The sequence below is a fragment of the Oncorhynchus nerka genome, linkage group LG27 (genome assembly GCF_034236695.1).
Source record: "Oncorhynchus nerka isolate Pitt River linkage group LG27, Oner_Uvic_2.0, whole genome shotgun sequence".
NCBI lineage: Eukaryota > Metazoa > Chordata > Actinopteri > Salmoniformes > Salmonidae > Oncorhynchus > Oncorhynchus nerka.
Window position 1 is genome coordinate 24,392,457 of NC_088422.1, and position 54,574 is coordinate 24,447,030.

Below are 54,574 nucleotides of genomic sequence, written 5' to 3' on the forward strand. Positions count from 1 at the left end.
CCTACTGTTCTATTATAGTAATGGCAATGGAGGCAATGTTATGCGCTGTTATGAGACCACAAATAAAGTTTTTTCTTTGGCACATTTTTCAGATGTGGTATATTTTCATAACTCTGACTACAAAACTCTAAACTGAAAACAAATGTATTGCCCCCTATCTTATGTTCAGAATCTTTGATTGTGCAAAAAAAACATGAATTCATTCACCATTTTATCCAATAGCAAAAAAACACAACATACACATTTCAAAACTGTTCTTTTTGAAGTGCTGAAAAGAAAGAATAGTACATGGTAATATCATTTTCCATACAGTATTTGACTATTTATTTGATATAATTTCTATCCAATGGCAAATTGTGAGCATGTTGAGAAATACTGTTTGACAGTCTAACAGTTTCATAATCCTTATATAGTACACAATTAGGACAAATCATCAGAAATAGGAGTATTGTAAAGCAGTTGGCTACTGTTAAATCGTAGCACGGTAAAGTATGCCAAATCACCCTTTTTTTAATTGACTTGTCAACTGATAAGGTATCTCCTGTCTTTCTGCTTGAAATTGATCTGCGTACAGTGTATCAATGGAATTCAGATGAGTGGAATATATTGTTATATACAACCCATGTATTTCAGCAGTGCATTGTACACTACACTATAATTACAAATAGTAGCACAAGCACAAAGACTATTTCCACTTTGTCCACACTGGCTGACGGAGAATGATGATGGAGTATTTACAGACACATCCATATATGATTTGTTTTTACCTTCCAACATAAATTGATGTCAAATTCATACATTTATGAGATACAAATTTAGAAATGTACAGTGTTCAGTAGTTTTAGAACTATATATGTTAACAAGGCACTACATCATTTTGGTTCAGTAGTTATCAGTTTTGAGCAATTTAATTAAATGATAGTTAATTGTGTTGTTAACACATTACAAGAATATCATATCAAAAGTAAAGTGAATATTGCATTTTGAAAAGCAGATACTTAGATTGAATATGTATTCAAATTGAATGAGTGATTTGGTGCAGTGAACAAGTGGGAATCAGTTGGTTGTACTCAGTCAATTGAAATGTGTTTAGTTTTGAAACATGAGCCATGCTTAGAGTTGTGAAAATGTACCACATACTTGTGAAAATTGCACAAGTGATTGAAAAAACTCCAATATGGTTCCATGCTGCAGATAAAAAGGCAATAAAAAGGAATTAAATTACAACGTGCAATATATGTACACATTCTTTTTTGAGAGCATACATTTCAAAACAGGCACGTTCTGTATTTTCTGTCATTTAATTCATTAGACATAAATTGTGAAAAAAAATTGAACACAATAATCACAGTAGTCAGTTTTTCCATTGCTTTGTAGTTTACACCTGGCCAGGAACCACAAACTGTACAATACTTGTGTAAAATGTGCTACATGTGTCACATTAATCCGTGTTGGTATAACCTAGGGAGTACTTGATAATATAGATTGTGACATACAGTATACAGCAGACTGTATACTTACAGTGTGAGTGTAGATGTATGTAGATTTAGATTTAGAATTAGTTTGGATGATATTAGTCTTAATGACAGGGCTTGGCGTCTATGACAGGCTCACAGCGGTCCACCACGGCCCGGATCTCTCCGATCTGAACCGCATTGTACACCCCAGAGATAGAGGTCCACAGGGCCTCTCCGTTGCCATATGTACGGCTCAGCCTGGCTGTGAAGGGAATGTCTGCGGTGAACTTGCGGCCTTCCATGTACACGTTACAGGAGTGGTTGGGTGTTATGTTGAGCTCCACAGACACAGAGTGGCTGTGGGCTTCCACCATAGTGGTGCCCCTGTTGAACTGTAGGGTCTTCTCCGCACTGAACTCTACCCTTCCGGAGCCAGTCAGGGGGTATCTTGGCTGTGATGCCGGTGGTGATGCCCAGAATGGTGGTTCGTCCGATGTTCCAGGTGCTCTTCACCTCCGACGTTTTGGAGATGGTCACCGTCTTCACCACCATCTGGCACTCGTTGTTGGTGATAACGGAAATGCGCATGGTCTCGGGGGGGGGTAGTGGAATATTTCCACCTCATCGATGCTGTACTTTGACGTAGGAGATGTGCTGGCTGTAGGCGTCCCTGTTGATGGTCAGGACCTGGTAGCTCTTGTACCAGCACTCATCACCCTCCCAGGGCAGGAAGAAGGCCTTGAACTGAGGGACCACCTCCCCAAGCCATACTTGTTCTTCTCCATGTAGATGCCCACTCCGGGGCACGTTCTGACTGAGTCTGTGGGCACCGAGCCAGGTGAGTCCTCTTTTCACTCCACATATTCAAAGTGGTCCTTGTTGGTCAGGATCTGGAACGTAGTACTCTCTGTCACCGTAGGGGTATTGGCAGTAAGGCCCCTTGTGTAGAAGCCGACTTCGCAGTTATATTTGCAGATGTAGTCTGTGCGTTCAGTGTAGCTGTTGTAGATGCCCACAGCTACAGTGAGGAGAGAACCATTCCAGCTCAGCCACTGCAAGTTGAGCTATATAAAAAAATATTTTACATTTATTTAACTAGGCAAGTCAGTTAAGAACAAATTCTTATTTTCAATGACAGCCTAGGAACAGTGGGTCAACGGCCTTGTTTAGGGGCAGAACAACTGACTTTGACCTTGTCAGCTCGGGATTTCGATCTAGCAACCTTTCAGTTCCTGGTCCAACACTCTAACCACTAGGCTACCTGCCACCCCCTGACATTGTCCCTGAACATGAATGGAGCAGGCTTCTGTTCGTCCTCAAACTTAGGAGGGGTCAGTGGGGCCTGGACTGGACCTATAGTGTTCAGTTGGGGGGAACCTACCTTCCAGTACTGGGTTCAAGAGGGACACTAGAAGACAGAATAAAACAGTGTCACAATATGCACCTACTTTTGTTGTGTTGATGACCTTTTGAATGTTTTCTGTTTTCCTTTCTAAGAGGTCAAAAGCAGGGATTGACTGAATAAAAGGAGTATATCAAATTAGAGAAGTATACAAATGTAGTTTAATTTACCCTTCCGTCTCAGGGAGCTCTTCCTCACTACAGTATGTCCCGGAGGCTGCATGGAGGGGGGTCTGCAGCCTGGGCACAGGACTGTCCCAGGTGCAGCAGTGAGACGACCACCAAGACCGGCAGCTTCATCTGAGAAAGACCAGGGAAAGGAGGAATATTAGGAAACATTCAAGGACTATAGTTATAACTATAATGTTACACAAATTTACATTAACTCAACATGACATTGCTGTCAAACTCCCATTCCTTATTGTTTCTGCCAGTTTTCATGTAGGCTCCATTGAACAGCAACACACTGTATAATTTCAAATAGTGAAATAGTGCCCTAAATGCACACACCCTCACAGTGTCCCCCCAGGGAGCAGTGAACCTGTTGGTTCTCCAGGCTTATATAGCTCCTGTATGACACTCATAAATTACAACACTCACTCTAACTCTCTCAGGGCTGTCATGGACTGGCATGGTAGAAGAACGAGGAGGAATGTGGAGGTGTCACTTTCTATTATTTTCATTTGTATTATTGTTTCATTATTATAATCATCTGAAATGTAAGCCAGTCTTTCTCTCTCTCTTTGATGCGTTCTTTCTCTCTCTCTCTCTCTCTCGCTGTCTCTCTCGCTGTCTCTCTCTCTGTCTCTCTCTCTCTCTCTCTCTCTCTCTCTCTCTGTCTCTCGCTGTCTCTCTCTCTGTCTCTCTCTCTCTCTCTCTCTCTCTCTCTCTCTCTCTCTCTCTCTCTCTCTCTCTCGCTGTCTCTCTCCCTCTGTCTCTCTCTCTGTCTCTCTCTCTCTCTCTCTCTCTCTCTCTCTCTCTCTCGCTGTCTCTCTCCCTCTGTCTCTGTCTCTCTCTCTCTCTCGTCCTTGACAGTCAACATCCCACTATGACAATCTACACGATGACAAAATAATCCACATTGGACATAGTTCAGGAGCTTCTTGTTGTTGTGCACTTTTCTTGTTGTTGTGCATCCCATCATCTTACCAGTAGGGAAGAACAGATATATTGAAGATAAGATGAGGATTATTAACCTGATTAAGCTAACAGAGATAAAAAAGGTTCTAGAACTGCGCAGACTGTCCTGAAATATCAGACAGCCTTATCTCAGTGACCTCCAGTCCTGTGAAATGATACACAGACACAGCACAAACATGGCCTTTCCATCATTTGATTAGGAAGCACTATTTAGTTGTGAGCGTAATAGCATGATTTATTTCAATAAATCCCAGAAGAGCAGTTCATGTGTAATTGATATAAATGTGTCGACAAGTGCGGTGATAATGAATGATCAAAGACATATTCTATCAATGTAAAGACCTTTACACTGTCTGTCCTATTTTATTATCTGCAGAGGAACATTGAGTCTTTTCAATCTACCATGATAATGGAATTGATAATAGCTATCTGTTCAAGGACTTATAGAGATGGCCTTGACCCTTGTGATCATCAGTTAGGTTTACCAATCAGAGCAATTCCACGTTTTTGGCCTTCATCCGTACAGGGTCAACAATATTATCTCTGTGTTTCTGCGAGGTAATAGTTATTGTGATAATGGCGATAGTCTCTAAAATAATCGATAACGGAGGACTCTAAAGGATATTACCACTGGGTTCTTTGTCTTTGCTTACCAAGAACAACCTAACTTGCATCACAATACCAAAGCCATTCTTATGCAATGTGATTTTGTTCTTAGATATTGTACGTGATTCCTGGTAGATCCTGTCCAGTGATATAAAAGCTCATATTGACTGCTGTAATGGGGTAGAAAGGTATCCTCTCAAGCATTACTTACACAACCACTGCAAGAGCACCAAAACTACATAGTCAAATTATTTTTATCGTCATCATCGGCGATCACTCGAGTCGAGTATGACTGTCCTCAATGAGGTCTTCTATTTGTGGGTCTTCAGGTGGCTGTAGAGGCCGATCCGGCAGCCACATATGTTGGTGCAGTGTGGGTCGGGGTGAGTGGTGGTTGGGCCTTTTTGGTGTTGTCTCTCCTTGCGTAGCTGCCCCTTGTCCTTTGTGGCACGGTGGAAATCTGTTTTGTGTTGACCAGCTCCCTCTTGAATGTTTTTTCTCTAGTTGTATCTGTTTAGTGCAGTGTCCTTCACTTTACTTTTTGAATCACTAAACAATAAGCACTGTACACCAAAAGTAATGGGGCGGAAGCAGCAGCAGAGGACTCTTATATAGTAAGAGTACTAGACCAATGGGCATGGTGCCACTCACTGTAGCACTGGCTACTTTATTGGGGGCAATTATCCTGCAGGGAGGTTTAAAACGTAGCAAGGGGCTGCAGATCAAGCCACTGGAGGAGGAACCTGTCAAGGTAACACAGCTTCTTTACATCAACCTATGTGTATAAAATATTATATTACTGTTAGCTCTGTGCTGAATACTAATATCAGGATTTACTGTATTGTGCATCTGGAACATAAAACAATCAGAGGCAGAGAGAGGAGAGGCAGTTTTGTTGTGATTCTCTTTAGTAAATAATAGGCAAGACCTACAAATGAGCATCTTAATGTATTCAGTCCATCAGCAATATACTGAAGTATATTCAATGAAGTGTTTGAAATACTGTAGATGGGGGAACGCATGGATATTTATATGGAAATGCCAGCTACGAGGAACACTGAGCATTTTCCAGATTGAAGGTGGTGAATGTTAAAAATGCACAGGGTAGCACTCTGCTAATGTCATCTGAGATAGGTAAACTGATGTGACTGTGGTGTGTGTGTGTGTGTGTGTGTGTGTGTGTGTGTGTGTGTGTGTGTGTGTGTGTGTGTGTGTGTGTGTGTGTGTGTGTGTGTGTGTGTGTGTGTGTGTGTGTGTGTGTTGCTAGATGAGGCTGACTTTCCTGGTCATCCTGGCAGTGCTGCAGCTCTGCAGCCCAGTCTTCCTCTCTGACCCCCTGCTCTACACCTCTCAGCTGGAGGAGGGGCAGGATGCACCAAGCAGTGAGTCTGATTATATTACACCAGAGGCGGCTGGGGGGAGGAGCTATAAGAGGACAGGCTCAGTTTAATGGCTGGAATGGAATAAGTGGAACGGTATCAAACATTTGGAAACTACACATGTTAGACTCTGTTCCATTAATTCCATTCCAGGCATTACAATGAGCTTGTCCTGCTATAGCTCCTCCCACCACTCTCCCCTGTATTACAGCCTATTACACAAACACGTTGATCAGAAACTTTCAATTGGGTCTCAGAGTGTAAACATTTTGTCTGAATATTCTCTACCAAACTAAAGAATTGTATTTATTTGATTTATTTGATTTATTTCACCTTTATTTTATCAGGGAGTCATACTGAGACCAAGGGTTTTTACAGATGAGCTCTGAATTACATCAATTACAGAAAATACACACATCAATATAAATACAAAATATAAATATAAAAGAGGCACCAAAACATCAAATTTAAGAACATGTTGAAGATTGTTCCACAAATAAGCTGCAAGAAAACTAGTAGCTGATTTATCTAACTCAGTAGAGACCAAAGTTAACCATCCCGGGTGTGGTAACTCGTATGTCTAAAGTTTAGTAAAGATGTTCTGTAGAGTGGGACTTTTTGTAAAAGGGCTTTATAAATGAAAACATAGCAATGTATCTACGTGACATCAAAGAGGACCAACCAACTTTCTGGTAGAGAATACAGTGATGACTACTAAAATTGCCACTGGTAATAAAGCTCAGTGGGCTATGCTAAACTGCATCTAATGGCTTTAATGAAGTGGCAGTTGCGCTCAAATAGATAATGTTGCCATAGTCTAGGACCAATAAGAATGTCGACCGAATAATCTGCTTTCTACTATTTAGCGAGAGGCAGGACCTTTTTCTCTTAGAAGCCCCATTTTTATTCTCAGCTTCTTAACTAACTCATCAATAATGAGTGAATGAATCCAAATTACGTTAGATTTCAAATCCACAAAAGATACTCCATTGCAACCTATGACCTTTGCTTTCTGTACCTCATCACAGAGCCCTGGCTCAACCCTCTGCTGGAAGATGTGGTCCCTGATCTGGACATCCACAGTCCATCCACACTGACAGAGACCTCAGATCTAGAGCCCCAGTTCCCCGATTCCCTGTTTATGTATGGGGAGAACGCCAACCTTAAATGGGTTCAATGGGAAGGGTCCCTCCCTAATGGTGCTGTGGGCATCTACAACGGTTACACCGAACGACATGACTACATCTGCAAAGTCAACTGCGAAGCTGGCTTCTATACCGCAAGCAAAGGCAGTTTCTGCCAGTACCCCTACGCTGACAAGGAGCATTCATCCTCCAAGTTCGAAGTCCTGGTCAATGTGGACAACTTTGAGTTTGTGGAGTGGATCGAGGAGGAATACGGTGCTGTCCCCCAACATGCTGTCAAGACCTGCCAAGGTGTTGAGATATACGTCGGCAAGAACAAATACGGTCTGGGAAAGGTTGTGACCCAACATAAAGCCTTCTTCCTGCCTTGGGAGGGTGATGAGTACTGGTACAAGAGATACCAGGTCCTGGCCATCAACAGGGACACCTACAGCCAGCACATCTCTCACGTGGAGTACGCCATCGACCAGATCGAGTTGTTCAACCACCCTCCTGAGGCCATGCAGTTTGTCAGGGTCACCAACCTGGAGTGCAGCAGTGTGGAGAAGAAGGTCTTGCTGGAGAAGACCAGCAATGTGGAGAAGACCTGGGACATCGGCAGGGAGAGCCGCAACAGCTCCACCACCATGACGGCCAAGGTGCCCATTATCAGCCCAGGCACCGTGGACTTCACCAAGGAGCAGACGGTGAGCTTCTCAGAGGGAACCACCATGGTGGAGTCTATCCCTGAGCCACCCTGCTACCCTGTTGAGACAGACCCCTGAGACAGAAGAACTCTAGTGGAGAACTCCTGCACCTGGTCCCTCCCCAACCACTCCTGTGTCATCAATAAACTGATGTAACTTCATATTCAGATGGAGGGCAGGAAGATGACATTTTGTTGAACTTTTTTTAATTTACCCATGACATCATCCCATTTGTTTCAACGGGTACATAAAAATAGGCTGACTGTGCATTTTCTATGAGCGTGTAGGCACCTAAACCTCCTAGCTAGGTGGCGGTACGCTTAAAAGGAGACAATGAACTCCACTTTTCTGGACCACCATCACAGGGACTTATTTTGTTTTATGATGGTGTTTGAGCTGAAGTGAAATGGGAGATCAATGCTGTGGTGGAGAGATGCCAGCCTGTCCTGTGTGTCACAGTTTTTCAAGACGCTGTTGAACTTTGTTACAATGAGACGACTTTTATCGAAACTGATAAACCGAGCGTTGCTGACTGAACCCTTTGCACCAATAATGGACATTGGAGCAGGAGTCCACACAAATGCTCGTCGGAGGCTGGTAAGTGAAATATTCAGGAAAGACATTGCTGCACAAATGTCTTCTGGTCTAGTGCACTGCAACCACTTGTCTTGCTCACAGAGTTTGATATGTAATAATCGTAGGCCTACTACTAGTTACAATGTTGCTGTTGGCATAGCAGCCCATCACTACAATATAATAATGTAACAATGCTCGTAACGTTGTAGGCGACAATGTAGTACCACAGCGGACAGTGTGTCAGTAGGTCGCATCAGATGCTGTACATGATGTTGTTCACATTAGCCCACAGTTTGCAAACATCGCATCATTAACTGTTACATGTAGTTACAATTATTACATGTAGTGGCTTACCTAGTCAAAATATGTACTATTATTTCTTAATCTGATGCAGCACTCCATCACTCTCCTTGGTCAAATAGCCCTTACACAGCCTGGAGGTGGGTTTTGGGTCATTGTCCTGTTGAAAAACAAATGATAGTCCCACTAAGCGCAAACCAGCAGAATGCTGTGGTAACCATGCTGGATAAGTGTGCCTTGAATTCTAAATAAATCACAGACTGTGTCACCAGTAAAGTACCATCACACCTCCTCCTCCATGCTTCACAGTGGGAACCACACATGCAGACAATACGTTCACCTACTCTGTGTCTCACAAAGACACAGAGGTTGGAACCAAAAATCTCAGATTTGGACAAATCAGACCACCAGATTAATGTCCATTGCTCGTGTTTCTTGGCCCAAGCAAGTCTCTTATTATTATTTGTGTCATTTAGTAGTAGTTTCTTTGCAGCAATTCAACCATGAAGGCCTGATTCACGTAGTCTCCTTTGAAATCCTGATAATTAATTGCACCCATATAGTGTCCCAGGTCTAGATCCTGATTAGAGAGGAACAATTTTTTTAAAAGCAGTGGAACTGGCTTCGAGGTCCAGAGTTGAGTTTTCAGAAAACTGGGCTATATTTTGTCATGACTAGACTAGTTAAATCCCTGAGTGATTTTTTTTTTCTACCAGGGTATATTGGGTTGGCCAAAGAAACAGAACACTGTTTCTATTGTAAAGTAAATAGATCATGTCAATGCCATTATGACATCCTTTTTGGTCCCCAGGCAAAGCCTATAAAAGCGTGGGTCCAGCCACTCATTGGATATAACAATAATCCTGGCCAGATGCAGACAATCCACCTCTCACCCAGTCCACAGGAGGTGTAGAACCACTCTGGCTGTGGGGCGCTGTAGGTGAGTTGGCAAGAGGAGACGTTAGGTACCTTAACCCAACTCGGTCCTGCCCCCCCACTATCAGCTGTGTAGTGCTAGGGAAAAAACCAAAACGTGCACCCAGGGGGGGCCCCAGGACTGAGTTTGGGAAACCCTGCCTTAGCCTACTAGCTATCACCACCTTTATATTTAACTAGGCAAGTTAGTTAAGAACAAATTCTTATTTACAATGACGGCCTAGGAACAGTGGGTTAACTGCCTTGTTCAGGGGCAGAACGACAGATTTTTACCTTGTCAGCTCGTGGATTCAATCTAGTAACCTTTCGGTTACTGGCCCAACGCTCTAACCACTAGGCTACCTGTCGCCCCTGTGTGAAAAAGTAATTGCCCCCTTACACTCAATAACTGGTTGTGCCACCTTCAGCTGCAGGTCAGGGCTCTGTGCAGACCAGTCAAGTTCTTCCACACAGATCTCAACAAACCATTTCTGTATGGACCTCGCTTTGTGCACGGGGGCATTGTCATGCTGAAACAGGAAAGGGCCTTCCCCAAACTGTTACCACAAAGTTGGAAGCACAGAATTATCTAGAATGTTGTTCATTATATGCTGTAGCATTAAGATTTCCCTTCACTGGAACTAAGGGGCCTAGCCCGAACCATGAAAAACAGCCCCAGACCATTATTCCTCCTCCATCAAACTTTACAGTTGGCACTATGCATTGGGGCAGTTAGCATTCTCCTGGCATCCGCCAAACCCAGATTGTTCCGTCGAACTGCTAGATGGTGAAGCGTGATTCATTACTCCAGAGAACGTGTTTTCACTGCTCCAGAGTCCAATGGCTGTGAGCTTTACACCACTCCAGCCGACGCTTGGCATTGCACATTGTGATCTTAGGCTTGTGTGCGGCTGCTTGGCCATGGAAACCCATTTCATGAAGCTCCCGACTAACAGTTCTTGTGCTGATGTTGCTTCGAGAGGCAGTTTGGAACTCTGTAGTGAGTGTTGCAACTGAGGACAGACGATTTTTACACGCTTTAGCACTCGGCAGTCCTGTTCTGTGAGCTTGTGTGGCTACTACTTCGCTGCTGAACAGCTGTAGCTCCTACACATTTCCACTTCACAATAACAGCACTTACAGTTGACTGGAGCAGCTCTAGCAGGGCAGAAATTTGTTGAACTGACGTGCCAGGTGGCATCCTATGACTGTGCCACAATGAGTCACTGAGCTCTTCAGTAAGGCCATTCTACTGCCAATGTTTGTCTATGGTGATTGCATGGCTGTGTGCTCGATTTTATACACCTGTCCACATACTTTTGTATATATAGTGTATTTGACAGCCTCCACTCTTCTGGGAAGGCTTTCCACTAGATGTTGGAACATTGCTGCAGGGACCTGCTTCCATTCAGCCACAAGAGCATTAGCACTGATGTTGGGCAATTAGGCCTGGCTCGCAGTCGGCCTTCAGATCTTGCTACCGCACAGCAATCGGTACTGGAGTGCCAAGTCTAGGTCCAAGAGGCTTCTAAACAGCTTCTACCCCCTAGCCATAAGACTCCTGAACAGCTAATCAAATGGCTATTTGCATTGCCCCCCCCACACACACACACGCTGCTGCTACTCTATTACTATCTATGCATAGCCACTTTAATAACTCTACCTACATGTACATAATTACCTCGACACCGGTGCCCCCGCACATTGGCACATTGACTCTGTACCGGTATCCCCTGTATATAGCCTCCACATTGACTCTGTGCCGGTACCCCCTGTATATAGCCTCCACATTGACTCTGTACCGGTATCCCCTGTATATAGCCTCCACATTGACTCTGTACCGGTATCCCCTGTATATAGCCTCCACATTGACTCTGTACCGGTATCCCCTGTATATAGCCTCCACATTGACTCTGTACCGGTACCCCCTGTATATAGCCTCCACATTGACTCTGTACCGGTACCCCCTGTATATAGCCTCCACATTGACTCTGTACCGGTATCCCCTGTATATAGCCTCCACATTGACTCTGTACCGGTATCCCCTGTATATAGCCTCCACATTGACTCTGTACCGGTATCCCCTGTATTTCGCCCCGCTATTGTTATTTACTGCTGCTCCTTAGTTATTTGTTTTTCTTATCTCTTACCTTTTTTTTAGATATTTTTTTAGAACTGCATTGTTGGTTAAGGGCTTGTAAGTAAGCATTTCACTGTAAGGTTCACTTAGACCTGTTGTATTCGGGGCATGTGACAGGATTTTTTATTATTGTTAGTTAATACCCTCATATCAGGTCAAATGTGTGGCTAAATGTACACAAATCAGTCCATTCTTGTGGGAGGAGATCACTGCACTCTCCAGTGGCGTTTAGAGAAATATAATATGCAAAGATGGAAAATAAGTATTTCTTATCCTTGTGCAGATTGTGGGACTGGGCAACCCTGGAATGAACGGTTCGCGCCACAGTGTGGGCATGGCTGTGCTGGAAGCACTTGCTGCACGGCTGAGGTTAGCTGAAAGCTGGCATGGCGATAGGCACGTTTCCGGTGAGGTCATCGTATCTGACATCCAGGACACCCAAATTGTGCTTCTCCGACCACGACTACTGATGAACATAAACGGTGTATCCGTGGCCAAAGCAGGTGACGATTCTTGTGTCTTCTTGATGTCTTTTGACATTTTATGAATTTTCAGTTTTGACTGTCAGAGGAATTATGACAAAAGTGAGCTATTCCTACTGTAAATGAATTGTTCATGATATTGTTTTGTTTTCATGACCTTGGATCAAGCGGTCAAATACAGCATCAAGCCTGAGCACATCCTCCTGGTTCATGACGACTTGGACAAGCCCCTTGGGAAGCTTGCTATGAAACAAGGAGGGAGCGCCAGGTGAGTTGATTCCCTGCCAGTTATCGGCATTACTAATGATGCTATCTGACAACGTGATCCTCACAACTTTGTGCTCCTTCTATATGTTGTTGATTGACAGGGGTCACAATGGTGTGCGGTCCTGTGTTGAGTGTCTGCAGACAGATGTAAGTAGCTTTCCACACAGAAAAATACTCTCCCTTCCCACATTAGGAGGAATTGAGTGAAGATAGATGACGTTTCCCATTGACAAATTTGGGGAAAGTGTTATACAGTCCAGAGCAATGTCATGTTTGTCAAAGGGGGGAGGGGGGTGAGAGCAGGGTAAAAATACACATTTATTTCTCAGGGTAAAAATACACATTTATTTCTCAAGATAGAATAGTACTTTTCTATCCTGTGCCCTCCAGGTGATGCCCAGACTCCGTGTTGGGATTGGCAGACCATCGGGTGAAACATTAGTGAACCGGCATGTTCTGGGGCGCTTCTCTCAGGAGGAGCAGAAGATTCTCAGCGGGGTTCTAGAGCAGAGTGTGGACATTCTCCTCTCCCAGCTCATTGACGAGGATGTGCAGTCCCCACTGTTGCCACCAGGAGGCAGACCGGCATTACAGACTGGGAAACGGAGGGTTTGCTCAATTTCTCCAGCAAAGGACACAACCTGCCAGACATGAGACTGACCAGAGACTTTGACAGAGCCAGTGAAGCTATGACGGCACTCTGGGATAGTAGCTTTGCTGCTGCTGCTAAAACAAAGCTGCCTCTTACAGAAACATGAAAGTGTGAACATGTTTTTATTTATTGGGACTTTATTTATTATCTAGTTTGGGATGTATGTGAAATGAATACAAAGTAAGCACACTGCATTTCAAAGACCAAAAGTGTAGATATGCATAAGATAATCATTGCATATCTCCTAGAATAGTATGCATTCTTTGTTTTTTTGGCCTAATCTACAATCATGTAAAAGGTCCAAGGAGTGACCAAGACATGATATTAGAGTGATTAAACAATAAAACCATCATACCAATAGCATTGAGAAAAAATGTAACTAGTGGTGAATGAACTGAGATATTACCAGTGGGTTTCCTGATAACAGAACCTGCTCCACTCGTGTTGTAGCCACTCTTGAAAGCTTCCAAGTGCCTCACATCTTTTAAGCTCATTCTCTTTGCTGTATTTACTGCTTCAACATATTGATTCCATCCTTTAATTCTCAGCCTATAAGCATGCTTCATCAATGAGTGTTTTTAATGACAACTAGCAATTGGTCAAGAAGTGTAGCATTCTCACCACAGTGAATATCGGAGCTCACAAAAACTGAGAAAAGAGCATATAAAAAGTAGGTAAAGAGACAGTGAGAGAAAGGAAAACCCATAAGTATATGGGCCTAATATATAACGATGCAGGGCGAAAGAAAGGGAGGGAGAGAAAAGAATGGGGGACAAACATTGTAGTATAGTGCTGTTTGAAGCCTTCTGTTTGGACCTAGCTCAGAGTCACAACAAAGCATCAGGGCCACACTTGTAGATGTGGGGAATAGGACTCGAAGGGAATCTCTCCACTCATGACAGACCCCCACCTCTCTACCCCATTCGCTTTCTCTTGTGTGACCCCCCCCATCAGCCAGCCCCTCCCCCACCAGGGCACTTTCCCAGCCCCTCTGAGTGGTCAGCCTGGGAGAGTGCAGTGGTGTCCTCAATAACTTTTCTCTGAAAGGTCAGAGGTCACTCATAAGGCTGGACAGTAGGCAAATTTATTCAGGAATGGTTTCCCCTCAGCTGCTATAGGCTAAGTTTCACTAGCCCAAAGCGCAGTGGGAGGTCTTCCCCTAAGCACACAGATGTGCTAAGACCTGGGATACACAAAAAGGCAGAGAGGGGGGATGGACACACACACACACAAACTGCATTCTCAACACCAATTGTGGACCCTCAGAGATTTCTTTAGGTTGAGGTGAGTTTAAAGTGGATTCGTTATTCACCATGATCCCCAATAGACAGTGATGGGGAGTAGTGAACAACATGTAGTTCATCTAGTAATTGAATTACATGTTGCAGTAGCTTAGTGGTAGTTTAACTCTAGGCAGTGTTTTCTAGTTAATAACTTTTTTTTTGCCATGTAGTGGTGTAGCTATAACTACTGGAACTACACACTCATGTTCTTTGAAAAAATAATATATGGGTGAAGTAGGCAAGAATGTATTTTTTTTTATTTTTTACATCAGACCAGCATAATTGTCACTTAAAACATTGTTTTTGTTTTTAATAGACTAAATTATACATTCTGTTAAAGCTGAAATCCTTAGTTGTTAGATCCATTTTTGGACTTATAAATTACAAGTTATTATGTATAAATGCCTCATGAGCTTAGTTCAACTGTCAGAACCCCAAATATAAGCTTGTTTAACACCAATGTTTGTAAACAATGGAAATATAAACAAACACTGTATAGCCTCAAAACATGGTTAAAACTATCATTTTGATATCATGGAAGGTCAGTCCTTGCATTCATAGCTCTGTTTATGAATTTGGGAGTCATTCCATTTCTCCAGGCCTATCCCTCAGCTTTTGACCATAACAAAGGCGTGGTCAACAGTTTTCTAGCTTCAACGCAAAAGTGATCTGTTCCTGCAATTTGTAGTCTATGACATTTCATATTTACATATGATAGTTCTTCACAGAGTATTTCTTCTTATGGGTAGCTTTAGTGTAGCTTAACTTCTTCCAGTGTAAAGTAATTGGTAGCTTGGCAAACTATATTTTCAGAGTAGCTTCCCAACACTGACCTGGGAACAATAAGAATTCAATATGGACATGATCAGTACAGGAATCTGGATTAAATTGACTGCTTGTAAAAGTAAAGATGAACTTTCTCAACAATGTCCTTTGTAATGATCAAGAAGGATACTGTCTGTCTTCCCACTCCTTGGGATAGGACTGTGAAGCTAAGCCTAATGGTTTAGTGCAGGGCCTTATATTGAGGATCCTGTTTTGGGATGCCATATGTCACAGCCAGCCAACCTCACCTAGCTTATTGTGGCCCCTATACCCTCGTCACCTAGCAACTGTGCAGCATTGGCATGCTGTTTTAAGTCCAGAGAGAGGCGAATATGACAAGAGAAGTGAAAACAAGACGATTCCCTAGTTTTACTGACTCACAGAGACGCTTTGAGACTAAATGTGTTAACACATTCAACTAATGTCTGAAGGTTTCTCCCTATATCAACAAATGAACACAGTCGGTCGCAGAAAATACACTGTAGATGTGATAACTTGATGAGTTAGGCTACACTGAGATGAACAGATCATGGGCCAGGTTTGTACATTATTACAGCATCTGTTGTAGGCCTACAAAACAGGATGAACTTCAGTGAAAGTAAGGGAGCGTAAAGAGAATATATTTCCAATAAAAGGGACGAACGTTTGGGCCTATCCTAAACTTTGAAGGTTTACGAAAACGCTTCCTACAGCCTAAATATTACATTCAGACCTTGAAAAATGGGCTAGGCCTATTCAAATCTGCACTGCACTGGGGAAAGAGTGCCCTCGTGTGTGTCCCATGTAGTGGGGACTGGTGGTGACAAACTTGGAAGCATCAGCTATATCATTGGAACTTTTGAAATGCCAATGACTACAGGACATTAACAAAAAATGTGTGAAAGGAGAGTCAATCTCTTAAACTGGAAATTAATTCAATGAAATTTACTTGCATATTACCATAGGATTCTGTTAATATAGGATAGGTTTTTTGCTGTCACAAAACCCAAGGAGACCAATTTATCAGCTCAAAGAAACGTAGATTTCCATGATGTGCTAAACTACAGCAGAAAACGTGCATGCTTATCTGAGAAATATAATTATATTTCTTCCCAATGCAGATATTTTTAGTCTATGACTTCCATAAGTGGGTTCATAATGTATTTTCTTTCTCTCCAATGAACTGAATGGGTTGAGTGAATCACAGTGAAGTCCTCACTCGCTTTAACGCGTCCTTTCCCTCTCTTTAGCCATAATCTCCAGTGATCTGCGGCCTCCTGCACTAAATTATTCTGACATGGCGGTGAAAAGGAAGCAGCGGGCAGGCCTTTTAAGAAGCAAATGAGCTTCGAAAGTGAGAAGATGTTCCCAGCAAAGGAAATGTTAACTGATTAAACCAACTGAGGTGCCTTTAAAGGGGAAAGGAGAGCCCAACCCCGAAGGCGGTCACTGTTTAATAATTTATCAGAGAGGGGTAGCCTATAAACCCAAACTATAGACCTAAAGCATCAGAGTGTGAAGCGCAAGTAGCATGCCCTTTTGGCTTGGTTGACCTACCTCGACGGGAAGTGATAAAGAAATCGAACGTAATCAAATCATTCTACCCATTCGATCGAATTGCCAGTTGAAAAATATGTTTTATTCGGGAAACTAGAAGAATTGTAGTAGTGAGAATAGTTGCAGATCTTCTGAGCGCCTGGACAGTTTCTGGAAAATTTGTATCATCAGAATGAGGTCACAATTTTAGAACCATAAGCATCTCATCACCCTTGCGATTTGTGGTCTACCTGTCAATCACCTTTGCCATGGAGAAAATTCTAGTCTATGTCTTGAAGATTTTCCCAAGAACTACTTGAGACATTTGAGAAATTAGGCATAGGCCTAAACTACACAAGCTTTTATTCCCCCGTAGCCTAATTATAGTATTTCTCGTATGGTCTGATAAAGGCTCTACTAATTATTATGTAATTATTATTAACAACCAAAACAATTGCCAAAATGCCATTCATTAATCATTTTAAATAAACTAATGAACAAACAAGGTGACTTGTTAGTACCTGGTCAGGCCTCCTAGGCTAAATTGTACGAATACCTCTGGTTCGTTTTTCTGAAACAAGTGAGGGAGAGGACACGTCATTTCGTCTATTAACAATATACGTTTTGCAAGGATAACAGTGTTTTCATTGTAATTGCCCTGGATAGGCAAAATAGGACTGTTGTATCTTTAAAAGGTTGCTGGTCCTTCATTCGCAGCTGCTGGCTTGTGTGTGCTAGGAGAATCATTACTTATTCAGCACAATGGACATTAATCAACCCGTGGTGTTATTCAAATTCAGTACCAAGCGAAGACCATCCCCACTCCCTCCGCCGTCCATCTCCGTAACACCGTTATTGTTAGTGGAGCTCAAGAAAAGCTTTTGGATAACAGAATAGGGAGCGCGCAGTGCCATTCCCATGCAGTCGTCCTATCAAGTAATGGCCAGTTGAAGGAGCGCCACGAGTTGACTCATATAACCTTTTTTTTTCGCGTCCTATGATTTTTCCAGAAGCTGGAGTATACAAGAAATGATGATTGGGACCGCAGAGGAGCAGGTGCACTCGGGTTTTAACCATTTTCCTTTGGACTTTCTCGCATCAGTAATGTTCTGCGTTGTCACCTTATAACGTTTGCAAAATAATAATATAACCACCATATTTGTATGATTGGAAGAATTTGAATTCTAGTTCAATTGCCTGTGTTCTGCTCTATAACGATATGGAAACTATATGTGTAAGAAGATGCGTCTTACAGGTACAGATATGGCGAAACGCAGGCGGAATGGAGTTTAAAGAACGCCTCGTTCCAAAGTGTGCGTTTCTTCTGATTCTGATGCTTAGAACAAACACCAAATAATCAACCATCTTTTCATGTAGGCTTATTATGACATTGAATTAAGAAAAGTTATCTCAGTGTTGTGGATGCTTTTGAATGGGAAATTGAATCATCTTTTGAGGGCCTTCGTCGACTTAACATCTTCGGGTAATTGGTAGCCAGCCATTGGTAGCTATCAAATATCAGAGTATAGAAAATAACATATATATATATTTTTTTGAAATGTGCATGTTACTAGACCTGCTGGGTTATAATAACATGTTTTAAGTAGAATAACAAAAGTTTTGCTACGTAAGTAAACAGGCCTACTAATTGTTCAACTTTATTAGTTTTAATTTACAAATATCGAGATTAATTTAATTAATGAGGTTCCTGTAGCCTGCAACTGATTATATTTTACCCCTCAATTAGATGATCCTTGGTGAGTCCGGTGCATGATTGGAATGACAGTCAATGATAGTGTCTCCATGTTTTCTATAGGCCTATATGTTTTACAGATTCAAATACAATTTATATAATCAATGCAAATGGTTGAATTAAGAACTGTTTTGAACAATGAGAGCTATGAGTTTGGAGAGACATACTTTGAGCCCTCGCGGTTGATTGTCCAAACGCAATTCTTGTGAAATTTTAAACTACCCGAGAATTGTATCTGGACATCTGTTGCTGGAGGTTCCTTTCACATCAGTGTCGTAAATAAAAGTTCTTAGTCTTCTCACAATAGTCATATTTCTAATTGGGAAATCTGCATTAAAATATTGATTATTAGATTTATTCATTATCCCACCAATTAGGCAATCCAAAACGACTAACGATTGTTAAACTAAACGTAAGTGTATAGGCTGCAGTAGCCTACAAATGTGTAGCCTACATGAATGAACATTTAATCAACAATGCTTTAATTAGCCCTAAGCCTACATAACCTTTGGAGGAGCAAGCTGTTTGCCATATAGTAGCCTAAAAACGTTCAGAATTTGTTTCAGAAGAATTTGTTCAAATGACACAACTAGGCCTACAGTTTATTTTGAGTAGGCCTAGGGCCCAATCCCACGAAGAGAAGATTTCAACGTTTTCTATGTTTTTCTTCTTCCTGCTTTCGATTGCCCTTAAGCAACGATTGGTTTATTGTCGCTCCACTGGTGTGCTTTTTTTGCGGCTCTTTAGTGCTGCTTTATGATACAATTTACATAATTCTTAAGGAATGTATCATTTACATTTAGTTTAACAACGAACCGTGGCCTTTTAAACATAATGCTTTGAAAACACCTTTACAAGCCAATAAAGAGGGGATTTGTTTGTCATTTTCATTTCAAGGTATATAGGTTTAGATAATTAATAATACAATTACTATCAGGTTTATAATATTTTGTTTGTGTTTTTGTTTATCTTTTTGGAAATATAATTGTTTATTTTTTATATTTTTTATACTGCATGTATCTGCTTGAGTTGCACATTTGTGATATTGAAATATGATTTTTAAAGAACAAATAAATTAATGACAAATTCAACCAACAAAATTAGCTATGTATTTTTTTCCATTCATGTTTATGTATGATCAAAATTGTTAGTGATATTACAAGGCTTTATTTTTATTTTCAGATATTTTATTTCAAGGCTCTATTGAATCTGTATCGCTGAAGCGTGCAATAGAAATTTAAAGGTACTTTCTGATTGAGCCGACATATGCAGTCTGTGCTAACGCGGGAACATTGCCTTTAAATTTCAATCACGCTGTAATGCTGAACTTCTGCAAACTGATTGAATAGAGCCCTAAATTGCAATTTTATTTTTGCTTAGACCAGTCGTTGGTTTTGACCTTTTGAAACGTTTTTGTCACAGGAGCCCTTCAAATAACTTCTGATCGAAATGATTCCAATATGTCTTTATGAATAGAATAGGCCTATTTATACTCCTTTGTTTTAGTCATTTCAACTCATATCCTCCCATCATTGATATTCAAGTTTCTAAAGGTGTAGATTGGTCAGGGGCAGAGTGGTCAGTGCTTTGTAAAACATTATTTACAAAAAAAAATCCATTCTTCTTTGGACATTCCATCTCAACCATTCAGCTTTATAACATCTTCAAACTTTCACGATAAGACCTAGGAAGTTACTGCATAACTGCATTATTAGTATGAACATAAATATAATGCTTCAAACTAAAACCAAGAAAGAATTTATATAGTTGCTCTAATCAGAGATGTCAGTATGGAATTGCTTCCAAGTCTCCAGTGTGGGATAACCAACCATGGTTTTTACTCCCTAGCAGTAGCTTGGGGATCTATTCGGGTTCTTTTTACATCACATTATCATCTCAGTTCTGATAGGTACTGCTCTCAGTAATTCCTTCACCAGACTCTTCTCTAATTCCTCTTGGTTAGCATGGAGAGCAAATGTGAGGATATATTTATTAATCTGTGTCCCTGGTAAATGGGTGTGATCCAGCAAATATATTTCTTTATTCCATTTACACATGACACAATAGAAAAGTAAAGACCAACTTGTGGTCCTCTCACTCCCACCGAACAAGCAGCTCTAAAAACCTCCCACCAACAGCCTCAAGTCTGAATCTTTCAGATTTAAATCTTTCACAGTAGAGAGGATAAAATAAACAGAAAAGTGCATATTGTGACACATTTCATTCTATTGAACAAGCATTCTTAGTGATCAGTGTGTATTGATAAGAAATTGGGTAAAAATGATATATTGAAGAGGCCATCTAATGACTGGGATTATGATCTGATATCCATCCATTACTGTATGTTGCCTCCTGTCTATTGATGTAATTTCTTTGATCCACAGATCAACAGCAGTGTGTTTGTGAGGTCTGAACCCAGCCTTGTAACTCCTCCGTTAAACCCGTCATTGTAATGAGATAGACACAGTCCAACATAAAATAGCCGCCAACTGCTTTGGTTAAACTAGGTATTTATCAATATCCAACTAGGCAGGGGTTACTACTGTATGGCAGAGAGAAGCAGTGATTTGACTTTGTATTCCGTATAAGCTGGTAGTATGTTTATAGGATGATGTATGGACAGGGAGTGCATGATTGACTGATTGTGGAGGAAAATAAGATGATAAAAGATGTGTTAGATGTATTGTTTATCTAATCACTGTTCTACTGCTTTAAACAGTGACCTCCATTGCTGGATCATCAGGTTCCATATACATTCAATACACACAGCTGATACTATAGCAGCCTTCGTTCTGATCCGGGTCAGTCGTTTCCTTCCTTATGTCCCTTTGACAGCCCAGTCACGTGACCAGGCTTCTGTAACATTGCTATGGGTGACAACACCACTGTGTAAGAGCAGGGTATGGCAGAGAGGCGTGGAGAGCATCACAGGGCTGCTGAGCTGACATTACATTATCCACTGTCTGGTCACATGGACTCTGCTAGGCATGGTACGCCACAAACAACCTAAAACCCCAAGGCTTTTCTTAGATCCTCACTTATACAACACATAGATTGTGACACAATAACGTATCTTGAGAAATAGCGAGCGAGGGAGAGAGACCACCAGGTAATGTAACACTGTGTGTGTACAAGCCTGTTGTCTTCATATTACCCCTTGCGCTCTTACGTAGTCTTGAGATGCATACCACCACAGCAGCATAGTGATGACAGAGCTGAAGGAGGCAAGGACTGCAGATATCCATATGATGATATACCCCGCCTCTGCCACCACCCGGAAATGTCATCACTATCTGATATGCTGGATCGAGCCAGTTTGCTCTGTGGTGGTACGCTCTGACGAGATGGACAAACACACAAAAAATAAGAGAACAGCCTTTAGTAAGCTTGTCCTGTATGAGGTGTGTAATATGCAGCTATTCTATACGTGTGTCTGTGTCCATCCGCATACATGTCATAGCAGCACGGCTGCACCGCACAATCAAGCTAGCATTACTAGCCTTCTCCTAGTTCTGTCAGTGGCAGCGGGCAGGCGTGTGACCGGTGACTGAGTGAGAGATGTCTGAGATGTCCGGAGACATCGCTGAAGCACGCTGACCACTCACAGAGCCCGGAGCATCCACAGTGCCCCCTCCATCCCCACCCCACCACCACAACCTTCTGGTACCAGAGGAACCCTGCTCTGTTGTCTCGGAGAACAGTGACTATCTACTATTCCTCTCCATGGAGTCACAGTTACAGACATACACTGTTTATAGTCCAGCTCTGACTGAGAGGGATGACATAGTTGATTGGCTCTAATGACAGCCATTATGCTCTTTGTTTTTTGGAGCGACACCAATTCAGGGAGAGATTTTATATTGAAGGATAGAAAGAGAAGCAATCTCTTTTTATTACCTGTGTCATCAACATCCAATGTTCAGAATTGTTAATAATACACAATTAATACACCGTAATGTATCACAGGAGGTTGGTGGCACCTTAATTGGGGAGAACGGGCCCGTGGTTATGACGAACAGAATAAATAGAATAGTATCAAATACATCAAACATGGTTTCCAGGTGTTTGATGCCATTCCATTTGCGCCGTTCTGGTCATTATTATGAGCCAACGTCCCCTCAGCGGCCTCCTGTGATGTAGATGTCCTTTAATCAACATGTCTAGAAACTAGCACAAGCAGAAAGGATTTAAAACCTAAAGTGGGATGCAGCTGTTTCTACTTTGAGCAGCATTAGTCCACAAACATGGCAGTTCAAAAGTTTCACGTTCCTTTGCATAATCATCAGCATTACCATAACGCGTAGGTGGGAATAGTCATTCATCAATCAACATTGTTGGGAAAGTGACCATGTCAAAGTGTTTGAGCAGCAGTAGGCCTATAGAGGTCAGATGGAGTGGTGTGTGTGCACACTGTGGGGTTTGGGAAGGGGGATGTGTGTGGAGAGAGAGAGAGGGGTTAGTGTTGTCATTAATCTTTCTATTTGGAAGAGAATGAGAGGTGTCATGATATTATTCCTCCTCTTCCCTAAACCCACCAGGCCAGTGGCTCTCGCACTCCATCTGACCACATAAAGGCCAAGGTCACCTCACCCTCCTTCCTACCTCTAACCGTCACCCCACCACTCCCCCCTTTGTCGTGGAGACTAATGCCACAGAGACCACCTTTTTGTGTGCAAGGGTTTTTGTTGAGGTCAGAATGGAAGCTAAAATAACAGAATCCCACACTATACCGAACAAGCCATGACACCATGGTGGCTGTTCCACCTCCCTCCTTACCTGCACTCACCTGCAACATGCACCCACACAGGGAGAATCTGCCAGACACGTTCTATCCCTCACCCTCCAACAATTTGAGCAGGTTATTTCAACACTAAGTATCACACTCAAATATGTATAAATAGAAAAATAACTGTAGCCATATCATGATTGAATAGCAAATTTAGTAATTGATTGGAAACGACAATAGTAGATTCACAATGATTTCAAATAAGACCAATGAGATCACGCTACACTCATACTCCATCGGTCGTAATGCTAGTGACATAGCAAGTGTCCATGACAACCAAAGTTTGTCCTGTGGCTTCTCTCTGCTGCCTCTGCAATGTCTTGCAGCAAGAGTTTGGTTAGCCAACAGTCCCAAATGATTGCACACAAAAAAAAGGATTTAACTCTTTGTTGAAATTGTCCCTCCACTCTGGCCCACCCTACTCCCCCCCCCCCCATCCTCTCCTCTGACCCCAGCCATGTGGATAAAAGACCCATCAGCAGTATCACTGGCCACATTTACAAGTGAAAGAAAGCCAATAATGGAGCGGTTAGAGAAAGAATAAGGAAACAGAGGGGCACTCACAGATGTGGAGGGGGGAGGAGAGGGGTTGGGGTGGCCCATTGTTTCCCAAGGAATGGGGGAGTGAGGGAGGTGGTGCAGTGCCTTTTTAAACCCGATTTGTGACGGAGGAGCGGAGGGGAGAGATGGCCATACAGAGGGTCTGGCTGGAAGCCGGGGCCCAGGCTGGTCCAGCTGTCCTAGGGTAGCGTGTGAAAGCAGGCCCCAACAGGCCCAGAGGTCAGGCCAGGAGTGTTGGAGGGGGACGGGACGGCCAGGAATGGCGATACAGAAAACCCTGTCCTTTACTTCAGCTTGGGTGAAGAGGCCACTCAGAACAGTGACCCTTTAGGCCCCTAATCTTCCTCACTGACAGAGTGGGGAGGGGGGTAATGAAGTCATCACAGTAGGGCTGGATGGAGAGAAGTGGCATATATGTGAGGAAGTCTGAAAAGTCTTAAGACAAGGGTCTCGAAATGTTGCGAGTACACAAGTTGTTGGTCTTAGTGGAGAAGAGTTGTGCTCGACAAGACAAACTATAGGTAAGTCTAGTGGCAGTGCTTATATCTCTTCTATGGCATCTCTCATTCACAGCCATGAACGCACACACAACGTAAACACCAACAGAACCTCTGACACCTGTTCATCTCCTGTGGAGAAACTATTAAGAAACAGATGCCTCAAGTCCTCAACTGGTAGCTTCATTAAATAGTACCCACTAAACACCAGTCTCAACATCAACAGTGAAGAGGCGACTCCAAGACGCTGGCCTTCTAGGCAGAGTTGCAAAGAAAAAGACTGGTAAAAGAATACAGAGACTGGATGGACAAAAGAACACAGACACTGGACAGAGGAACTCTGCCTAGAAAGCCAGCATCCTGGAGTCGCCTCTTCACTGTTGACTTTGAGGCTGGTGTTTTGTGGGCACTATTTAATGAAGCTGCCAGTTGAGGACTTGTAAGGTGTCTGTTTCTCAAACGAGACACTCTAATGTACTTGTCCTCTTGCTCAGTTGTGCACTGGGGCATCCCACTATTTCTATTCTGGTTAGAGCCAGTTTGCGCTATTCTGTGAAGGGAGTAGTAAAACATTGAAGTTACTCCACAATACTAACCCAATTGACAGTGTGAAAAAGGAAGACTAAAGAATAAAAAATGTTTCCAAAACATGCAGTAACTGTTTGCAGTAAATTAATGCAAAGCGTTGTTTGGGGCAAATTCAACATCACTGATTACCACTTCATATTTTCAAGCATGGTGGTCGCTGCATCATGTTATGGGTATGCTGGTCATCGGCAAGGACTAGTGAGTTGTTTTATGATAAAAATAAATGGAATAGAGCTAAGCACACAAAAAACCTGGTTCAGTCTACTTTCCAACAGACACTGAGACAAATTCACCTTTGAGCAAGTCAATAACCTAAAACACGAGGCCAAATATACACTGGAGTTGCTTACCAAGACGACATTGAATGTTCCTGAGTGGCCTAGTTACAGACTTAAATTGGCTTCAAAATCTATGGCAAGACTTGAAAATGGCTGTCTAGCAATCAACAACAAACTTGACCACGCTTGAAGAATATTGTACAATCCAGGTGTGCAAAGCTAATAGACACGGAACCATAAAGACTAACAGCTGTAAATTGCTGACAAAGGTGTTTCTAATATGTATTGACTCAGGGGGTTGAATACTTATATAATCAAGATATATTAGAGTTTCATTTTTCATTATTTTGTTCTACAAAATGTTAGATTTTCTCCTCCACTTTGATATTAGATTCTTTTGTGTAAAACTTTGACAAAAAAAAACAATTAAATACATTTTAATCCCACTTTGTAACAACAAAATGTGTAAAAAGTCAAGGGGTGTGAATACTTTGAGAAAGCACTAATCTTTCAGCTAAAAGTTGGTATAGCCAGAGTCAGGGTTACTGGAATTAAAATTGAGGGGTAACAACTTATAAATACATATGAGACAAAGGTGAGACTGACAAGACAATGGACAATTTTGTTCAAATGCAGTTCTGGATATTCCCAAAAAGAAAAGGTGAGGGCATCTCCCAAAAAGGCCGAAACAAAAGTTCTCTAATGTATAGGTGCTCTTTTATTTATGAAAAATCAGACACGTTTCGACCACAAATCGGTCTTTGTCAACGCTTGCTTTCTGGTCTGCCTTTTCACACTTCTGGACGCGTTTAGTTTCAGTCAGGAGCACATTGTCCGTCCACTGTAGGATTAGACAAACAGCATCTTTATCAAAAACATGTTTGACACAAATATCCAGATACGGACAAAACGTGGGTTAGTCACCACCTAACTACTTCAATCTGTTAGTGGTGTAAAGCTTTCTCTGGAGGCATTAAGGGACAACACTATATAGATTCCTATAAAACTTGATGAAAGTTTCAATTGCCTTAAAGCAAAATAACTGATAAAGAAACCAAGCCTATTAACTTTGATAACTGATTTTGGTGGAACCTTAAAACAAACTAAAACATTTTTTTTTAAACAATTACATTTCCTAATAAATATACAGACAAGCGAAGGTAATAAGATATTTTCTGTTCTGTTCTTAATAGTGCAAATTATATAAACATTAGTTCAAGTATAAAGAAGGCAACCCTTTGATTATCCCACTTCCACCAGCAAACAATTATTGACAACCTACACAGCCTGCTGTTCAGAGACTACTATGAAAGAACAGACTCCCTCTGTCCAAAACTAGTCTGTAAAGTAAGTAACACATATTTAGATTTACAGTTTGTCACCATGTATCAGTAAAATTAAAAGCATATGCATTTTTCAACAGCATATGAAGCATATCAAAATGCACCAAACAAAAATGTAAAAAGTAAACACATTGTTTTTCTGTATGTCCTAATTCAAAGAATGCCTAAGTATTCAAAATATTATTCAGGCTATTTCATCGTAAATTGAACTTCTAGGGCATCATCCATACAATATATATATTATAATTTCAAACCAACATTTCTCAATTATTCCTTGTTTCTCTTTTCATCAACAAATAATTTGACAAATATTCTTAAAAACAGTGATTAAAAGAATAATCTTCAATGAAAAACTCTTGAGATGGTTCAATTCGGTCTCCTTGGCTATCAAAAGAGCCTTTACTGCCACTTAGTGGCAAGAGGAGCACACTTGCTCTGCTCCTAGTTGCCTGGTCATCCCACCATGATAACGCTTGATCATTCAACTTTCAAGTAATGACAGATTGTTTCAATTGAACAAAACCAGGTAGACAAGGATATATGACACAATGCAATGCTAACATATCCACAAATTCATCTGACTGTAGATAATGGGCCTGATTACCAAAATCCCAAACTACCCCTTAACATTACCTCTTACTTTCCCCTTAGAATATGGCCTGCCTTTTGGTCAGCGTTATACTTCCCTGGAAGGGTCTATTCCTATTAGAGGAAGAACACATCCCTGAATGAAGTCACAGATCACTGGTTCATTTTGACAATATTTAGTGACCCGTCTCCTTTCAACCAGGTTTAGCTAGTAGTAATAATGAACATTGTGAAACCATGATGCATTCCTCTACGGCCACACTACACAGAACTTCAATGATGCACATTTCTGTTTAAAGGAAAGGTTGTTGGATTGGAGGTAGAGGCTGGCTCTGGGTTCCAGACACTGCAGAATATCTCTCCTACGGTTTCTGAACTGAATCCGGGCCGGGGGATACATCACTAGAGATTCACAGTAAAAATGTGATCAATGTTACTGCTTCTGCCTTTGCAGCTCTGACCTTGTGTGTGCAGACCACCTCAAACGTCTACATGCCTCTTTGAATACAATCAATCTTCTCCTGTTTGTAGTGTGGATATATAGATGATCTTCATTGAGAAACAGTTCAGTTCACCGTCTGATAATATCCACCCTAATCAGTTTGAGGCTCTGGGAACAATTCTAACAATTAAAAAAGGCTTTCACCTTAACTCATAGGAAGAGGTTGACTTTGGCCGGCACAGATTTACAGCCCTTGCTGGAGAAGTGTTGTCCCTGCTCGGGCATGTAGACAACGGCTCCCCCTACTGCCTCCACCACATCGGTGCGCTGGCACTCACCCCGTTGGCAGAGCTCTCTGCGGGCACAGCGCTCCACATGGCGTCTGCCCAGGGGCAGGAAGGGCACAAAGCTGGTCAACAGCTTCTCCTGGATGATGCTGGAATGGAAGAATCCACCTGGGGGGAGAAAGACAGGGCTGTTCAGAACTGTTAGAACATAATAACATAAAACTGTAGGACAGTTGTATTCTAAATGAATGGGGCTGTTGATTGATAAGTCAATTAGGCTCTTACTTCTGCTGTTATTGAACACTGCCTGTGAGATTGCGTCCTCCAGATCCACCAGCCTGATCTCCTCTCTCTCCTTGCCAGCCTGCCGGGTCTCCAGGGCCATTCGGTGAATCACCTCCTCCCCAATGGTGCTGCAGCCACAAAATACAGCCAGTCAGTCAAACTTTCATCACAATACAAACAGACAAATTGCTTAGCGGTATCCACCGGCAAATAGCAGGCAAGTCCTAATGGATGGGGCAAGTGATTCTGATGAGGTGAGACACACACACACATTGAAGTCCAGCTTATAAGCACTTCTATTTCAGAACCAAATGACAGTGAACGCTAACTCATAACAGGGGCTTTGTGATACAAATGATTTCTACAACCTACATGATATGCTCCTGTTGTTAGAGCAATAACCAGACCTCTCACAGAATCAGGGCACTAAATGAACACTTCTAGACTGAACTGCAGTAGTATTGTCAAATTCCCTGGACAATGGCTAGGAATACAGGAACTCTACAGGGGATCGATCTACTAAAAAGCACAATGATAGTTCAACATCCAAACCTTCAAACGTAGGATATTTACAGTAACCGTGAGATAGAAATTCAGTCAACTACCACAAGGCCATCTACATCAGCCTACTGCTACCTGATGAAGATGTAGATGGCCTTGCGGTAGTTGGTGCCGAACACGGTGTGTGAGGGCCCGAGGAAGGGCTTCAGGACGTCGATGACCCCCGGGGGCATGTTCTCCATCTCATCAAAGATGAATATAGAGCGGGCACAGGCCGTCAAATTCCCCTGCACCCAGTCCTTCAGCTCCAGCTAAGGGACAATAGGGACAAAAGAGTGGGGGTCAGAACCACTTAGCAATGCATGAAAATAATGTTGTTTCACAAGGTAATGAATGGCTCAGACATACAAAATGCAGGAAAGGTTGTGGTTATAACATAAAGCTGTGACTTGACAAGTGCACATCAAGCTGATTGTAGGGGAATAGTACTGTCTCAAACGGTAGGCATTGCAAAGGTGTGTATGTGTGAGCACTAAGCAGTTCATGATACTCTGTGGCCCAAGTTGGGAGAGATGCGCTACCCTGTACTGTTGGACGCGGTCAGGCGAGGAGAAGTGTAGTGTTGGCACAAACTGATGGATGTAGGGGCTGCCCATAGCCGTGCCATACAGGTGTCTCCCCAACATGGAGCTGACCAGAGTCTTGCCCGTCCCTGACCCCCCATGGAAGGACAGGACGAGGGGCCGGTCTGGACTCTCCTTCTGAAGGAAGTTTGCCACCTCCTCTGACACCGTGTCCTGGGCCAGATGCTGTCCGTAGAGATTCTTATACAGATCCCATTCCAAGCCTGGGAAGATAGATTTGCAGAGATCAAGGTGTTGGACTAACAAAATGTAGTTAGATCAAGACCAACAAACTTGCCATGATTTCAGTATGACAGCAGGTCTACAAAACAAAACACTTGGCATGCACAGATATGTGAGGGAACAGTCAAGCGAAGATAATAACCCCTTTGAAAGGTTTCCTTCCCCTTTCATCTGTGAGTGTAGTCTGTTTGTAAGCTAGCTAGCTAACAAGAAACATCTAAGACAGCTGGCAAGCTAGCTTGCTCTGATCCATCGCACGACAATAACAGGTTGCCTCTGCGCTCTCACTTGCCAAGTAATCTTTCATAGCTAGAGGATTTGTTTCCCCAATTTTGTTAAGTTTCAGAACTTACCAAAAATGTTTTATTTGACCTTTATTTAACTAGGCAAGTCAGTTAAGAACAAATTCTTATTTTCAATGACAGCCTAGGAACAGTGGGTTAACTGCCTGTCCAGGGGCAGAACTACAGATTTGTACCTTGTCAGCTCGGGGGTTTGAACTTGCAACCTTTCGGTTACTTGTCCAACGCTCTAACCACTAGGCTACCCTGCCGCCCCAAAAATTATACACTTAAAGTGACACAGCGCAGAAGAAACTCATTGTTGTCGCGCAATGAACCAACGCTAACTAGCCTATGCTGATCAGACCAGACACGTCATGTGCTTTGCAAAATATATTTAGAAATCCATGTTATTCAATTATTGCGCCAACGAGTGTCTGCGTTGCCAAGGGCTGCAAATCCTGCCTCTCCCATCTCGTCATTGGTTTATAGAAGCAGATACCCACGTGCCATCTCCTCATTGGTTATACCCACGTGGGTGATTGAAAGACAAACTGTTTTGACGGTCGTGGTAATACTGTAGCGACCCGCACAGACAGCTGTGTGTTATGTGTTAGGCTAGGAGGTGGTTGTGTTGTACTGACCAGTACCCGGTGTTCGCAGGGTCCGACATGTCAATCAACCTGCTATCTGCCAATCACGGGAATGCCTGGAATGTTCTGATGCCGGGCATCCTGGTGGTTGGCGGAGTGGCGTGGAGGGGGGTTGGGCAGGGGGGTGGAGCATTGGAAGTTAAGACCAGGTTCAGCCTTTGTTCTCTCTCTCTTACTGGGCTTCACAAGAGAAGGTCACGATTGGCTTGTGGGTTATCTGTCATCTATTTGGCGTGTGCTACGGCCCAAACAGTAGCCTGTGTAAAGTTGGTTTAATAAACCGTCAATTCGCAAACTCAAGCCTCTGTCTGGACAATTGTTCATTTATGATCTAGTCAGGTCATTACATTGGTGTCAGAAGTAAAAACGTTGATACAAGTTAGCCAGCTAGCTAGCTGACTTATGTGGCTAGCTACCGTAGGTGAGAACGGGGATTGAAAATGCTTCGAGGGAATCCGAAAGTGAAGGTGGAGGTAGGGGACGATTATGGCCAAGGAGGTGCGTGTGAATGGACGTCGGGGGTTCTGTCTGAGGAGATCGCCAGGGCGTCGGAGCGCAGAGGCCGCTTGAGGGAGGACGTTAGAGCGATGGCGGCTGAAGCGGGCATGAGTGCTTCGTCGACTGTATTTCGCGCGGATTCTGGTGGGCGGACCGAAGTGGCGACGTCGACACGGCGTGACGAGGAATCTGGGGCTCAGGATGTAAACAAACATGGCGGCAGCCAGTTCCCGGCTGTGTCCGTATCTGTTAAGACCCCGAAGTATTCCGGTAAGGCGGATTGGGAAGCTTTTCATGCTCAGTTTGAACTGTTAGCTCATTTTAGGGGGTGGTCGGATGAAGAAAGGGCACTGCAGTTGGCTTTATGCCTCACGGATGAAGCTCTGGCCTGTTTGATATTGAATAGCCCCGAGGACAGGCATGATTATGGTGCTTTAGTGGGAGCACTGAGGAGGCGCTATGGACAGTGTGTACAGCCGGGGCTACTGCGCTCCGAACTGAGTAATAGACGCAGGCAGCCTGGAGAGCCTCTACGGGTGCTAGCTAATGACATTGAGAGCCTCTCTCGGCGGGCATATGCTCACATGCCCCCCTCCGTGCAGAGCGAGCTAGCACGGGACCAGTTCATACAGGCGCTCTCTCCTACAGAGCTGCGCATACAGACCCAGCTGGCTCATCCTGAGTCATTGCAGACAGCCTTGGAGATGGCTTTGGAGAGGGAGCTGGTGTGGGCTGGGGCTTCAGCTGGGGCTTTGGTGGGGGTGCAGGGAGACACACCCTCTGTGCGAGCTGGGGGGCAGAGCAGCCCGGAGCCGGAAAAGCCTGCTTGGGTGGCCGAAATGACAAAACTCATTCGGGCTGTGTCGCTACAGGCGGCACGAAACACAAGCCCTGGTCCCAGGGTCTGCTGGGGTTGTGGCCAGCCAGGCCATCTGCGCCGAGATTGCCCCATGTCCCCCAGAGCTCAGGGAAACGGCTCGGGGTCCGCATAGACCGGGTAGTGCGGACCCCTGGCTTTCTATCCCAACCACCATCATCTTCAGGAGGAGCCCACCGGCACAGACGGGAAGCAAGGCTCCACTTCCCCAGAAGCAGACGAGGGCAAGCGGATGGAGCCTGTTGTTGTGGTGGGCCGGACCTGTGTTGGGGACTTTTGTCTTGTCCCTGTCACTGTGGAGGGGGTGCCCTGCTCCGCCCTGGTGGACACTGGGTCCACAGTAACCCTGGTGAGGCCAGATATTGTGCCAGGTTGGACTCAGTGTGAGCCTACAACTGTGCAGCTCCGCACAGTCACAGGTGAGCTGGCACCCATGAAAGGGAAGGGAATAATGACTCTGACAGTAGGGGGCAGGACTGTGCGTCATCCTGTGTGGGTGGCGGCTGTGCAGGACCCTTGTATCCTGGGGTTGGACGTTCTTAGGAGCACAGGCTGCCAGTTAGACCTAAATAGGGGCACACTGAGCTTCCAGGGAGGGACGGAAGTCACCATGGCCCCCCCTAATGTCACATTCACTCAACCCAACAAACCCTTTACTCCAACAGTTAAAGCAGCAGAGACTCATGGCTGCGCCCCCTCCCCCACAGCTGTGTGTGACTTTTCCCCAGTCCCCCTGTCACCTACGGCGGTGTGTTACATTCCCCAGCTACCTCCATGACACAGCCCTCTGTGAGCCCGGGCCGCACCCCCAGCCCAGCTACCCCAGATGGGAGAGGAGAGGACACTGTCTGCAGTGAGGGAGATATGGGGGAGGAACTGTGTTGGTCTTGACCCCGAGCAGCAGGAACGGTTGTGGCAGTTGCTGTTTGAATTCAGAGACAGCTTTGCGTTGAGTGAGGAAGAGGTGGGTCAGACTCATCTGGTGCAGCATGAGATCGACACAGGTGATGCTCGACCCATCAAGATGCGTCCCCGCCGTATCCCGCTGGCACGCCAGGAGGCGGCAGACAAGGCTGTGTTGGAGATGCAGCGGGCAGACTTCATTGAGCCCTCAGACAGCCCCTGGGCGGCGCCAGTCGTCATGGTTCCGAAGAAGGGGGGCAAGCTGAGGTTCTGTGCGGACTACAGGCGGCTGAATGAGGTAACCAGGAAGGACTCATACCCCATACCACGTATCGATGAGTCGCTGGACCTGGTTAGGGGTCCTCCTGGTTCTCCTCACTAGACCTCCGCAGTGGCTACTGGCAGGTGCCCCTCTCCCCAGAGGCCAGAGCCAAAACTGCGTTCTCCACTAACAGAGGACACTGGCAGTTCAAGGTCCTGTGCTTTGGCCTGTGCAACGCTCCAGCTACTTTTGAGCGTTTGATGGACAGGGTGCTGGATGGCATCCCCGACAGCAGTGTCTGGTATACCTCGATGACATCCTGGCCCATGGCAGCTCCTTCCAGTCAGCCCTGGGGGCGCTACGGCGTGTGCTGGAGAGGGTGGCTGCCGCAGGTCTGAAGCTCCACCCCGAGAAGTGCCACTTCATGAGGAGAGAGGTGTCCTTCTTGGGCCACCGAGTGGGGAAGGAGGGGATCAGCACCATGGAGGACAAGGTAGGGGCTGTCAGAGACTGGCCCACCCCCACCGACCAGCGTCAGCTGAAGAGCTTCCTGGGCCTGGCCTCGTACTACAGGAGGTTTGTACGGGGCTTCTCAGCGTTGCTGCTCCACTGAACCGCCTGCTGCCGAAGGACAAGGCTTTCACTTGGACAGTGGAGTGTGAGGAGGCGTTCAACACCCTCAAACGTGCACTGATCGAGGCCCCCGTGCTCGCCCCCCCTGACCTCACCTTGCCCTTTATCCTGGACACAGACGCGAGCAATGTGGGCATGGGTGGGGTGCTGGCCCAGGTGGGGCCAGAGGGGGAGAGAGTGGTGGCGTACTTCAGCAAAACATTTGACAAACATGAGCGCCGCTACTGTGTCACCCGGCGGGAGCTCTTGGCTGTTGTGGCTTCCGTCAAACACTTCAAGTACTACCTGGGTGGTCTGCCCTTTACTGTAAGGACTGACCACTCTGCTCTCCAGTGGCTCATGTCTTTCAGAGAGCCAGAGGGGCAGGTGGCACGCTGGTTGGAGGAGCTTCAGCCGTATGACTTCACGGTGGTGCACAGGGCAGGGGCACGCCACTCCAACGCCGACGCCATGTCCCGTCGGCCCTGTAATGCAGACGGCTGCCGCCACTGTGAACGGAGAGAGGGACGGGAGAGAGAGCTGCGGGCAGAGGAGGGTGTCTGTGCCACAGTGTGTCGGGCGAGCGGGCCGGTCTGCTGTGAGCTGCAGACTGTCGACGTGGCTGAATGGCGGCAGCAGCAGGGACGGGACACAGACCTACAGCCAGTGCTACAGTGGGTAGAGGCGCAGGTGAGGCCACCATGGGAAGAGGTGACAGCGCTCTCACTCGCGACCAAGGGTTGTGGTCGAAGTTTGAGAGACTGCGGCTGGCTGATGGCGTGCTACAGCGGGCATGGAAGGAGTCAGCTACGGGAGAGGAGAGGTGGCAGGTGGTGGTCCCAAAAGTATTGCGGGAGGCTGTGCTCCAGAGTACTCATGGGGGTGGGGACTGGACACTTTGGGGTCACAAAAACACTGCGCCGTCTCCGTCAGGGCTTCTACTGGGGGCAGCACAAGAGGGATGTGGAGGACTTTTGTCGCCGCTTTGACAACTGCACAGCGAGAAAGGGCCCCCAGGCCGCTCTCATGCTCAGCTCCAACAGTTCCCAGTGGGGGCTCCCATGGAGAGGGTGGGAGTGGATGTAGTTGGGCCGTTCCCCACCACAGACAGTGGAAACCGCTGGGTGCTCACGGCCATGGACTATTTCACAAAATGGCCCGAGGCCTATGCTCTGCCTGACCAGGAGGCAGAGACCATCGTCGACGCCCTGACAGCGGGGATGTTCAGCAGGTTTGGAGCTGCAGAGTCCATCCACAGCGACCAAGGCAGAAACTTTGAGTCCCGTGTGTTCGCCACCATGTGTGAGAGGCTGGGTATGCACAAGACCCGCACTACTCCTCTCCATCCTCAAAGTGATGGCCTTGTGGAGCGCTTCAACAAAACGCTTGGACAGCAGCTGGCCATCGTCTCTTCCAAACACCAGCGTGACTGGGACAAGCACCTGCCTATGGTCCTCATGGCATGCCGCTCCGCTGTCCAAGACTCCACCTCCTGCACGCCTGCTCTCCTCATGCTGGGGAGAGAGATCCGCACCCTGCGGAGATGGCGTTGGTCGGCCCCTGGATAGCCCTCATGTTCCTCCGGGGCCGGACTATGCCCGGAGACTCCAGGACCGCCTGGAGACAGCCCACACCTTCGCCAGAGAGCAGCTGGTGAATGCAGGTGTGAGGCAGAAAAGGAACTATGACGTGCACACCCGGGAAGGCACTTTGTGGCTGGGGAGCTGGTCTGGGTCTACAGCCCCCTAAGGAAAAAAGGCAGATGCCCCAAGTTGGACAGTCACTGGGTGGGACCCTGCAGTGTCCTGGAGAGGGTAGGGGAGGTTGTGTACGGGTGCAGCTTCCTCCCAGGGGAGAAAGGTGGCACTGCACCGGGACAGGTTAGCCCCATACAGAGGGGCCTCTTCTCCCCAAACCCCAGGAACCCCCACAATTCCCCTCTCTGGCAATGACATTCTCCAGGCACCCACCCTCAGGTGCCGCAGACAAGGCTCCAGACAGCCCACTCCCCCTGTCTCCCCCCCTGTGTCACCGCGTGGTTCCCAGAGCCACGGACTGTATTACCCGTTCCCGCTTCCTTGTCCCCCATATCTCTGCCTTCATCCCCTGGTTCCCAGAGGGGCACTCTGCGACCATCACGGCCACGCAGGCAAAGGAGACCTCCGGGTCGCTTCAGAGACTTTGTTTGTTCCCTCGGGGACGAGGGACTTTGTGGTGGGGGGGCTGTGTAGCGACCCGCACAGACAGCTGTGTGTTATGTGTTAGGCTAGGAGGTGGTTGTGTTGTACTGACCAGTACCCGGTGTTCGCGGGGTCCGACATGTCAATCAACCTGCTATCTGCCAATCACGGGAATGCCTGGAATGTTCTGATGCCGGGCATCCTGGTGGTTGGCGGAGTGGCGTGGAGGGGGGTTGGGCAGGGGGGTGGAGCATTGGAAGTTAAGACCAGGTTCAGCCTTTGTTCTCTCTCTCTTTACTGGGCTTCACAAGAGAAGGTCACGATTGGCTTGTGGGTTATCTGTCATCTATTTGGCGTGTGCTACGGCCCAAACAGTAGCCTGTGTAAAGTTGGTTTAATAAACCGTCAATTCGCAAACTCAAGCCTCTGTCTGGACAATTGTTCATTTATGATCTAGTCAGGTCATTACAATACTATGAAAGTTTAGATGCCAATCACCATATAAGTTCAAAGATGAAAAAGCCTGGAAGGATGAGAGATGACTAGAAATGAGTCGGGTTGTCCGTTTTATGTGTGGATTAGTAGTCGGAGTAGAGGACCTTGTGCATTTCAGGTAAAATAACAACTCAATGTTTATATCCCAGGACAAATTAGATAGCAACAGCAAGCTAGTTAAATAGGACAAATTAGCTAGCATGTGCAAGCTAGATTGCCATACATGTTTAATACTTTTCGACCTGTCCCCAAATTAATGTAATTGGTTCAGAGTTTGTTTTGATATTTTAACCTGCGTGTCGTGATAGATGTGGGGGGACAAAATACATTTCTGCACGATGGCGCACTCGGTTTGGGTTCCGTGTAACAGTCTAATATAATTAGCTTGTTAGCTAATGTTATTATAAAGATTCAAAACTTGTTATCTATACTGAACAAAAATATAAATGCAACATGTAAAGTGTTGGTCCCATTTTTCATGAGCTGAAATTAAATATCCCATTTTCCACATGCACAAAAAGCTCATCGCAGCGTGTATGGCGTCATGTGGGCGAGCGTTTTTTTATGATGTCAACGCTGTGAACAGAGTGCCCCACAGTGGTGGTAGGGTTATGGTATGGGCAGGCATAAACTGCAGACAAGGAACATAATTGCATTATGAGATACCGTGAAGAGATCCTGAGGCCAATTGGCGTGCCATTCATCCGCCGCCATCATCTCATAATGTACAGCTCATTTCACAAGTATCTGTACACAATTCCTGGAAGCTTGAAAATGTCCCAGTTCTTCCATGGCCTGCATACTCACCAGACATGTTACCCATTGATCATGTTTGGGATCCTCTGGATTGTCATGTTCCAGTTCCTGCAACTTTTCACAGCCATTGAAAAGGAGTGGGACAACATTCCACAGGCCACAATCAACCCTACGCAAAGATGTATTACGCTGCATAAGGCAAAATGCATATCTGTATTCCCAGTCATGTGAAATCCATAGATCAGGGCCTAAATGTATTTCAATTGACTGATTTCCTTATATGAACGTTAACTCTGTTAAATCATTGAAATTGTTGCATGTTGGGTTTACAATTTTGCTGAGTGTAGCTAATCATTTACAGAACCATTTAATATCACTACGTTCGTTCGCTAGTTAACTCTAGCCATGGGGTCGGGTCTTACAAACAATAAACTGGAGCAGCTCACCAGCTGGTTAGCTATTTAGTCATAGCTTCCGTTTTCTTACCTCGTATATTTGGTTTAAAATCACAATTGCAGTCAGAAGATATGGTACAGCTGATGCGTTCAAAAAAACATTGGACACCGGGGGAAAAATAAAGTAAAACCATCAGAACCAGCTGTATAGCAGCCCTTCTGACAGCCATCTTGCTGGTTATGTGTCTGACCGCCGAGAATCTGTTGCCACGCAATCAAAATGTTCAAGTGTCACCGCTAGGGGTCGTTGTTTGTAGTTTTATTTTCTTCTAAATTAATTTAAACAAACCACCGCTATGCTTAACATGAACAGCAACTCCCACAATACATCTGAATAAACGAAGTCCGGAGCGGTGAGTTCTGTCAAGGCGAGGGATTTCCGACTGTTTTGAAAGCGATCAGTCGTTGATAAAATATCAAACTTTACTCGGTATTGCGGCGGTTCGGCACGTCTGTGGTGTGATTGGGTTAGAGATGGTAGGAGACAGTGATAGAGAAGAAAGTGGGGCAGATATGGAGCATAGTGGTACAAATAAAGGAGGAAGTAAGAAAGGGAGTATGGTTAGAAAGGAAGCAAGAGGCAGAGAGGAGCCAGAAAAATAAGTTTGAAGAGAGCAACATTAGTTTCCAACGCTAGCGGCATTTCGGAGGTAGAAAGTGCGGAGGAAGGGCAAGAAAGACGCTAGGGGAGCATGTGGTTGAGGAGGAGCATAAAGTGATTCTGAAGTTTAGGGAGGAAGGGGACGATGAGTCCGATAAGGTTCACGGCTGTGATAAAAGAGTTGGGAACTTGTTGGTGTTTTGTACGGACATGGCGCAGAGAGCTCTCAGAGTGAAGCTAATAGGGAAGTGTAAGGTGGTGTTGAGCAGCTGGAATGATAAAGGGGCGATAACAGGAGTGCCGGTGAGTGTCAGCACTAAAGATGCCAGGGACAATTTGAGAGGAGGCGTTCTAGTCGATGTTCAAAGATTGCAAGCAACAAGGGGGTTAGGTTAGATAGCCCATCTTCTGTTACACTTCAAGGACCAGGTACTGCCAAATAAAGTAATCATAGGATATGAGTTATTATGTGAGGGCTTATGTACCAAAGCCTTTAAAATGTTATAACTGCCAGAGGTTTGGGCGTGTGGCAACAGCCTGTAAAGAGAGAAATTGGTGTGCCAGGTGTGGAGGGGAGCATGAGTGTGGGGATGGTGTACAACCGAAGTGCTGCACCTTTGGGGGTGCTCATAGTGTGACATAGTGGGTGTGAGGCTATGGAGCAGGCAGTGGAGGTGCAACAAGTGAGAGAGGAGTGTCATATGCTGAGGTAATGAGGGTGGTCCAGGGAGATACAGGTTCAAGGGAGAGATGTGTAGGAGCATCTAGATCAGGGATTACAGGGCAGGTGGGAGGCGATATGGTATACATAGAAAAGAGAAAGCTGGTGACGTTCATAGCAGGAGCTATCAATAGCACTGCTGAAGTAGAGTCTAAAACAGAGAGGATTCAGCTAATAGTTCAAGCTGCTGGGAGACATCGGAGTATGACAGGGTTGACATGGGAAGAGGTTTGAGACGACCTCAATCAGCCGAGGCTGGAGTCATGTATTACTGGATCTTAGTTATGGTGGTAGTACTACAATGGAATGTTCGAAGCCTGTTGGCTCATGGGCAGGAGTACAAGCAGTTCATTGTAGATATGCCAGCTAAGCCTGATGTGATTTATTTGTGTGCAGGGAACATGGCTCAAACCGAATGTGGAGTTTATCATACAGGGATATGTAGTGGTTTGTAGGGACAGAGATCTAGGGGGAGGGGGATGTGTCACCTTCATAAAGAAAGTACTTTCCAACAGGATGCTTGGCAGAGGTATTGAACAGGAATATGTGGTTGAGAGGAGGGGTGATAGTGGTAGTGAACTACTATAAAGTCAGATATTGGACCTGGAAGTGCTGGAGAGGGTTGAGGGCCAGGATAGAAGTAAGGTAATGTGGTATGGGGATTTTAATGCCCATGACACGCTCTGGGTGGGAAACGGATGGATGGAAATGGCCAAGTGATGAAAGATCTGGTGTGCCTGAATGATGGCAGAGGGACCAGGATTGATTTAGCCACAGAGAAGGAGTCTGCCTTGGACCTCACTCTGGTATCTAGTGCGATGGCAGGAATCTGTAAATGGAATGAGTCAACAGTAGGGAGTGATCATTATCCCATAGCATGCACAGTAGCCTGGAGGGAGGAGATGTCAGTGGATGGAGTAGGCAGGTGGGTGTTTGGAAGGGCAAAGTGGGATCAGTTTCAGGAGCTGAGTGAGCAGGTGATGTCTTAGGTGGATGTGGATAGTATGAATAACTGGGTGAGAACAGCGTTAGTTGGGGCAGCTACTGAGTCTATACCTAAGAGTTCAGGGAGGAGGAGGAAAGCAGTCCTATGGTGGACGGGCAATGTTTAGTAGTAGGAACAGGGCATTTAGAATACTGAAAAGGATGCATAACAAATTTTTATTTTATTTAACTAGGCAAGTCACTTAAGAACAAATTCTTATTTACAATGATGACCTACCCCGGCCAAACCCGGACGACGCTGGTCTAATTGTGCAGCGCCCTATGGGACTCCCAATCACAGCCAGATGTGATGCAGCCTGGATTCGAATCAGGGACTGTAGTGATGACTCTTGCACTGAGATGCAGTGCCTTAGACCACTGCGCCACTCGGGAGCCCAGCCTGATTCAGTATAAGCAGGCCCAGACCCTGGTGAGGAGAACTATCCGTCAGGCAAAGAGGTCATGTTGGCGTCGGTTCTGTGACACCATTGGAAGGGCGACACCTGTGGGAGAAGTGTGGGGGATGATTAAGAGGATGAGTGGGGTCAGAAGGGAGTGAGATTATCCAGTGTTAATGAGTGGAGAGGATTTGACAGTAACATGAGAAGGCAGAGATGATGACCAAAGCGTTTGTCGAAGTGCATAGCTCGGCAAATATGTCAGAGGGGCAGAAGGGGGAGAGAGAACGAGAGAGGAGCACCCCGGTATGCTTGATAGTAGGGAGGATGTAAATGATGCATTGAATGCACCATTTACCATGGAAGAGATGAAAAGGGCAATAGGTAAGGCTGGGAAAGTCTATCCAGGTGAGGGTGGGAAAGTCTATCCAGGTGAGGGTGGGAAAGTCTATCCAGGTGAGGGTGGGAAAGTCACTATCAGGCAGCTACCTGGTGGATAACGGTACACCACATGGGAACGTGATTAGTCCTCTGTTGTTCTCAATCATGAACAATGATGTTTACTCTCAGGTACAGCCGGATATCGGGAGGCTGTTATTTGCAGATGATGGGGCCTTATGGAAGAGGGGAAGAAATGTGCCATACATAGCCAGGAAGCAATTGATGAGGTAGAGTGGTGCGCATTAATGTGAGGATTCAGGTTCCCTGTAGAGAGAACTCTGTGTTTTTTACAAGGAGGAAGGTGGGAGTACGACCCTGCCTCACACAGGAAGCGGCGCAGGTCCTAATCCAGGCACTTGTCATCTCCCGTCTGGATTACTGCAACTCGCTGTTGGCTGGGCTCCCTGCCTGTGCCATTAAACCCCTACAACTCATCCAGAACGCCGCAGCCCGTCTGGTGTTCAACCTTCCCAAGTTCTCTCACGTCACCCCGCTCCTCCGCTCTCTCCACTGGCTTCCAGTTGAAGCTCGCATCCGCTACAAGACCATGGTGCTTGCCTACGGAGCTGTGAGGGGAACGGCACCTCAGTACCTCCAGGCTCTGATCAGGCCCTACACCCAAACAAGGGCACTGCGTTCATCCACCTCTGGCCTGCTCGCCTCCCTACCACTGAGGAAGTACAGTTCCCGCTCAGCCCAGTCAAAACTGTTCGCTGCTCTGGCCCCCCAATGGTGGAACAAACTCCCTCACGACGCCAGGACAGCGGAGTCAATCACCACCTTCCGGAGACAACTGAAACCCCACCTCTTTAAGGAATACCTAGGATAGGGTAAAGTAATCCTTCTCCCTCCTCCCCCCCCCTTAAAAGACCTAGATGCACTATTGTAAAGTGGCTGTTCCACTGGATGTCATAAGGTGAAAGCACCAATTTGTAAGTCGCTCTGGATAAGAGCGTCTGCTAAATGACTTAAATGTAAATGTAAATGTGGGAGACGAGGTATGCTTGAGGTTATACAGTATGGGATAAACTTGGAGAGGGTGGGGGCTTTCAGGTTCCTTGGGGTATACTTTGACACTAGACTGACCTGGACAGAACACATTGAGGGAGTTGTGGGAAAGTATAAGAATGTGATGCGCTGTCTGACGGGAAAGGATTGGGGGGCATGGCGTTCCTCATTGACGACCATGTATGTTGATCTGCAATAGACTATGACAGTATAGTATATGGTTGGGCAGCCCGGACTTCATTGGAAAGGCTAGATGTCATACAGGGACAAGGACTCTGAATATGTAGAGGGGCGTTTCGGACGTCCCCAGTGGCTGCACTACATGTGGAGATGGGGGATATGCCATTGCAGATTAGGAGACAGTAGCTGGCAATTCATTGATTGGGTCAACCTACAGGGACATGGAGTTTCTCATCCTGCAAAAGGGATTTTACAGCCATGCTGGGAACACAATCTTTGGGTGGGTAATATCCAGGGGAAGGAGATGGGATTGAATGGTAGGGAGTTTGGTCCAACAGTAGCTATTCTTGTAAATCCACCATGGCTACTCCTGCCTCCAGTAGTTGATCTAGAAGTGTTGGAGAGACTACAGAAAGATAGGGAGGGTGTTGATCCATCTGATTTTTTAAAGAGACGTATAGATACTGTGTATCAGGATTTTGTGGCCATTTACACAGATGTTTCAAAAGATCCAAGGAGAAACGAGTCAATATAACTCATTAATTACAAATAGGAGTCACTGAGTCACAATAAGAGAGGCTGAGCATCCTCCCTTGCCCTACCTCATCATAATGCCAGAGATCTAGGACTGTTGCATCCTCAGATCCTTCTCTCTCTCTCTATCTCACACACTACCAGTCAAATGTTTTGACACACCTACACATTCAAGGGTTTTTCTTTATTTTTTAAACAATTTTCTACATTGAAGAATAATAGTGAAGATATCAAAACTATGAAATACACATGGAATCATCTAATAACCAAAAAAGTGTTAAACAAATTAAAATATATTTTAGATTCTTCAAAGTAGCCACGCTTTGCCTTGACAAATTTGCACACTCTTGGCATACTCTTGCTTCATGCGGAATACTTTTCCAACAGTCTTGAATAGTTCCCACATATGCTGAGCACTTGTTGGCTTCCATCACTCTGTGGTCCAACTCATCCCAAACCATCCCAATTGGGTTGAAGTCTGGTGATTGTGGAGGCCATGTCATCTGATGCAGCACTTCATCACTCTCCTTGGTCAAAAAGCCCTTACTCAGCCTGGAGGTGTGTTGTGGGTCATTGTCCTGTTGAAAAATAAATGATAGTCCCACTAACCGAAAGCCAGATGGGATGGTGTATCACTGCAGAATGCTGTTGTAGCCATGCTGGTTAAGTGTGCCTTGAATTCTAAATAAATCACAGGCATTGTCACCAGCAAAGCACCCCCTCAGAATTACACCTCCTCCTCCATGCTTCATGGTGGGAACCACACATGTTGATATCATCCGTTCACCTACTCTGCGTGTTACCAAGAGTCAGAGGTTGGAACCAAAAATCTCAAATTTGGACTCATCAGACCAAAGGACAGAGTTCCACCTGTCTAATGTCCATTGTTTCTGTTTCTTGGCCCAAGCAAATCTCTTCTTCTTATTGGTGTCCTTTAGTAGTGGTTTCTTTGCAGTAGATGCTATTCAGTATATTATATTAGTATATTATATTAGTCCTATTTTCTGTTATAACATATGAAAAGTTATTAATATCTCTGTGCTTTCAGCAAGCAAAGCACACTATTGTTATTGCTCATACTTTTTATTGTTTATTATTCCTGACACTTTTTGGGACCTATTTCCTACAGTTTTACACTACATACACAATTCATACATCAAACTCCTGCAGAGCTGGATGCTGATGTGACATGCTGTGACTTCTTGGGGGGGATGTCTTCTACATCCTGAAATATATTTAGGGGGGGGGGGGGTGTTTATCATTATTGTTGTTATCAAACTTAACAACCTACTTAACTTACAGTACACTCTGTACATTGCAATGGAAGCACAGTGTGATTTCACTAAGGTATGTATAAATTATGAAATTCTCATCACTAGTGGATATAATGTTGTTTTGGTAAACCCATTCAATTGTGTGATTTTCTTTTTCAAAGGAAAATACGCAGCAAATTAGGCGATGGTGGTGCCTAGTTCTCCTGCAGAACGTTCCCATGCCGTAAGTCTTGAACATTACAAAAACGTTTCATTTGCATCCTTAAAATCACTTGTTTCACTGTAGCCAGACTGACCTGAATATATTGAATGTATGTAATGTATGTCATTCACTCACTAAGGTCTGAAGAAGAGAGGTTGAAAGATCAAAAAAGGTGGCAAAAACAAAGCACACTACAGGTAGGAGGTGTCATGATGAGTGGTATAGTCTTAAACCAATGTTTAAAGACTTCAACCCCAGCCCTCTCCAATATATTTCAGGATGATGTAGAAGATGTCCCCCCCTCCAAGAAGTCACAGCATGTCACATCAGTATACAGCTCTGTAGGATCAGGTACTAGGTAATAAGGCTATTAGCTAAATTAAGGTGCATTCTTGTACACACATCCCAAGAGGTTCCCTTACATTACTTAATGACCACAATCTGTTTTCTTTCTAGACGATACTGAAAACAAAATGCACGGCGAACTGGGAGCTGTAAACTGGGTATGTAGTCTACTGTGTTTAAGGCTGAAGGCTTGATGCATGGCAAGATATAATAGTTGTGATAACTTGTTGAGTAGTTATAGATAAAACCCCTTTAGTAATAGGGGCTTTTGTTTGCATGGTGGTATTGTGAAAGTGGGGTGTAATTTGACTTGATCACCTAATGAGGCTCTACTCATATTTATTCTTCCTTTTTCTTCAAGGAAGCAGATGTTCTTCAAATTGACACCCCTAGAGGCAGCAAGGTGGTGCGAACGACAAAACATTTAAAGGCACCGTTTCCCTCCCAGGTGTAATTGGGATGGACGGGGAAGACCGCATTACAACCCTTAAAGAACTACAGTTGTATGATGGCCTGGATGAAGAGGAACATATTATCCTCTAGGAACCGTTCATGTTCCAGCTACAGAGAGATGATGAGATGTTCTATGTGGAGGCAGTTGATGTTCTATGTGGAGGCAGTTGATGTTCTATGTGGAGGCAGTTGATGTTCTATGTGGAGGCAGTTGATGTTCTATGTGGAGGCAGTTGATGTTCTATGTGGAGGCAGTTGATGTTCTATGTGGAGGCAGTTGATATTCTATGTGGAGGCAGTTGACAACAAGAAAATGACTGTCTGCCTCTTTTGAGGAGTGGTCAAACTGTGTTTTTGTCTGCTGTGTTAATTGTTTCAATTGTTAATTGTGTTGTTTAGTAAAGATGACGTAGAAGTCACCCGAGTCTCTGATCTCTGTACTGGAGCTGGTATAACTTCATGTACAAAGCACATTCAGCTTGTCTGTATGGTATATTCTGTCACCATTTTCATGTGGAAAGTAAATAGCAGTATAAATCAGGACGGGTAGTATTTCAACAGTATGACAAGTCTGTTGTTCCCTGCAACAATATCAGTAGCTGGCCTCAAATATAGCATGAAGCAAAAAGCGTTACAACACATATGTTGGTACCACTTTATATAATATTTCTTATGATCTTCAAAAATGAAATACGTTTGTATTCAACGTGTGCCTTGCACAAACTTGTGTGTTTGTATTCAGTGTGGGACTGTCAAAACTCAGACGGACCAACAAAAAAGTGGGCGGGGTCAAACGTCGAGTCCGGCCCCAAACTGCACACTGCAGTCAGGGATACTTGGCGCAGACTAACATTCCAATTCAACGGGTCAGCACCTGACGTCATTCTCTTGGTAACAACGTGTGTTGTGGTTGCCGAGTTGTTTAATAGTGCAATCACAAAGTTTCATTGCAAATATGCCAAAAAAGAATGGAAAGAAAAGCGGAGATAAATCAACCAAAAAAGAGATCATTGGATTTGGAGACAAAACGTGTTTTGACGACGCATTGTCTGAAGGTGGAAAAGATTTCTACCGGTCGCAGATACGAGACTTGGAGGAACAATTGGAAAAGTGAGAGTTTTCATTGGGTGGTCCGCAAAGATAATTTCTATTCATATTTAGGCTAATCTCTGATCCTCTGAATAAGAAATAATGTTGCGAGTCAACACGCACTGACACCATCGGATTATTGTTGGAACAATATAACCATATAATGACAAAATAGAACCCATTGCCGTTATGAAAACTGCGGTGCATGTGCGTAAAATTGGCAATCAAACACGAATCAGTTAGGACTAATGCAAATCATAAAAATATGTGTTATTTACAAAATACTGCACATTAACGGTTAAAACAAAATACACCATAATAATATGAAACTAAATCATGAATATGAAACTAAATATTCCAATCAAGTTTCCATGACTGAATCCCACCATCATCCTATTTTCTCACTTCATATTTGCAGATATCAGCACAAATGTGATGAGTTGGAGGTGCAACAGAAGGACTTCTCCTCTCAGTATTTCACAGTTGAGAAGGAGAAGAAAGACATTGTGCTCTACCTGAAGCGCTCGCTGGCCCAGAAGGAGGATGAGCTCACAGACTTGTTGGAGAGACTGGTGGGACTGCAGCAGGCCAAGGATGCTGAGAAGGACTCCTTTGAGCTGCAGCTCAGTCAACTTCGCCAAGAGTTCCAGGAGAACAAGGACAAGCTCACCTCAGAGAACATGGTCCTTGGTAAGATACTAAGAACCTCGACACCATAACATTCCATCCACATGATCCACCACCAGACTTTTATTTAAAACCAGCTCTAAAATGTCTGATCATTTACAGTTGAAGTTGGACGTTTACATACACCTTCGCCAAATACATTTAAACTCAGTTTTTCACAATTCCTGACATTTAATCCTAGTAAAAAATCCCTGTCCTAGGTAAATGAGGATCACCACTTTATTTTAAGAATGTGAAATGTCAGAATAATAGTAGAGAGAATGATTTATTTCATCTTTTATTTCTTTCATCACATTCCCACATTCCAAGTTTACATACACTCAATTAGTATTTGGTAGCATTGCCTTTAAATTGTTTAACTTGGGTAAAACGTTTCGGGTATCCTTCCACAAGCTTCCCACAATAAGTTGGGTGAATTTTGGCCCATTCCTCCTGACAGAGCTGGTGTAACAGAATCAGGTTTGTAGGCCTCCTTGCTCACACACACTTTTTCAGTTCTGCCCACACATTTTCTATAGGATTGAGGTCAGGGTTTTGTGATGGTCACTCCAATACCTTGACTTTGTTGTCCTTAAAGCCATTTTTCCACAACTTTTGAAGTATGCTTGGGGTCATTGTCCATTTGGAAGACTATTTTGCGACCAAGCTTTAACTTCCTGACTGATGTCTTGAGATGTTGCTTCAATATATCCACATAATTTTCCTTTCCTCATGATGCCATCTATTTTGTGAAGTGCACCAGTCTCTCTTGCAGCAAAGCACCCCCACAACATGATGCTGCCACCCCCGTGCTTCACGGTTGGGATGTTGTTCTTCGGCTTGCAAGCATCCCCCTTTTTCCTCCAAACATAACGATGGTCATTATGGCCAAACAGTTCTATTTTTGTTTCATTAGACCAGAGGACATTTCTCCAAAAAGTACAATCTTTGTCCCCATGTGCAGTTACAAACTGTAGTCTGGCTTTTTTATGGCGGTTTTGGAGCAGTGGCTTCTTCCTTGCTGAGCGGTCTTTCAGGCTATGTCGATATAGGACTCATTTGATTGTGGATATAGATACTTTTGTACCTGTTTCCTCCATCATCTTCACATGGTCCTTTGCTGTTGTTCTGGGATGGATTTGCACTTTTCGCACCAAAGTACGTTCATCTCTAGGAGACAGAACGCGTCTTCTTCCTGAGCGGTATGACGGCTGTGTGGTCCCATGGTGTTTATACTTGCGTACTATTGTTTGTATAGATGAACGTGGTACCTTCAGGTGTTTGGAAATTGCTCCCAAGGATGAACCAGACTTGTGGAGGTCTACCATTTTTTTCAGTTGATTTTCCCATGATGTCAAGCAATGAGTTTGAAGGTAGGCCTTGAAATACATCCACAGGTACACCTCCAATTGACTCAAATTATGTCAATTAGCCTATCATACGTTTCTAAAGCCGTGACATCATTTTCTGGAATTTTCCAAGCTATTCAAAGACACAGTCAACTTAGTGTATGTAAACTTCTGACCCACTGGAATTGTGATACAGTGAATTATAAGTGAAATAATCTGTCCATAAACAATTGTTGGAAAAATTACATATGTCATGCACAAAGTAGATGTCCTAACGGAATTGCCAAAACTATAGTTTGTTAACAAGCAAATTTGTGGAGTGGATTGAAAAACAAGTTTTAATGACTCCAATCTAAGTGTGTGTAAACTTCCGACTTCAACTGTAATTGTATTACTCCTATCTCCATCCCCATGCAGCGGGTAAGCTAGCAGCTCTCGAGGAGTTCCGTGTGCAAAAGGAGGAGCTGATGGCCCACTTGGAAGGCCTGGAGGAGCAGCTTGGGAAGCAGAGACAGGAGCACCACACAGTCATCTACAGCCTGGAGAGGAAGGCTGTGCTGGACAATGACAGGTCAATGTCATTATGTTAAGAAGCCATTTGTACACTATGATCTGGTCATGAGCTCCTGCTCATGCTGTCCTCCCTCCCTGCCTCCTCTAGACTAAAGAAGGAGATGCAGCAGCACGTGGCAGCGGTGGCAGCCGAGTTTCGGCGCGTGTCGGACAGGAAGATGCCAGAGACGACCATGAGGGCCATCCACGAGAATGTGTCTGTGACGGCCCAGCTTAGTCAGCTGTCAGACAAGAGCAAGCAGCTGCTGGAGGAGAACGAGGATCTGAGGGATAAAGAGAAGCATATCCGCAGAGAGATGGAGGTCCTGGAGCCCTTGTTCAACAAGATGACCCGTAAGAGCCTCAGCAACCAGAAGGTACTGTGGAGGGATAAGGGGTGAGAGCGATGATTGTCATGATTGTAAGCTTGCATGATTTTGGTCCACATGATAATGACAGGACCTGTCTGAAGCCTGATTTGATTGCTGACAGGTTACCCTGCTCTTCCTCTCTGCTCCTCTTCTCTTTTCATCAGGTGATCCATCAGCTCACAGAGAAGTGTAAGCAGATGCAGGCTGAGCTGGAAGAGTATGCTAGGGCTCAAGAGGAGCATCAACAACTGCAGAAGGATCATGTTGTACTGCTGGCAGAGATGCATGCCCTAAGGTCTGATGTTTCCATTCAGAATTCAAAAATACTCGAGTTCCTGTTTTGTACATCAGGGGTCCACAATTCTGGTCCTGGTAAACCGCAGTGTCTGCTGGTTTTGTTCCTTGTCATTCAGTGACTGTTCTCTGAGCAGTCAGTGTAATTTACTGATCAATGCCTTGGAGAAACCAAAACCAGCAGGACTGAGGCCCTGTACATGATTTAATTAGTATTTTGCCTGGCTAACTGACATTAATGTGTAACAATGATACAGTATATCTTATTCATGTCAAAGAAATAATAATTCATTCAGCCTGTGACTGTGACATTTAAATGTCAGGTGCTCCCCTAGTCAGTTTATTGTTACACGAAGGCCTCAAATGCCAGCGACGAGTGAGAGATATGTTCTCTCTATTGAATTTCAATGGAACTGCATGCATGGAACTTCCTGAAAAGTATGATTCCTGTCTTTTGTTTTTAACCCAATTGATATTGAAGAACTGAATTAGTAATTAACCCCAACCTTCTGGTTTGTTCCTACAGGCAGGTGCAGGCCTCTCTGTTGGAGGAGACAGGGAGGAACTGTGCCGAGGCAAACAGGCTGGGGAGAGCGCTGGAGGAGGAGAGGGACGTGAGAGGACAACTGGAGACCATCCTACAGGCGGCTGCATTCGCCCTGAAACAGGCCCTCATGGTAAAGAAGTGCTAGGAATCAAAATCATAGCAGTGTAAACCAAAGGCTTTGCTCACCTGAGGTAGAGTATCTCATGATAAGCTGTAGACCACACTATCTAACTAGAGAGTTTTCATTTGTATTTTTTGTAGCTGTCTACATACCACCATAGACTGATGCTAGCACTAAGACCGCAATGAATGAGCTGTATTCCGCCAAGCAAACAGGAAAACGCTCACCCAGAGGCGGCACACCTAGTAGCCTGGGGCTTTAATGCAGGGAAACTTAAATCTGTCTTACCAAATTTCTATCAGCATGTTAAATGGGCAACCAGAGGGAAAACAACTCTGGACCACCTTTACTCCACACACAGAGACTCATACAAAGCTCTCCCTCACCCTCCTTTTGGTTTATCTGACCGTAATTCTATCCTCCTGATTCTTGCTTACAAGCAAAAATTAAAGCAGGAAGCACCAGTGACTCAATCAATAAAAAAGTGGTCAGATGAAGCAGATTAAAGCTACAGGACTGTTTTGCTAGGATAGACTGGAATATGTTCCGGGATTCCTCCAATGGCATTGAGGAGTACACCACATCAGTCATTTGCTTCATCAATAAGTGCATCGATGACGTCGTCCCCACAGTGACCGTACCCCCAACCAGAAGCCATGGATTACAGGCAACATCCGCACTGAGCTAAAGGCTAGAGCTGCCGCTTTCAAGGAGCGGGACTCTAACCCGGAAGCTGATAAGAAATCCTGCTATGCCCTCCAACGAACCATCAAACAAGCAAAGTGTCAATACAGGACTAAGATCAAATTGTACTACACTGGCTCTGACGCTTGTTGGATGTGTCAGGGCTTGCAAACTATTACAGACTACAAAGGGAAGCACAGCCGAGAGCTGCCCAGTGACACCAGCCTACCAGATGAGCTAAACTACTTCTATGCTCGATTCGAGGCAAATAACACTGAAACGTGCATGAGAGCACCAGCTGTTCCAGAAGACTGTGTGATCACGCCCACGCCCCGCCCCAGCCGATGTAAACCTTTAAACAGGTCAACATTCACAAGGCCGCAGGGCTAGACGGATTACCAGGACGTGTACTGTGCGAGCATGCGCTGACCAACTGGCAAGTGTCTTCACTGACAATTTCAACCTCACCCTGTCTGGGTCTGTAATACCAACATGTTTTAAGCAGACCAGCATAGTCCCTGTGCCCAAGAACACTACAGTAACCTGCTAAATGACTACCGATCCGTAGCACTCAAGTCTGTAGCCATGAAGTGCTTTGAAAGGCTGGTCATTGCTCACATCAACACCATTATCCCAGAAACTCCAGACCCACTGTAATTTGCATACCACCCTGACAGGTCCATAGATTATGCAATCTCTATTTCACTCCACACTGCCCTTTCCCATCTGGACAAAAGGAACATCTATGTGAGAATGCTATTCATTGACTACAGCTCAGCGTTCAACACCATAGTGCCCTCAAAGCTAATCAATAAGCTAAGGACCCTGGGACTAAACACCTCCCTCTGCAACTGGATCCAGGTGGTAAGGGTAGGTAACAACACATCCGCTACATTGATCCTCAACACAGGGGCCCCTCAGGGGTACGTGCTCAGTCCCCTGCTGTACTCCCTGTTCACTCATGACTGCACTGCCAAGCACGACTCCAACACCATCATTAAGTTTGCCGATGACACAACAGTGGTAGGCCTGATCAATGACGAGAAAGCCTATAGGGAGGAGGTCAGGACAACAACCTTTCCCTCAACATGATCAAGACAAAGGAGATGATTGTGGACTACAGGAAAAAGAAGACCGAGCACACCCCCATTCTCATCGACGGGGCTGTAGTGGAGCAGGTTGAGAGCTTGAAGGTCCTTGGTGTCCACATCACCAACAAACTAACATGGTCCAAGCACACCAAGACAGTCATGAGGAGGGCATGACAAAACCTATTCCCCCTCAGGAGACTGAAACGATTTGGCATGGGTCCTCAGATCCTCAAAAGGTTTTACAGCTGCACCATCAAGAGCATCCTGACTAGCTGCATCACTTCCTGGCATAGAAACTGCTCGGCCTCCGACCGCAAGGCACGACAGAGGATAGTGCGTACGGCCCAGTACATCACCGGGGCCAAGCTTCCTGCCATCCAGGACCTCTATACCAGGCGGTGTCAGAGGAAGGCCCTAAAAATTGTCAGACTCCAGCCACCCTAGTCATTGACTGTTCTCTCTGCTACTGCATAGCAAGCGGTACCGGAGCGCCAAGTCTAGGTCCAAGAGGCTTCTAAACAGCTTCTGGGTAGCCATTTGATTAGATGTTCATCTGATCAAATGGCTACCCAGACTGTTTGCATTGCCCCCCCTCCCCCTTTTACACCGCTGATACTCTCTGTTGTTATCATCTATGCATAATCCATTTAATAACTCTACCTACATGTACATATTACCTCAACTAACCGGTGCCCCCGCACATTGACTCTGTACCGGTACCCCCCTCTGTATATAGTCTCGCTATTGTTATTTTACTGCTGCTCTTTAATTACTTGTTACCTTTATTTCTTATTCTTATTCATATATTTTTTTAAACTGTATTGTTGGTTAGGGGCTCGTAAGTAAGCATTTCCCTGTAAGGTCTACACCTGTTGTATTTGGCGCATGGGACTAATACGATTTGATCTAAAAAGGACTTAACTTATTTTTTCAATTGAGATTTTTTCTAAAATTCACTGAGGATGGTTCTCCCCTTCCTCCACTGGTGTAAACATTGCATGCGTGTAGATAGTCTTCTATGTATTATAAACTGTTTCCTGACGCAATTATTGTGTCATTACATTGTAGTTATGAGTCAGAATTTTGTTACTTTAGTTATAAACACGTGTGTAAAATGTTTCCACATTGAGATGAGTAATTAACACTTGTGGTTAGATTTACCTCGCATTTGCTCACCAGTTGGAAATGTCACATTGCGATTAGTAGCACTAACGTAACTCCTTCGCCTATCCTAACAGGAGGTGCCTAAAGAGGAGGACTCTGAGGTGAAGACTCTGGTCCGGAGGAACCAAATGATGCAGAAGCTGTTGGCTGTGTTGGACAGTGCTGCTCTGTTGGGGAAAGGGCCTGCCATGAAGGACTTCATCCCAGAGGGAGACTCCCTCCACGAGCTCAAGACCGGCCCTGGCCCAGGAAGGTACTGGAGGCTGCCTACATACTGCCTTCCTCTCATCTAATGCTAGTGTAGAAGATGTGAGCTAGTGCACTAGTAACCATTGTGCAGGTTTACTCTGTACATTAGCACAGTCTTGGAGAAAGCTGTCAATACAGAACTACAGCATCATAATTATTCCATAACAATTACTGTTTATTTTTTTATGTTGCAAGAGCTAGTACATTGTTGCCATATGGTATGATTATCAAGAAGCTCAAGATTCACTACATGGTCAACATCATCCAACATCTCATTCCAAAATAATGACCATTAATATGGAGTTGGCCCTCACTTTGCTACTATAACAGCCTCCACTCTTCTGGGAAGGCTTTCCACTAGATGTTGGAACATTGCTGCGGGGACTTGCTTCCATTCAGCCACAAGAACATTAGTGAGGTCGGGCACAGATGTTAGGCTCGCAGTCGGCACTCCAATTCATCCCTAAGGTGTTCGATACGATGGGATTGAGGTCAGGGCTCTGTGCAGGCCAGTCAAGTTTTTGCACACCGATCTCGACAAACCATTTCTGTATGGAGCCCACTTGTCCACGGGGGCATTGTCATGCTGAAACAGGAAAGGGCCTTCCTCAAACTATTGCCACAAAGCACAGAATAGTCTAGAATGTCATTGTATGATGGCGTTAAGATTTCCCTTCACTGGAACTAAAGGTCCCAAACCATGAAAAACAACCCCATACCATTATTCCTCCTCCCCCAAACTTTACATTTGGCACTATGCATTGGGGTAGGTAGCGTTCTCCTGGCATCTGCCAAACCCAAATTCGTCCATCGGTCTGCCAGATGGTGAAGTATGATTCATCACTCCAGAGAATGCGTTTCCACTGCTCCAGAGTCCATTGTCGGCGAGCTTTACACCACTCCAGCCGTCGTTTGTCATTGCACATGGTGATCGTAGGCTTGTGTCCAGCTGCTCGGCTATGGAAACCCATTTCATGAAGCTCCCGACGAACAGTTCTTGTGCTGACGTTGCTTCCAGAGGCAGTTTGGAACTCGGTAGTGAGTGTTGCAACCGAGTACAGACAATTTTAAGCGGTCCGTGCTTCAGCACTCAGCAGTCCTGTTCTGTGAGCTTATGTGGCCTACCACTTCGCGGCTGAGCTGTTGTTGTGCCTAGACATTTCCACTTCACAATAACAGCAAGTTAGTGTTGACCAGGGCAGCTCTAGCAGGGCAGAAATGTGTTGAACTGACTTGTTGGAAAGGTGGCATCCTATGACGGTACCACATTGAAAGTCACTGAGCTCTTCAGTAAGGCCATGCAACTGCCAATGTTTGTCTATGGAGATTGCATGGCATGTGCTTGATTTTATACACCTGTCAGCAACGGTTGTGGCTAAAATAGCCAAATCCACCAATTTTGAAAAAGTGTCCACATACTTTTGTATATACAGTGCCTTGCGAAAGTATTCGGCCCCCTTGAACTTTGCGACCTTTTGCCACATTTCAGGCTTCAAACATAAAGATATAAAACTGTATTTTTTTGTGAAGAATCAACAACAAGTGGGACACAATCATGAAGTGGAACGACATTTATTGGATATTTCAAACTTTTTTAACAAATCAAAAACTGAAAAATTGGGCGTGCAAAATTATTCAGCCCCCTTAAGTTAATACTTTGTAGCGCCACCTTTTGCTGCGATTACAGCTGTAAGTCGCTTGGGGTATGTCTCTATCAGTTTTGCACATCGAGAGACTGAC

At 44.8% G+C, this 54,574-nt stretch overlaps 4 protein-coding genes and 1 pseudogene across 7 annotated transcripts in view; 3 read left to right on the top strand and 2 right to left on the bottom strand.

The window, feature by feature from the left end:
* Positions 1 to 291: 291 nt before the first annotated feature.
* LOC115111001 (natterin-4-like) lies at positions 292 to 3,491 on the bottom strand (annotated as a pseudogene).
* A 1,770-nt stretch (positions 3,492 to 5,261) lies between these two features.
* On the top strand, positions 5,262 to 7,892 carry LOC115111420 (natterin-4-like). Its single transcript, XM_029637445.2, has 3 exons — positions 5,262 to 5,355; positions 5,872 to 5,986; positions 7,012 to 7,892. The coding sequence occupies exons 2-3, from the start codon at positions 5,872 to 5,874 to the stop codon at positions 7,890 to 7,892; spliced, it is 996 nt and encodes a 331-aa protein (XP_029493305.2). The 5' UTR covers positions 5,262 to 5,355.
* Positions 7,893 to 8,267: 375 nt separating this feature from the next.
* On the top strand, positions 8,268 to 13,509 carry LOC115111421 (probable peptidyl-tRNA hydrolase). The gene is made up of 5 exons (XM_029637447.2): positions 8,268 to 8,411; positions 12,029 to 12,248; positions 12,396 to 12,495; positions 12,596 to 12,641; positions 12,885 to 13,509. The coding sequence occupies exons 1-5, from the start codon at positions 8,304 to 8,306 to the stop codon at positions 13,146 to 13,148; spliced, it is 738 nt and encodes a 245-aa protein (XP_029493307.2). The 5' UTR covers positions 8,268 to 8,303; the 3' UTR covers positions 13,149 to 13,509.
* Positions 13,510 to 25,653: 12,144 nt separating this feature from the next.
* On the bottom strand, positions 25,654 to 37,734 carry tor2a (torsin family 2, member A). 3 transcript variants are annotated; one of them, XM_029637457.2, is made up of 6 exons: positions 37,548 to 37,734; positions 29,260 to 29,525; positions 28,814 to 28,989; positions 28,178 to 28,305; positions 27,944 to 28,060; positions 25,654 to 26,073 (listed from the first exon to the last, which is right to left on the bottom strand). In XM_029637457.2, the coding sequence occupies exons 1-6, from the start codon at positions 37,684 to 37,686 to the stop codon at positions 26,048 to 26,050; spliced, it is 852 nt and encodes a 283-aa protein (XP_029493317.1). In that variant the 5' UTR covers positions 37,687 to 37,734; the 3' UTR covers positions 25,654 to 26,047. The 3 variants fall into 3 exon arrangements, with proteins under 3 accessions (XP_029493317.1, XP_029493315.1, XP_064867553.1); XM_029637455.1 differs by having other exon boundaries at positions 27,810 to 28,060; XM_065011481.1 differs by having other exon boundaries at positions 25,654 to 28,060; positions 37,548 to 37,733.
* A 7,435-nt stretch (positions 37,735 to 45,169) lies between these two features.
* cfap157 (cilia and flagella associated protein 157) overlaps positions 45,170 to 54,574 on the top strand; it is a 16,087-nt gene continuing 6,682 nt past the window's right edge. For both annotated transcript variants that reach the window (XM_065011479.1, XM_065011480.1), the window contains exons 1-7: positions 45,170 to 45,767; positions 46,165 to 46,436; positions 48,179 to 48,332; positions 48,423 to 48,690; positions 48,849 to 48,979; positions 49,505 to 49,655; positions 52,660 to 52,838. In XM_065011479.1, the coding sequence (XP_064867551.1) occupies positions 45,613 to 45,767; positions 46,165 to 46,436; positions 48,179 to 48,332; positions 48,423 to 48,690; positions 48,849 to 48,979; positions 49,505 to 49,655; positions 52,660 to 52,838 (1,310 nt within the window). In that variant the 5' untranslated portion in view covers positions 45,170 to 45,612. The remainder of the gene's footprint in view (positions 45,768 to 46,164; positions 46,437 to 48,178; positions 48,333 to 48,422; positions 48,691 to 48,848; positions 48,980 to 49,504; positions 49,656 to 52,659; positions 52,839 to 54,574) is intronic.

Coding starts and splice junctions, on each gene's coding strand:
- LOC115111420 (XM_029637445.2), top strand. CDS start 5,872: ATGAGGCTGACTTTCCTGGTCATCCTGGCAGTGCTGCAGCTCTGCAGC. Junction 5,987..7,011: donor GGGGCAGGATGCACCAAGCA/GTGAGTCTGATT, acceptor ACCTCATCACAG/AGCCCTGGCTCAACCCTCTG.
- LOC115111421 (XM_029637447.2), top strand. CDS start 8,304: ATGAGACGACTTTTATCGAAACTGATAAACCGAGCGTTGCTGACTGAA. Junction 8,412..12,028: donor CAAATGCTCGTCGGAGGCTG/GTAAGTGAAATA, acceptor ATCCTTGTGCAG/ATTGTGGGACTGGGCAACCC. Junction 12,496..12,595: donor AAACAAGGAGGGAGCGCCAG/GTGAGTTGATTC, acceptor GTTGATTGACAG/GGGTCACAATGGTGTGCGGT.
- tor2a (XM_029637455.1), bottom strand. CDS start 37,686: ATGGCTGTCAGAAGGGCTGCTATACAGCTGGTTCTGATGGTTTTACTT. Junction 28,990..29,259: donor ACCGCGTCCAACAGTACAGG/GTAGCGCATCTC, acceptor ATTGTCCCTTAG/CTGGAGCTGAAGGACTGGGT. Junction 28,061..28,177: donor AGTGTTCAATAACAGCAGAA/GTAAGAGCCTAA, acceptor TTCTCCCCCCAG/GTGGATTCTTCCATTCCAGC.